General features: G+C 31.7%; 4 protein-coding genes across 4 annotated transcripts in view; 1 reads left to right on the top strand and 3 right to left on the bottom strand.

Moving 5' to 3' along the window:
- LOC129309735 (uncharacterized) overlaps positions 1 to 4,296 on the bottom strand; it is a 5,286-nt gene extending 990 nt beyond the window's left edge. The window contains exons 1-4 of the mRNA XM_054951422.1: positions 4,140 to 4,296; positions 2,467 to 3,595; positions 2,023 to 2,172; positions 1,161 to 1,346 (exon numbers count right to left, since the gene is read on the bottom strand). Coding sequence (XP_054807397.1) covers positions 1,161 to 1,346; positions 2,023 to 2,172; positions 2,467 to 3,504 — 1,374 coding nt within the window. The 5' untranslated portion in view covers positions 3,505 to 3,595; positions 4,140 to 4,296. The remainder of the gene's footprint in view (positions 1 to 1,160; positions 1,347 to 2,022; positions 2,173 to 2,466; positions 3,596 to 4,139) is intronic.
- A 4,842-nt stretch (positions 4,297 to 9,138) lies between these two features.
- Positions 9,139 to 10,547, bottom strand: LOC129309670 (RING-H2 finger protein ATL1-like). Its single transcript, XM_054951328.1, has one exon. The coding sequence runs from the start codon at positions 10,375 to 10,377 to the stop codon at positions 9,319 to 9,321; it is 1,059 nt and encodes a 352-aa protein (XP_054807303.1). The 5' UTR covers positions 10,378 to 10,547; the 3' UTR covers positions 9,139 to 9,318.
- A 22,473-nt stretch (positions 10,548 to 33,020) lies between these two features.
- Positions 33,021 to 33,791, top strand: LOC129307867 (ethylene-responsive transcription factor ERF096-like). Its single transcript, XM_054948805.1, has one exon. The coding sequence runs from the start codon at positions 33,202 to 33,204 to the stop codon at positions 33,613 to 33,615; it is 414 nt and encodes a 137-aa protein (XP_054804780.1). The 5' UTR covers positions 33,021 to 33,201; the 3' UTR covers positions 33,616 to 33,791.
- Positions 33,792 to 43,583: 9,792 nt separating this feature from the next.
- LOC129307801 (ethylene-responsive transcription factor ERF098-like) lies at positions 43,584 to 44,464 on the bottom strand. Its single transcript, XM_054948709.1, has one exon. It carries the CDS (start codon positions 44,227 to 44,229, stop codon positions 43,795 to 43,797), a length of 435 nt encoding a protein of 144 aa, XP_054804684.1. The 5' UTR covers positions 44,230 to 44,464; the 3' UTR covers positions 43,584 to 43,794.
- Between the last annotated feature and the right edge of the window lie 25,411 nt (positions 44,465 to 69,875).

Here is a 69,875-nt window from a genome sequence, read left to right as displayed (position 1 = left end):
AATGAGGCCCGAATACTACCTCGGACAAGATCCAAACTGAAAGAAAAATCATCGCTAGCCAAAATTCCAAAACATAGTCTCCAAGCAGAAAATAAAGTGGCTGTTTTACATATCCAAACTTGAAATATCATATCCAAAATCTTTAGTATTAATTCCACAATCTAATATCATTGAAAACAAATATTGCATAACTTATGTTCATCCAAACCCAGAGAAGGAAGAAGAGAGAGAAGGATTGCATGACTCAACCTCAGGAAGCAATAACATTAAACCCATCCTCTAATTAAAAAAAAAAAAATCCGTGCATCTAAAGATTAGGGCATTAGAAACATATCGCTAATTTTTTATCAAAAATAAAAAGATAAGTACTATTAATAGTATGTGCTGACAAAAAACTGCTCACTGTCCCTTAAATCAGTGAGAATTTCAAGCCTAACTTCTGACACGGCAACCACTGACTATCTATTTATACATTTTAAAAGACGTATAAAGCAGTACATAGCCACAAATTTAGCACTAAGAAGGATCAAATTGCTTCAGTCCATTTATTAGATTAAACAATTCAGACTTGAACAACTAATATTAGGGGAATTGTTGCATTTCACACGTAGAACACAGTAAATAATCACCTAATCCTATGAGGAAAATAAATAGATCAAATTCAAGGGCTAACTTTCGCATGACTATCATTATTAATAGCCATCATTTAATCCAGAATCAACATCTACCTTGCATCAATTTCAACTTTCAAGAATATGAAATGTGCTATGAATATATATTACATTAACCTGACACTAACATTCTTGTATTTACATCATCATAGAGATAACTCACTAAGTCGTATAATATCTATCTACCAGATTTACATTTCCAGACATCTAAATTCAAAAACACGCAGTAGCCTTTGAGATAGTCATCATGTACTCAAATCTCATGCTATCCCACAACAACCCCCCCCCCAAAAAAAAAAAATAAGAAGAAGAAGAAGGAAGAAAGAAGGCCGGAGGAATATCTCCCCACATAACTCAACAAGGAGAACAGGCAAATATTAGCAGAGACAAATGGAAAGGCCAACTTAGAAGAGAAGCAACTTCCCAAGTAAAGACATTTCATGCCTATGAAATTAGTAACATGACATTTTAGCATTTAATAATCCAAACCTGAAGAGAGAGAACAGCACGATCTGTAAATCGCTTCACAGAAGATGGTGTGTTTTGAGGAAGAGTTTTAGCTACTCTTTCTAATTCTTCTTGTTGCATCTTTGCAGTCACCCTATCTGGTCCACTGTAGTGATCAACAATCTTCTTCAACAATGGAACCTTCACCATTGTCTCTTCCATTATTTCCTAGAAAATCATATATGTTAGAAAAATGGGGGGAAAGGCAAATATCTCCCACAAACACTCCTCCACCCACATGTATGTACCACCAAAGCAAGTGACTACTTCTCTAAACATTGCATAAGTACAACATTTATCTGAATGTGATTGTAATATAGAATGAATAAAGCAAAGCCATTGAAAAACGCTGTAAGATGATCAGTAACCATTTGCAGATGATACAGAATAACAAGGTATACAACATCTGTATTCATTAAAAGAGACGGCTAGACCATTAATATAGAAACAAAAGCAGCACAATATTGATATACATCCTTTGGTCAAAGATCTTCCACAAAACACATGAAGCCAGAAGAAGTTAGCAAAAAAGAACAAGTACAGGTTATCAAAAACGACAAGGAAGCTATGTTTTATAAATTGTAAGAAATTCATGCCACTACATAAGTTGACTGGTAGAAAGGTTGAGAATCAAGCACATTATAGAATGACACGGATTCAATCAGCCAGTTTATAGAGAACAGCAGCATAACATAATTCATGGGAAACAAACATGCCTTGCCAGATATTATCCACAACAATGAAGATGGCAGAAATGTTTTAAAAGAAGCTTGATGGCAAATCATCCACCATGAATAAGATCAGAAATTAAATGCAACTCTCACTGTTGGCCAAAAAAAAGTACCTCCCACTCTTCTTGGCTCTGAATCCCTTCATATGCCATCAAGAATGGCTTCACCTTCTCAAGTGCATCTCTTAGTGGAATTGGTGGTTTCTCATCAATATCTGGATTCCTATCAAACTCACCCATCAAATATTCTGGTTCAAATTCTATCTGCAGCCAGCAAACAACAGAAAAGTAGAAAAGATCAACATTGTAATTTACTTGATAAAGGAAAAATATAAGATTAATTAAATAAGTTCAATTATAAGACTGATGACCATAGCATGCAATAAAGGCAAAAAAAATTTTACTACATTCTTCCACCAGAGAGGGAATAATGCACCTTTACTCAGCTAACTACAACAAACAAATCATGCTCACCAAACAACAAAGATCATAATTACTATATCACTTTCCCATGATTTTCTCAACAACCGTGCATGGTTATCTACAATCACCACTTACCGCACAATTTACGTCCAGTGCATCCAAATATTCATCATACAACGGTGAGGGTAAAACTCTATCAGCCAACTCCTCAAATCCTTCAACCAATTGATTCATCACCTCAGGCCCAACCCTCTCGGCTAACTTCTCACCACTATCATCTGGATCTTCAACATAAATTCCTTTTGAAGAGGTATCATCAATACGCTGATCCCGACCATCCCTTTCTCCTCTGTCCCTCCATGTGAACCTTTCCCTTCCATCTCGTCCACGGCCCTGGCCTCTACCTTGACCAACCCCACCTGCAAATTCTCCTCTTCCCCTACCAGCAGTACCTCCTTTATCCCCTACTTGTGATAAAATTTTCCGTGCATTCTTCACTGCATCCTCCCGACTTAGTACTGGCTGACTCTTAGACACAGTCCTAGATGTGGTGGTGTCTAGAGTTTGCCGGGAACGTAGGTGCCGATTCTCTTCCTTGACTTGGTTCTCTGGATCAGGTTGCTTCATTGGCTTTCCCCTCCCAAGTCCAGACAACACCCCCGCCATATTCCCCAGAAGTCTATTATTAACCTCACGATTGCCAATGCTAGAAATATTGGGCCTAGATTCAACTGATGGACTACCACTATCATCTCTTTTAAAGAACATAGGTTTTTTAGGCCCTGAATCATTTGTAGGTTGAGATACCGGTGGGCTAGTAACTTGGCCACGGCCTGCAGGTGGTGGTTTTAAAGAAGACAAAAATGATGAGAATGAAGGGTGACCCGAGGATGGTGGAGGAAGGGGCTTGCCTCGGCCATGACCGAGACCAGAAGGTCCAGATCCAGGAAGAACAGGTGACTCAGGTGAGTCAGATTTTGACTCATCAGGGACAGGCTTACCCAGAACTCGTCCACTGAAGTCAATATGCCCTGTGCTGGAGGGAGGGCCACCACGGCCACGGCCACCACCTGCACCAGAATTGGAGAAAGTTGAATATGGAATCAGTGTTTGCCTGGCATGGGAGGTATTGGTGTTTGGCAGCCTTGTTCCAAATCCAACGTTTCCTCTCATTGAGGTGGCACAAATGCTTTAGAAATGGAGGTTCTGTGTTTAGTAAAGAAGACTGAATTGCACAGGTCAGAGAGTTTTCGGCCACATCTACCTGAAAAAAAGAAATGCATATGCATTATCAATTTATTCACTTTGTTGGAAAGGAGAAGAAACATCAGAGAATTATTTCAAACCATTGGTGATAAAGGTAAACATTAGAGATGTATTAATTTTAAGATTTCTCATCCTTGCTCTGTTCTCTGCCTTTTCCATTTCTCCATCTAGCTTTTATTACATTATTGCTGCCGTAACACCCTTAATAAGCTCTCTGTCTTAAGCACCGATGCATTATATCCAGCAATCTCATGACAAAACGACAGTAAAGTGAGATTTTCAACTAACCGAATTTGTTAAAACCGCTTCTAGACTAACAGAAAGTTAACCATGAGAGTGGATTTTCCACTCAACCAACCACTGACTTGGTATGGCTATTGAAGTATTAAAACAATTAGTTCAAAATTTGAATTTTTAAAGCGACGCTGAAGTTTCAACCAGGGGTGAGAGATGGGGATGAGTGGGACATATGAAATACAGTAGCAGGCGAATAGATTAGAGAAGAGAATGCGAGCAGAAGTTCAGATAGAAGGAGGACTTACCGCGAACGAAGACCCAAGTATAACCGCCGAAGACGAGGACTCTGCTGTGAAGGAACGCCGACGACGATCACGGCGACAATGAAGACGACAGTGAGGTCCGGAGAAATGAATGACGAAACAGGCAAGGCCTAGGGCATTCGATTTCCATTTTCAGCATTTGGGGTTTTTGCTTGATAAACAAAAACGACGTAGTTTCTTGCTTTAAAAGGAAATAAAATAAATCAGCAAACGAACCATGATGATTTTCTCTATTCATAAAATTAAAAATAAAAAAGAAAAAATTGTCCGGAAAAAACTCCAACAAATATGAGATTGTTGAAATGGACTTGAGAATTTGAGGAAGAACTTGGCCTTATAGTGTTAATATGTTCAAATGTTAAAAGACTAAATTATCTTTAATAAAATTTTTCTTTTTGCTCAAAAATTCTTTCTTTTCGTTGGAGCTCCTCCAGTTCTTTAAAGTCGTGTATCGATGATTTGGAGCAAATGAAAAGATTAAGGTTCATTGGCTCTCAAAGAGAAGCTCCTAAGTTTGATGATTTTGTTTATTCTTGTTGATTTAAGCTTTGAAGTTTGTTTTGTTGTTAAAAATCAATCCCAAAAGCCAAGTTTCCAACAATCATAATCTAGATTTGGATTTATGTAAGAAAGAGAGAAGATGGTAGTGAAGTTATTCTATTTTAGGAGTGTTATTATCTTGTGGGAGTCATTTTGTCTGCATTATAGCCTCCATGGAGCATGACCTTATACACCTCTTATAATTGCTTCCTTGATTCAAGCTACTTTGTGATATTTGAAATTTTTTATTGGTGCATTTCTAGTTTTTCCCCCTTAAAAATGCCAATTTCAAATGTTACCTAATCCATTTCAATTACTTTGAATAATTGCAATTATCATCTTTAGCTGGAATAATGTGAGCTTACTTAGTTTCTTTTGGAATCCTTCCCTATTACACCTAAGGCTCAATCTATTTTGGGATCTTTTCAAGTTGAGCTTGAAACTTTACTGCACACACTCATCTCTATATTATAGGATATCAAATGCATTTTGTGTTATGGGCTTCACTTCTCTACTAACTCATCTCTTATGTTGCAGGCTTACTCTAATGCTGATTGGGGTAGTAATTGTGATAATCGACGATCTACAATTGGTTTTTATATCCTCCTTAATCATTGCCTTATCTCTTGGAGAAGTAAGAAGTAGATGTAGCCTCTCGCTCCAATATTGAATTGAAATACTATGTATTAGGAGACACAATCATCGAGGTGCTTTGGCTTTATTAATTACTTGATAAGCTAGGAGTACCTCAAAAGCTCCTCAACAAACATCTATTATGACAATTAAGTTGCAATCAAAATTACTCACAATGATATCTTTCATGAGTAGACCAAATACATTGAGATTGACTATCTCTTTACTCAGCAGCATGTTGTTCAGGACACCATCTGACTTATTCCAATTCGAACCAAGTATCAACTAGAAGACTTATTTATGAAGTCTTTTCATCCAAGCAATTTTCAATTTCTAGAAGACAAATTCAAATTGCTCTTTATTAAGCCATTTTGAGTTTGAGAGAGGATGTTATCAAAAACGTTTTTAAAATATTTTACTTTTATTATGTCATTATTAAAAGATATTATTTAATATGATGTTGTTGTAAATAATTATTATTAAGTAGTATTTTCCTCCCTGTATATATTGTACTTTTCATAATAGTAATAGACATGATATTTTCTAATCTTCTTTGGTCTCTTTCTCGTCTAAGATAGCTTTCATGAACATAATATGAAAATCCAATCTAATATTTTACCAGAAGAAAAAAAATCCCAATATAAAGGTGGCAAAAAAAAACAGGAGAAAAGGAAACGAAAATAAAACCTTTCAAGAAGAAAGACATCATTCATTGTACAATGCCACTATAACCAAAAAGGAGCTTCAATCCTAAAATAAGACTTTTGTTATAGTCCTCTACAATGATACGCTGATCAAACAGTAAATCAAGCAAATATATTAGATCCCAATAATTTAATTTCTTAAATATAGTGATTTGAAAGATAGATAAATTTAAAGGGTTGCTAAGTTTAATTTTCCAAACTTCTTCAAATGTTAAATTCTTGGCAAGAGTAGTTTTGAAAAGTTTGTGATTGATTGCTAATTTTGTAATTACTGAAAAGTCTGATTATAATATCTTTTAGTGCCAAAGGCCAAAATTTCCTTTTACCCAAAAAAAAACCAAAATTTCCCTTTAATTGAACCTTATTCTATAAATTTTAAGGATAAATTTGAATTTTCATTTTAAAAAAAGATTTAGCACTTCTAGCTAATTTTCATCCATCCATTAATGACTTTAAAGTCCAGTGGCATGTAAGATTTTTTTTGTAAGTGGAAAATTGTATGTATTATCCTGCTTAGAACTTCAAACTATTAGTACTTTTTTTTAACCAAAAAAGAGAGAAATGCATTAAGTGGAAATAGAACAAAGTTTAAGCTATAAGCTAGAGGCAAAGGCAGCAATACAAAAAAGTTACAAAAATAAATATCTAGCCAATCCCTCCTGGTCATAAATAGAAGTGAGTGTTGTTAGTTAAACAGAAATGAGTTTGAATCTTTAAGGAGCATTGATGAAAGAGGGAGTGAAGGTTCACGAACCTAACTTGAAGGTTTTACTCTCTTAGATGTAGAGGCAGTGAGATAATCTGTAGCTAGATTCCCTAATTGTCTAACTAAAGAGAAGCATAGCAAAGGGAAAGATTTAGTACCCTTATCAAATTAGATAACAACACATGGAATAATCAATTACAACTACCATAGTATTTAGATGATAGGGCTTTAAAAAGATCTTGGCAAACAGGTTCCAAGACTATGGATTGATGAATTTTAGCCTAAAGTAAAGATAGTTCTCTAGCAAGTGAGCATTTCATACATAAACCCAAATGAAGTAGTGACCCTTTCACACCAACCCTTTATGAAATTGCATGAATAATCTCTCCACACTATGCCTATGCCAACATGGTTAGAAGCTCGAAATGAGGTATCACGGTTTACTTTAATTACATTTAGGGAAGGGGGCAGCCAAACTTTAGACACAGGTTCAATAATAATTGTAACAAGTTCTTCCTTAAAATTGGCTTTCCAAAATTGAGAGAGCAGCATTAGTAAATGATATTACTAAAAAAGGCTCAATAATAGCCCTTGAGAAAATTGAGGAAGATCTCAACTTCTAAATATTCCAGCATTAGTTAGCAATATACAGCTTGCCAAAATCATCAATTAAAGAGTCATGGAGGAAAAATTTACAACACCAACAATCATAGGATGTAATATCAGCAGCATGAATGTTCAGGATCAAAAAACAGCCAAACCAAGCCTGCTTGGCCCAACCCTTAGAAAGAGCAAATTCTCAACTGTTTAGTGCTTGACCTTATAATTTTAATGAAATTTCATCCATTCTAGTTGCTACTCAAGGCAAACGTGTTGTGGCAAAGCTTCTCGACCAAAAAAACACGCCCAAGCTAAAGCTGTAACTGAAATTCACGGTGGTTTCCTTCAGAGCAATCATATCATCATGTCCTATCCTATTGCATTATTAAAAAGGAGACAGTTTCTTGTTATAATAATATTTCGGCTCTTCTTGTGGATCGGCTGCTCTCAACTGTTTGCTCCGCATTTTGACAGACATGAAGCCAATCTCTCATGGTTCATGACCTTGTGTTTCAGATCCTGTAGCCTTGCCCATGCTTAACCGCACATGGTCCAATAAAAAAAAAAACAAAACAAAACATTTGCTGAAGTTTTGATTACAACCTTGATCAAATCCCTGGTGAGAAGAAGATGAGGATATGAGAGTATGCAGGTTTGGCACTAACTGAGATTTGACTCTGCTTCAAAACCCTAAAAGGGATCTCCGAATAAAGAATGGGGAGGCAGAGTTTGGGTTGGGATTTGGGAACCACGATGATAACAATTAAGACCAACCTTAAAATTAGATGTGGTATCTTTGGAGCTATAAAATTAATCCAACCTTTTATTAAATGATTGCTTGTTGCAAGCTGTCCGCACTGATATCAAATTGTGGCAATGTAACGCACCTCCAGAACCGAACCAACCAGGGAAAAATAAAAAAGGCACATACCTTCCATCTACCAGCACGACAACACAGTTTTGTGCGCAAAACTTCACTTCCGTGTTCCTTTATTTATTTGATTCTCTATGTATTTATATGCGTGTAAAGAAGTAGTTTGAGGGCCTTTTTTTGATTTTTTTTTTTTAATGTAGTCAAGTGACTCCCAATTCTATTGCTACGAATTAAGAATTTTAACACTAATTTTTTAAATGATTATAGCAGATATTATCACTACTAATTCTTAAATTTAATGTATTTACATTAAACAGTTAAAAGTTAGATGTTACACAATAAAAAGTCAGATGAGGGCGAGGCATGGTGTTCGTTTTTCTTTCACCCTCCCAGTGTTCGTACAACAGGAAAGAAGAACCAATTTGCTGAACCGTGTTTCTTTATTAATAAACATTGGATTCTCTTTTTTGTTAAGAGGTCAGATACTCAGATTCTCCATTTGTTTCATCTTCGCTGTAACAGTATTTAAAGCCAAGATTTTTCCCCGCTCCCTCCCTGTCTTTACCTGCTTGATTGATATTAATTTACACTACAATACTGGAATATAACGCAATTGACCCATGTCTAGCAGAAAAGGTTTCCTTAAAGAGCTAAAAAAGTAGCGGCTTTAATTCTTGCAATGATGGTCGTAATCATGGCTTCCAGCCCCTTTCCAGTTTCCTTTTGCAGAGAAAAGTGATAGAGCCCAGCCATGAAAGGAGCCTGTCTGATGCCACTATAATATAATCCAATTGTTGACTTCAAATGTATTTTTAGATTTTAAACACTCAGGTTGGTGCCATATGATAGAAGCTATATCAAACTGAAAGAACGCTCAGCCTCAAGGCTATGCCGTTGCTGGAACTCAACAGGCAACAGTGTCAGAGCTGAAGCCGCGGCTTCCAAACTGAAAAAATAAATGCAATTGAATATTTCTGTCTTACAAGTTACAAGCCTATGCTCTTCTTCTGTTGATTACATTACATTCTAATGGCAATTTCTATTTCACAAAAGTCCTAAGAATAAGAAATGAGATGTGCTCGCATCCACAAACAAGAAAACATCTCAGTGGTCCACATAAACAGGCAGGACCGAACTTCTGGATCTACTACTACCATGTCCGAAGGAAAAGAATGACCTCTTGACTCTACCACTGCTACACCCTTCAATGGAGGACGATGATACCTCACTCGCTTCTTGTCTGTTCTGTTTCTTCAGCGCTTCTTGAACTGCCATGTACAACTGTCTATCCCTTGAAGAATCCATGGAGAAAGACCTCCTTATGGGCTGCACTGAAAACTGCTCGTCTTTTCCCCTGGTATCGATGCACTCATCGTCCATGCTCGTCACTTTCTGAAACTTCCATGGTTTTTTCTTCTGCTCCGTTATCTTCCTGGGCGAAGGACTCACCTCCCGAGGCGGGTTTTCTCTTTCCTGTGTTCCATTCGAGCTCTGGTTTCTATCGTGACCATTAGTGCTGAGTTCAATCACCACAAAATCTTCATCCCCGCCATTGAGATTTTCGCCATACGGGCGTCGATCTTGCGAGGATGGTCTGGAATTCAGCATCTGATCGATTTGGAATCTGGTGGATAGAGAAATGCTTGTTCTGCAAAGCGGGCAATTGGCGTTGTTCTGAAGCCAAACGTCGATGCAATCTATGTGGAACACGTGGCTGCAATTCGGTATAATCCTCAACTTCTCCTTCTCGCGAAACTCGTTCAGGCAAACAGAGCATTCCGTGAAGCTTCGCTCTTCGGATTCTTTGTTTTCCTCTGCTCTGTAATGGATGACTGGGATTAATCGGATCACCGCCTCGTCGAGTCCTCGAGGTTCTGTGCCCCCCGGCGAGTAAGCCATCGGTGGCTCTTCTCGCCGCCGAGACGGAGAGAATCGTCTTAGGAGATCTATGCGGTGCCAATTGAGGCAGCACTTGATGACGAAGATATAGTAGCTGACGAGCAAGAAAGCTGTGGCTAGTATTCCTATTATAGCGATTGCTATAATGGGGAAACTGGCGCTCGCAGAATGCGAATGTGGGCGAAGGATTGAACTCACTGGGCTTGATAATGGCGAGAGGGGCTGAGACCCAGAAATCAAGAATCTCCTTCTCGCAAGATCCATAACAGATGTGAAAGAAAGCGCAGAGAAATGGGTTGCCCAATGCCGTTTAGATCTCTGTCATGAGCACAGGACATGAAGAGAAAGAATGTGGAGAACAGAGAGGAAGAGGGAAGACCCTGGAGGGACTTTAAATGAGGGAGGTGGTGAGGGGAGCCATGATAGGGATTTGATTATTATTGAATGAAAATGTTGTCAAATCCGATTTCTTTAATGAGGTTGGAGAGTGAGGTCAGTGTACGTAGTTGGTGATTCTCTCTCTCGGGTTCCCAGAAAGTTTGGCCACAAAATTGGTGAACCGTCTTCATCACTGTTCATTATTTTACGTAACAGAAGCGTATGGTCCAATCTTTTATGAATCGTAAGAGGCTTTCATACCGTAGCGATGTCCTCTTAAGAATCATTGTGGCTGGCAAGCGAACCATGTGTTTCTTTGAATTTGACTGATACTAATAAATATGCATTGAAAATGTCAAAGTTTGAAACACACACACACACGCAGAATCATTTGTTTAGTTCCATCATTATTTTTCTAGCAAGGTACAAAAGTAGTAATTCCGTTATGTCCATTGAACAGCGCTGCCTCTGATATCCCGCCCTGTATTATGGCATTGAGATGAGTAGTACATTTTCAAATGATCATTGCTGTATACTTCTATTTATGATCAATTCAAGATTTGGCAAGACTTGAATTTTAAGATATCATACATTTGTCTGCTAGCTAGAACTTACAACAGAAGCAGGAGTTAATAGCTTGATATGATTCTTAACAGTAGTGTCAAAAAGGCAGAGTGAATAATAATATCAACTACAACAAATGAAACCTTTCTGGTGATGTATATTTAAAAATAATGCTGAAGAGAGATGACAAAATAAATGTTCGAATGATGGTTGATTCATTCATTCAATCATTTACACCTTCTCAAACCGGAAAGATGAAAACACTCATAACTCGGATACACTTTGGTAGAATCTGTAGTTGGGAAGAGTCATAAAGTAACATTTAATGTGGAAGATTGGGTGAATAATTTCGAGGCTAATGAGCAAACAAAGGCAAGAACTCTTCATTTCAATCATTTATTAGAACCAACACTCTCAATCATGCATAATCATCAGCCATATTAAAGAGAAGAAGGGGGAAAAAAGTCACACGACGCACATGCAGCCCATTATAACACCATTGAATCTTTAATCACAGGCTCGGCCAGTGATGGAAAATGTTGACTTCTGGAAGCACATTGTTCACAGAGCATTTTTTTTCCCCCTCTGCCCCGCCTCCATTATTCGAAAAAGCTAGAGGGCAGAACAGCAAAGTTTCCCATACGTTAGGGTAGGGGTGTTCATTCCGGACCCGTCTCGATTGGCCCGATATCGTCCCGATCATATCGGGACAGGTTTTGTCCCGGCCCGAAAATAATCGGGACGGGACTTTACGGGACGGGACAGGAAAGGAGTGCGGGACGGGACGGGACACGGGATTACCATCGGGACGTCCCGTCCCGTCCCGAATATTATATATATTATTTTTTATTTTAAATATATTAATTATATTAACATAATCTATACTTATATTAATTATATCAATTATAATTTTAATACTTGTAATTCTTATTTAAAATTAAAGTTTTTTATATTGATAATTTTAATGGCATGGAGTAAACATGGTGATATCTTTCTTTATAATATATTAATTATATTAATATAATTTATTCTTATATCTATCTATTTAATAAATTTTCTTTATAACATATTTCTTACTTATTTTTAGAAGAGTAATTGGCTTAATACATCTTCACTAAAGTAGAAGAACAATTATTTAATGTTGTGTTTGATTTTACTGTTGTTGCTAATCTTATAGCATAAAGATCACTTGCATTTTTTATTATAATATGTAGTTGTGATTAATATAATTCAATAATTGATTTTAAATTATTGTTATTTATGTACTTGCGTTATTTTGATTTTAAACTTAATAAATTATATAATTTAAAATTTTAAAAAACGTTATTATTCAGATTTTTTTTTCACATTATTCCATTTATCGGGACGGCGAGACGTCCCGATCTTGTCCCGGTCCTGTCCCGACTCTTAACGGGACGGGACGACTTTCGGGACGGGACGGGACACTGGACCAAAATTCAGTCCCGATATTTTTTTCGGGACGGGACACGGGACGGGGGTGTCCCGGTCCCGTCCCGTCCCGTGAACACCCCTACGTTAGGGCATAGAATGCAATTGGGTGGGTCCTAATATAGTGAGACCTTTTGTCAAGTAAAGGATCCAGATTTCCCATAGAAATGTCGAATCAGTGTGCAGTACCACAATCTTGTATGTACAGGAATCCTATAGAATCTTTTGTGTGTGTGTGTGTAACAGTATGATTTTAAAAAAGAACAGTGAATTAATCAGATTAATAATCCTGTGTATGAACTTGGCTTTGAAATTGCAAATACAATGGGGAAGGGAACCGACACAATCCGTGCTTGCGTGTTGACTAGATGTAGAAAGAGGATCAAACTTAGGTGAGAACACATGGACAGAGTACTGTTTTTCTTCCAGGTTTTCAAAAGGTATTTCTTGCATAGTCAAAAGTTGAGGGCCTTGACTGCTTGAGCCACTCCCACCTACTTATTAGAAACTTCACCATTTTCTTTACCTTTCCGCGAGTTTTGTCTCAGACATTTAATTCCATCGAACAAGGTAGATCTAAGATCAAGAAGTGGTTGCCTCTATTTCATATTTAATGTAAGTGTGTCTGCTTTTTGCTAAAGGATATATCCCTTATTGGTCGCTTTTGTTTGAAACTTGTTCAAGTAGTTTCTCTGTTTCTGAAGCTCAATGCCTCGTAGGGTACATGGTCACCTAGTTTTGTCGCTAAAAATCATGTCTCATTTTGATTGAAGAATTAATCTTTCCACACTTGGAATAAACTTTTTTGATTGTACAATAACATGTCTTTGCACTACGAAGAAATTTGAGACTCAAGAAATGTCCATGATTATTGTAAATTAAAATAAAGAAAATAAATCATGGTATTTTTCATGACAGGTATACCTAAATTGACGCCTTTAAAAAAAAAATCACGAGTTGAGATTGGATTTGGACTTGGGGGAGTAATCTCATCTAGAAGGACCTTGTACATATAAATAACAGTTTCATCCTTCGTTGAATGAGCCGAGCAAGTCTCAGACAAATAAAGCGCATGGCCACTGCTACTGTTAATTTTATGTTGAATACATACTCACGCTATTTTAAATGCTAAACATAAGGCATCTTTACCTAACGTACACTTAATAATAAGAGAAACAGTTGGATAGTTAAGATTTTTTTTTTTTTAATCTCTGTCCTTCTTTAAAAGTGTGAAAAATGGACTGTGTTAATTAATCAAGGGAGTTAATTGGTAATTTTAATATGCTCTTCCCGGCATTTTTTTTCAAAAAAAGATATTAATTATCCTTAGTAATCTATAAAAATGACTTATATGCGAAAACATGAGATTTTTTGAAAACTTACCATGAATAAGGTAAGAGTCATTAATTTTCTTCCACATATTCTAATTAATGTTTTTAAATTCTCATTTCAGATTCTGGTTCAAAGTCTTGGTCTCCAAGTATTGACTTGCGTTCTATTCTTATGTTCCGCGTTCCGCGTTTAATCATTTGGGAATTCATGGCTTGCACATGTGTCACGGTTTTGATAATATTTTCTGGGGTCAAAGTAACGGTTTTGATAGTTGAAAACATTGATTTGTTAAGGGTTAAAATTTATTATTAAATTTATGCATATATTATCATGTACAATGATGGAAGGAGATATCAATATGACAAGTTGAACTAATGTAATTTCCAAAAAATACTGAAAATAAATTCAAGAATAAATGTGTAAATTTGGTCATAAATTGTTTTTCCACAAGTATTGAGTAGTCTATATTATGATGTAGTGTAAAATAATTTTTAATTTTTAAAAACAAAGTATCCAACATCCATTGTTAATTTTCACCCGACGAACTATTAGCATCCCATGTGAAGCCTACAAATTTTTGATTAAAAAATAACATGTGGCATTTTACCGTAGCAAATAACTATTTTTGTAGGTTAAAGATATAAATTTAACCATGAACTATTTTTCGAGAAACACTACTACTATTGGGTGGTGTAAAAAAAAATTATCAACTACAAAAATGAATTATTTAATCACAAATTATTTTTGCACCATAGTAGCATTGCGAATTTAGCTAAGAATTATTTTTATAAAAAATAAAGTGATCGAATCAAGCTTCTCCTATGTGTAGTAGCATCGCAATTCAAATTGCTATTTCACTTGAATTGCCATAGAAATTTAAACCAAACCTTATCTTCCTCTTGTTCTATTCCATTAATATTGTTCTTGTGAATGTCTTTAAATAAGAATTTTTTAAGCCTTTTCTTCTTGAATTGAGATCGAGAACGAAAATAATGAAATATGTTTGGTCAAAATTAATTCAAATAAAAATAATTTATAGTCAAATAATTTGTTTTTTATAGTTAATAATTTTTTTTGCAAAACATGATATTTGTGGCTAAATTTACATTTTTATCCTAAAAATATAATTATTTATTAAGGTAAAATGTCACGTGTCATCTTTCAATTAAATTTTTGTCAGCTCCACATAAAAAGCTAACGTTTGTCAAGTGAAAATTAACAATAATTACTAGATATTTTATTTTTTAAAATTAAAAATTTATTTCATTTTATCTAAAAAAATAGGCTATCTAGTACTCTTAATAAAAATAATTGATGGCAAATTTGAACCTTTAACCTAAATTCAACTGAAGCTAGGAAGATAACAGCTGTTAGACAGTTTACTGGTGAAGTGAGCAGTGGACGTTAGACGTTTAGGTGGCGAAAAACCTTAGATAACAACTAATTGTTCAGTTTTGTTCCTAGTATATTTCTATGAAATAAATCATCAATATTAATATTTATATACTAATATAAAATACATAAATAATTAATTGACTAGTAAATTATAGACAGTATCAAATACTCTAATTATGTATCCATAGTGTAAATATAAGGTAAAAACTATAGTAGGAATGATTTGATGAGATTGAAACTAAAGCACGATGAATTAATAATAATAAATATGGAATGATTTGCTGAAAAAGAAAATAGTTAATCATGTTCCATCATTTTTTTTTTTTTGAACTTGGCGGAAGCAAATGGAGCATGATTTATTTATTATTATTATTATTTTTTTGGGTTGACCAACCAAGTGAGCTTTAAACCATTTCAGTTTCACACCTTTGAACCGTATGCAGTCAGTCAGTCACAGGGGGGGTAGAGCACGTGCCCTCATGTGCTTTGCCAGCCCCTCAATTTTTTTATTCATTAATCAATATTAATAACTAATAATTAATAATGACTTCATTTCCCCGCCTGAGGGTTCATTTTTTGAGCCGTGTAGATTCTTTATGTGGATTATTAGATCGGACTTTGGAGATCACATTCGATGGAGCATACATTTTTAAGGTTGTTTCCTTTTTTTTTTTTTGAATGAAATTTTTAAGGTTGTTTCTTGTCATTCTCTTGTTTACTTGAATTTTTGTCATTTGACTATTTCAACTGTGTAGCTTTCCGCCATCAAGTTTGGGCTGTGCAGATCACTCGTGTCTATAGGAAAGACAATGAACGTGCGGATTAATTAAGTAGCAAGTTATTGCCTGAGCATGAATATTGTATATCAGGTTACTGTTACACCTCCTCATGATTTTAGACTGCTTGGGGGTACCGTGAAAATGCACTTTTCCCTGTGTTTAGCAACCAGGGAAAATGTACTTCTTGAATAAAAAGCATGGAAACTACTTCACAAGGAACAAAACAAAGAGATGTACAAACAAAGCAAAAAACAACAGTCTCAAAACTCACGAAAAAACTAAAAACCACAGACCACCCACAAAACTATCTACAGGGCGGCAAGTCAAAAAGAATTAAATCATTAGGAAAGGTTATAAGCCAACTTGGCAAGAAACTATTGTTCTCCATGTACACAAAAGTAAAATGAATATCTCATTACTTATAGAGGAGCCGTCTCATAAAATCAATAATACTATTAAAGGAATAATACACATAGTTGTCCCTTGTGATTATTGTGATAGCATACATACAATTATAAAAAGCCTTCACAGTTATAAACTCTTTTGACAACAAATCTTAAGATCCTTGAAAATACCAAGAATTTTAGAAATGATGGTTGGGACTCTTCCTAACTTATGGTTGAAGCCTTGAATCCAATCACTATTTACATTCCTCATAACACCACCACAAGCATTAACACCGTTATTTAGCGTGGAGCCATCAACTTCTAATCTAACAGCATTAGCACTCAACAAGTGCTAAGGTTCCAATATTCTCTAATTCTCCCAAGCTTCAAATTGGTTCCTCAATTTAAGGTCAGCATTCACCTTAAATAGGAAATTGTAAAAGGTCTTTAAGCAAGTCACCTTCACTATCTTGAAAAAGAAAGGAGCATCTATTTCTCCAAATGTTCCAACAAGTACAAACAATTAAGATGTTCCATGGCACATTTAAAGAGAAAGAGTTGCCATACTTTCCTTCATGTTCCTAGCTATCTACTAGCATCTCCTGTAACACACCAAATTTTTTTTTTTAATAATTTAATTCAACCATAGTTGGGTTACAGCCACCCAACACATTTTTATATCAATAATTTCGATATAAAATATTTTATAATTGGCTTCAACTCACACACTATAACATTTCAGATAAATTTTTACCTCCCACATGCCATTAGACTAAATCACATTTATCCATCCTTATACTCCCAACAAGTAAACTAAATCACATTTGTCCATCCTTATACTCCCAACAAGTAAAATAAGCAATTTAGTCAATTTTCAACACAAGCCAGTTATTTGGCCTTATAATCATGCCATTTTAACCAATCCAAAGTAAACCAAATATTAAAATTACAGTCATCCAAATTGTACCAAAAATAGAAATAGTTTGAAAGGCATGATTACATTTATATATTCATATAATTGACAATAAACATAAAAAAATCCTAATATTGGCAATATAACACATTAAAAATCATAAATTAAATACCCAAAAGAGACAGTGGATCTATACCACTAAGCCTCTGGGACTCCTCCACGTGTCACTCGTGGCTCTTCTCCTGAAAATTTTTAACCACATAATGAGACTCAAAAGTCCCAGTAACCAAAGCCAATTTATGATAGTGTATACAAACAGTTAAGTGTGTGCTTACTAAGTGAGAATTAAAAATAATATAATTCTAACAAATATATGAAATATTACAATACACACAAACAACCATCCTTATATCCCTCCATTAACCTCGAGCCGTAGCCCTCACTCGGTGCTAAATTACCCGGCCAAAGGTAGATTAGCCCGAGCCCTTACAAACCACCTATTGAGCTCCAATAGGGGCATACCACGTGGCACATAAATACAACAACAATAGCAAGTCTCCCAACACCTCCCACAATAATCAAATAAATTTATAATAATATTGCACAATTATATAATATTACAAAATTTATAATTTTCTCAATAATCACCCAATTAACATGAAGTAACACTAATCATAAATTAAAAGCATGGTTACCTTGTGGCTTTTTCAATAAATTATTCCTTAAAATTTCTCTCTCACCACAATCTTCACCAGTAATACAATCTACAAATAACATATTATTTATAAATATTAGTTTCAATTTTTGAAACTAATAAAATAATTCTAATAATAGAATTAAAAATATAACATAATTCCTAATCTCAATCTTAATACAAATCTATAGTTAATACTATTAAGTATAATTTTTAACTCCTCTTTTAATTATCAATAAACATTAATAATCTAAAAATCAACTTCTAAACTAATTTTTATTATCAAAATTTTTCTTTTTATTTTATAAATTCGTACCTAAAATACCCAAAAAATTAAAAATTAAATCTCTAACTTAGAATCATAATCCTATAGCCATAATAATTCATTTCTCATCCTAAATAATCATCTAAACCTCAATAAATCAACATATATTTTCAGATCTAGTCTAGAATTTGATCCATAAGCCATAAATTCAAAGATCATTAACAAATTTATACTCTATAACATTTATTATACTACTGACAACCTCAAAAACCATATTTATTCAACATAAATTCATCTCTCTTCCAGATCTTAAATTTTCTACCACTACAAACTCAGAAACTAAAGAAGAAGGATGACTAAGAAAAATTTTTAGAACACTTACTTAGTCTTAAAAAGCTTAAAATCACACCCTAAATATCCTATTAAAAACTCTTACCTTAAAAATTTAGATATTTCGCACCGGTGACTCGCGTTCTCTCCGCCTCAGCTCGCGCGCAGGAATGAATGAGGAAATGAAGGAAGGTGAGTTTTTATAAAAATTCAGTGGGTCCCACATTTTTTTAATTATTTTCTCTCTCTTCTTCTTCTTTTTTTTATTATTATTTTATTATTGTTACTGTTGAGGCGGCGGACGAAGCAAATTCGTTTTCTTCTTCTTCTTCCTTTCTTTCTTGTTTTTACACCTTTTTTTTATTATTATAATAATAATTTAATAATATTATTTTATTATTATTTTTTTTATTTTTTTTTAAATTATTTTTTTTTAAAATTTTCTATTAACCCAAATTAACTATTAAAATTTATATTGGGATGTTACATCTCCCAAGATTGAAGTATTTCTCACTCATATCAATATGTACATACTCTTATCAATATGTACATACTCTTTCCATTATAGTTGTGGATGCTTACAATTGTGGAAGAGGTGTATGGTATCCCCCAATTTGCTGCAACTGAATGGGCAAGGACTAGCTATAGGCAAACTTCGTCTCACCCTAAATTGAGTTGTATGAACTCGATCATGAGCCATTTGCCAAAAAGGCATTTTCATTTTCTCCAGCATTTTCTACCTACCAAAATCTAAAAAATTTAGCTTTTTATTATTTTCTTTACACTAAAACCTTAACTATACAAGATCCTGGCCATTACACGGGTTTGGTATAAAAAATTTGTAAGCAATATAAATAACAAATAAGTATTGTGAAATTTAGAAATTACAACCAATCTCTTAGGGTTTGAGTATAATTAGAGGTTAGGGTGTGCAAAAACAATATTGCCCCTTATTAACTTGATTTTCACTTATAACTATTGCAACATTCAGCAAAATTTAACTCTAAATTAGCTGAATAAATGAGGGTAATTAAGTAAATTTATGTGGTATGTGGTTATAGAGAGTTAATGGATGTTTTGGGTTGTAATTTCAATCTTGAGATCGAGTTTGGAGTGAATCCAGGCCACTCAGGCATGAAAAAGTGAGAAAAACAAAAAATAATGGCTCTGTGTTATATGCCATAGCTCACAGGCCAATCAGAATGTGAAGATCCCTTTTCGTACCACATGTCATGGCGTGTAGGGATAGGTGTCATAGCTCAAGGTATGGTTTTTGCAAAATTTAAACGCAAAACTAATGCAAAAAATAGAGGGAAGAAAGGAGAAAATGAGAGAAGGAGAAGGAGAAGACTTAGAGCTCTGCTAAGGCTTTAATTTTAAGAAAGTTAGAGGCATTTTAAAGCTACCAAATCTCAAGAGCAAGTCTTCTAACCTCTTCTACTTCCTTCCTAACCCATTTTCTTAAAGTTTTTTTTTACTAAGGTTTCATAATGAAAGGCCATTTTCAACCCATATAGGTAATAGCTTTGAATCTATTGACTTAAATAGAGTTAATAAAAGTTGTTTTTAGTGTTTAAACCTAGAAATTATAAGTTTAGACATTAGTGGTGGTTAGGAGCCATTAATGTTCGAAAATGGTGATAAATGTAAAGTTATGAGGGTTGTTGTGACAGTAATGACCTTATATGAGTTTGATTATTGTTAGTTAGGAGTGATAGAAGCTATTAAACACTATGGGTAAGCCTAAAAGTAAGGAACAAGGGCTTTTAATATTTTAATGATAGTAGAGAAAGATGTTATATTGTATGTATTGTAATGTGAGTGATTGTAGGTTTGATTAATTATAGATTAATCACTTCACGCACCATATTAAGCTTGGAAAGCAAGTCATTGATGGATAAATCTTTGACCTCTCAAAATTTTGAGATAACTGAGAGAATCCTATTTTAGGTAGTTATTTGTTAATTGACTTGTAATATGAAACGTAATTTGTTTACATGTGTGATTGAAATTGTGAATGAGAATATGTCATGAATCATATGAATTTTATAAAATCTAAAATTTATCATAATTGTAAATTGAACTTTAAAGATTTTCACCTTACGGGTTATATTGAAATGAGGAGTTGTTTAGTTTATATGATAATTCTAACATGAAAAATGTGTATAAGAAGTGATATAATGATTGCAATGGCCTGAATGTGATAACTGAGTTAAGTAGATAATGTTTGTGAAAGTAACATTAATCCTCATTTGGGTAGCACAATATCATAAACTCAATATGTTAATATTAAGTAATGAACTTGTGAAATGAATGAGCTTATTACACTGCATAATCATTTAGCAGGAGTTTGCCTAAGGAGAGAAGTAGAAAATCTATAAGGTAATTATGGCTAACTTCTAGTGCACGAAGGCTAAGCCTTGTCCCACTGTTTATCAATAGATTGTCCCATAATTTGTCAAAGGACTATAACCTAACTATCTTCACCTGTTTATTAAGGAGATTAGCTTAGGGTATGCGACATCTTAGAAATTCAAGAGTGGGAGAAGCTGTGGCCCGAAGGTAAGTATTGTAATCTTTGGTCATGTCACACCTCACAATTAGCGAGCTTGGATAGTCTAGTCACATAGAGAGAGCCTTGATTAATATTATAGTCCATGATTTCAATCAAAGGAAATAAGGAGGTTATAAAGAGGAGTCAATCATGCATATGTGTATATCCGATGTTTCACATGACTGTTCAGTTTGTGGTAAGTTGTGATAGTGAATGTGCCATTATCACATGATTGTTTATGTTATGGCATTGTGCATTGAGTTGATAAATTAGGTCATTGTCACATGTTTAAGTTTATTGTTGTAATATATTCGATGTTTTGAAATGAGAAATATAAAAATGAGTCTATTGTGAAATTACAACTTGTATTATGTATAAACTCATATTTTGAGTAATCTACTTCCTTTTATGTGTTTAAATCAATTAATATACAACTACAAATGATAGGTGTACTTTGGTTACTAAATAGCTAGACTCATCCCTTGTTTTTAATATTTTATAGGCTTTAGTTTCATTGTAAGAAAGGAAAAGGTCCTAAAGGCTTAAAAATTTTAGGTTCCTTCTGTAAAGCCTCTTAACTTTATTTATTTTTATGTAATGGATTGAATAGTACCAACTAGAACGCACTTTGTTTACACATGCACTATAGATGGGGCCAAAATACTACTAACAGCGTAGGGATGTTGATTGTGAAATGCTATGCTTTAACCTCTCCTTGTTGTTTTTGATATTAAAAGGTTGAGGAATGAAATTTTGATATGATTGAAATTATGTGCATGAAGTGTGTTGTCCAGGTAGTCCTAAATCCTTTGAGTGTGTTTTGGATGTTAGGAATAGTTTTTAGCACATGTATAGGGTTTTGAACACCCTTGCGTGTAAAAATTGTAAAAATAATTTAAAAGTGTGTTTGGGTGTCCATCTTTCTTATCTAGTATAATTTGAAAGTAAAACCTATATCATTAGCTAATTTATGAAATGAGTTTTTTGTACACATTTAGATTACCTCATGTGGATGTCAGACGGAGAAATGGGGCCATGCCAGAAGTTGCCTTGGGTTGTTGTCAAATGACAGCAAAATGGCTGTCTAATATGTGCAACAAGCCATGGCATGTGGCACAAAAAGGGGACAGCCGCGGCGCATGTGCACAAGCCCTGGTGCTTTTTTTTTTCATGATTTAATATTTTTCAACAGATTTTCAATCTTTTACTTCTTTGGGGTACTCCATTCTTTCAAACGTTATTTTACTCTGATTAAAAGTTTATTAAATGGATCTTTAAGTACTTCAAATTATGAAAAACCTATGATCCCATTTCTACTAATTATAAACTTGATAATCTTTGTTGGAATTAGACCCTTGATTACCTTGAATTTGGTAGCTAATTGTAATTAGTATTTAAAGATTTTACAACTATAACTTCACAATTTAAAAATAAAAAAAATCTGTAATTCACAACTCTCCCTAAGGCTAGAGCACTACCCTCAATGGGTGAGGGTTTGTTGGATCCGATGATAGATTTCTAAGTCTCATCCTTCATAATCATATTGTAAGCTTGATTAACTAATGGAAGAGGAGCCATCAAGAGAATGACTCCTTGCCTGACTATAAGACATCACTAAATCCCATAAGAAACTGTTGGAGGAGTTGCTGTTGTATTATATCAGCATAAATCTTTGAAAACTCACACTAACAGGTTGGCACAGCGATTAGAGATGACTATTCTTCCCATAGCTCTTTCAGCTTAGTGAAGTAACTTGGAACCAAAAGGGATCCCTGAACATGCAAATTAATTCACGATATATCAAACATATACAAGACTCCATTATTTTATCAAACCTCTCCTTTAGATCATCCCAGATGAGAAACGTGTTTTGCGCGTATGCCATTCCACTAGCCAACTCTTTTGAGACACAGTTAAGCAATCAGGAGACCACAACCGTGTTACACCTTTCCCATTGCGCATGATGTGATGGATCTTGAACCTCCTTCTTGCAAGATCCATCAATAAAGCCGAGTTTATGTTTCCCTAGAAACGCAATTGCATCGATCAACTCCATATTGTGTAGTTTTCTGGTCTGGTAAGAACATGAGGGACAAGCGAAATAGCCTGCGTATCATATGGATGGAGATAGAGTTCATGAGTGAAACCTATAGGTGTGATGGTGTTTTTATTTTATTCTATTTTATTTTTTATTTTTTTGTCTCCTGGCATGGTGGAGATTGCCGCGTCTAGAGTTTGTGGCTTAGAAAAAGGGAAAGTGGGATTGACTTCTCTGGAAGAGACACGAATCAATCTGGCGTAAGGAAAGAACCAAAGAACGACGCATTTTTGGAATAATTTGAAGCGCAATGTTTTGAGCCATTGAAGAGACCTCGTTGGATCTTGTGATTGATTGATGTGTCCGGATTCTTGCTTTTCCAGCCCACTTCTTAAACGGAATGCAGTGTCTTGGATGACACAAGAAAATTTGCTGGAGCTCCTCCTTGATGGGTCCAAACTCTTTTTTTTTTGTAACCCATTTCTTGAATTCCAATCTTGACAGGCACCTCCATTAGGCCCAATTCACAGCCTTGCTCGATGATACCATGTTGAAACTAGTGGATCTAAAATCTGTACGAACAAATTTGAATGCAACATGCTATTTTATGAATAATACGTATTTGCATTAACTAAGACAAAGTTTGTACAAAAGTATACATAGGAAACATATCCTGGACAACAAGACTAAAATGCCCATATGGGGTAAACAACAATATGAAACAAGCACTACAAATAACAAAAATACACCATATATTCTCAATAATAACTTTATTAATTAAGTCTGGCCTTAAACAACATGTGGGCTAAATATGTAAATTCCAAATAAGTTATGTTACTTTCCTTACACCCTAATTAGACCAATTATAGTCTTAACTAAGCAGAATTAATTTTATAAAAACTTTATGTCATATTAATTGTTAAATAAAAAATTGGACTGATGAATTTTAAAGTTCTTTCTTGTAAATTTTAAAATTGTAGTCGTAGATAAAAGTTAAATGAATGGGATAATATTATTTTTTCAACCCAACTACAAATTACATTTAAGTTTTAAAAAATTTAACTATAATTTCTCAATTTTGAGTTATTGCACCACCGCCTTCATTATCTCATATTCCATGAACCTTTAACTTTCATGTTCACTGAATATTTCTCCTATCAACACATATACAATCATCCATTCATGGACAACAACCTTTGCTTATAATAAATCGATAATCAACTCTATACAACATATACCAAGCACACTTTTTCACTTTCTAGCCTTTTTATTGACAATATTTTAGGGTAGTTGAACCTAAAACTTGGTTAGAGGAATATACACCACCGATTTTTCTCCCTTACTTAATAAATGTTTTGTGTGGGGGATCATCCAATCCTTCATATTACATTGTTACTAGGAGATTGAATTGTTAAAAATAGAGAGCAATTGCCCAGAAATGGAGAGAGCAAAAAAATGGATAAGATTACTAGATGAATATTACATCTTAACTCAAAACCTGAAATCTTAAATTTTTAAATATTTTATTTTTATTTTATATTAATTATTGAGTTTAATTTTATTTGATTCTCACATTGATTTATGTCCAACAATCTAACCTAAATAATTCTTTTTAATATTGCACAACAGAAACGATTAGCGTGGCTTCGGTTGGGGCTCAAACTTGGATATAAACGTTGAAGAAGAAGATGGCTCCAATTAGCCTCCGGTTCCACTATTCCTCGGCTTGATCCGTGTTGAATAATGGGCCCTATGGATATGATATTGGAACTACCTTGGCGATCAAGCCTAAATGGGATTTTAATATTTCAGTCAAAATATGAAACCATGGAAAAAACAGTACTTGTTTAATGCCCTGTTTGAACTCCAATACTGAGAATCCCTTCTTCTCAATTCTTTCGAATTTTTACAATTTTTTTCTAAATTAATTTGGATAGGTTCATGGCTTCATGAATCACATTACATTTGAAATAAATTTCCCTGCTTATAAATAGTATTAGCTTGTTATAAATTTCATTTTTTATAGGAATATATTATTATGTTAATTTAAGTTAACTGGAAAAGGAGATAGATAAGCCTTAGCTTCATCAGGCCAGAGCCAGAAATATTTATTAGGAAACCAAAATGATAAAGTATATATAATAAAAAAAAAAGTTCAATATATATACATATATATCATTGATATAACATAAATTTTTCAATGCATATATTTATATTTAATTTATAAATTTATAATAAATATATATATTTAATTATTTATTTATTTTTTAAGTTTTTCTCATCAAATTTTCATGGCATGAATATTTTTATGTCTATGATAAAGTTTTTAGCAATCTTCTTCTTAATACAAAATATAATTAAATTGGAGAAAATTTCATCTTCCCAATGAGTATTGAATGATTTAAATACATCCTTGAGATTGAAAATCCAGTTTAACATAAGAAATTCTATTACTTGCTTACTGAATTTTTTATTTAATTCTTTTAATTGACAATCGAAGTAAATAATATATCATCACAACAATGATACTCAATTGTTACAAAATCTATGTCAATGAAATCAAATTATATCAAAGCAAAACCCATTTATATCATAAATTTCAATAATTTAGTTATTATAAAAAATACTCCCTTCGTTAAAAAATATAAGGCATTTCTTAAGAAGTTGAATTTTAAAAAATATAAGGCATTTTTAGTCTTTTGAGGTGTAATAATTACTTTTTTTAAATGCCCCTATTGATAAATGACTTTATATTTATTATAGGGTGTTTAATATGATAAATATGAAAAGATAGAGTTAGTTTGAAAGTAAGTAGCTACTTTATTGAGAAATAAGATTCGATTAAAAATGCCTTATATTTTTGAACAAAGAAAGTAATTTTTTTTAAAGAACATCTTAACCCTAATTTCTTAATTTTTGAATAAGTGATTTTATGGTAGATATCAAACATATATCATTCAATATATTTTTAGATTTTTGTTGCAACACTTCATAAAATTTGTTAGTAATAATTCTCATAATTTTTCATCAAATATAAAATTAAAATAAAATTAAATGACATCAATATTTTAAGAGCATGTGTAGTATTATCATAATGAAAATAAGTAAATCTTATGACAATATATCTCAAAACTACTGGAACACAGTTGCATAATACATATATAAAAGATTACATGTAGAATTAAAATAAAAATTTTATTTAGTGTCTTTGAATTTCTACAATATGCTAATTTAAAAGGCAGAAAATATATAATTTTTATATTTCACTGAAAAAAATTTGAAAAATTAGGGGGCTGTAGACGCGGTCTCCAGCCCTGACGTTCATGAAATTTGCATTGTCGTAATTTCCAAAAATTGGTAAATATAAGATGCTGCCCGCTGTTTTTTATTGATAAGGTGGCCCAGGCGTAGAAGGTTCTACAGCAATAAGGGCTAAATATCAGAATCAACGGTTAAAAACACACACATTAATTTAATGATACTTTGGATGAAAAAAGTATTTAAAAGAAAAATAGGTTGCAAATATGGAACATCTATTAAAATAGCTAGAAATGCGGGGATTTTTGTTTTAAATTACTTCTAGTCAGGATATTTAAGTCTTACTTGATTGTCAATTGTCACTCTTATTGAATTACAGTTAAATTTTTGTTTACTAATCATAATTATTAAACTCTCAAATTTGACTCTTTAAATTTAACGTTTTTATATTTTTAACTTATAAAATCGTGTCAACTTACTTATAAGTTTAAATTAGATGCAAATTCAATTAAACTCAAGAGTTTACTTTTAAGTTTATCATTTTAATGTTTTCACTTACAAAATCATGTCAATTAATTCATAAATTGAAACTAAAAGCAAGTTTGTTAACTCATTTTTTTTAAATTGAGCAAGTTAAATATATACTATAAAGAATTTGTAACACACTAAATTTTTTTTTAAAAAATAATTTAACTCAACCATAGTTGGGTTACAGCCACCCAACACATTTTTATATCAATAATTTCAATATAAAATATTTTATAATTGGCTTCAACTCACACACTATAACATTTCGGATAAATTTTTACCTTCCACATGCCATTAGGCTAAATCACATTTGTCCATCCTTATACTCCCAACAAGTAAACTAAATCACATTTGTCCATCCTTGTACTCCCAACAAGTAAAATAAGCAATTTAATAAATTTTCAACACAAGCCAGTTATTTGGCCTTATAATCATACCATTTTAACCAATCCAAAGTAAACCAAATATTAAAATTACAGTCATCCAAATTGTATCAAAAATAGAAATAGTTTGAAAGGCATGATTACATTTATATATTCATATAATTGACAATAAACAAAAAGCCTAATATTGGCAATATAACACATTATAAATCATAAATTAAATATCCAAAAGAGACAGTGGATCTATACCACTAAGCCTCTGGGACTCCTCCACGTATCACTCGTGGCTCTTCTCCTAAAAATTGTTAACCACATAATGAGACTCAAAAGTCCCAGTAACCAAAGCCAATTTATGATAGTGTATACAAACAGTTAAGTGTGTACTTATTAAGTGAAAATTAAAAATAATATAATTCCAACAAATATAAGAAATATTACAATACACATAAACAACCATCCTTATATCCCTCCATTAACCTCGAGCCGTAGCCCTCACTCGGTGTTAAATTACCCGGCCAAAGGTAGATTAGCCCGAGCCCTTACAAGCCACCTATTGAGCTCCAATAGGGGCGTACCACGTGGCACATAAATACAACAACAATAGCAAGTCTCCCAACACCTCCCACAATAATCAAACAAATTCATAATAATATTGCACAATTATACAATATTACAAAATTCATAATTTTCTCAATAATCACCCAATTAACATGAAGTAACACTAATCAAAAATTAAAAGCATGATTACCTTGTGGCTTTTTAATAAATTATTCCTTACAATTTCTCTCCCACCACAATCTTCACCAATAATACAATCTACAAATAACATATTATTTATAAATATTAGTTTTAATTTTCGAAACTAATAAAATAATTCTAATAATAGAATTAAAAATATAACATAATTCCTAATCTCAATCTTAATACAAATCTAGAGTTAATACTATTAAGTAAAATTTTTAACTCCTCTTTTACTCATCAATAAACATTAATAATCTAAAAATTAAATTTTAAACTAATTTCTATTATCAAAATTTTCTTTTTATTTCATAAATTCGTACCTAAAATATTCAAAAATTAAAAATTGAGTCTCTAGCTTAGAATCATAATCCTAAAACCATAATAATTCATTTCTCATCCCAAATAATCATCTAAACCTCAATAAATCAACATATATTTTCAGATCTAGTTTAGAATTTGATCCATAAGCCACAAATTCAAAGATCATCAACAAATTTATACTCTAGAACATTTATTATACTACTGACAACCTCAAAAACCATATTTATTCAACATAAATTCATCCCTCTTTCAGATCTTAAATTTTCTACCACTACAAACTCAGAAACTAAAGAAGAAGGATGATTAAGAAAAATTTTTAGAACACTTAGGCCTCGTTTGGTATGATAGAAGAGTTTTTGATGGAATCGGAATCGGAATTGGAATTGGAATCGGAATTGAATTGAGTTTTAAAAATGTGTTGGTATGAAGATGGAATCATGATATAATTTTAATAAGTATATGTATTTAAAATATAAAAAATCAAAATACCCTTTATTTTATTTTTTTAATGAAAACTTAACAATAAAAAAAATAAAGAATATACTTTTAAAGCTCAAAATACCTTTTATTTTATTTTTTTAATGACACATAAGCTAATTCCATGTTGAGTTGGTGGATTCCATGGTCTCTACAATGGAATTGGATTCTATCAATTTTGATGGAATCAGATTCCTTCAAGAAAGCAATTCTGATATACCAAATAAGCCAACTGAAGAATTTCATGTCCAATTCCATTTCCCTTTTCACAATTCTAATGTACCAAATATGGCCTTACTTAGTCTTGAAAAACTTGAAATCACACCCTAAATATTCTATTAAAAACTCTTACCTTAAAAACTTAGATCTTCTGCACTGTGACTCACACTCACAGACGCTCTCTTTGATCGCACACGAAAGAAGATGGAAATGAAGGAAAATGAGAAGAGAACGGTGACTTAAAAAAAAATGAATGTGGGTCCCACGTCTTTTTTTAATTACTTTCTTCTTTCTTCTTTTTTATTATTATTATATATGTACATCACACAATCATAGCGCCGAACCGTTCCTCCTCCTCCTCCTTTTATTTTCTTTCTCTTTTTTATAATAATAATAATTTAATAATATTTTTAATTAATTAATTATTAATAATTTTTTTTTAAAAAATTTAATTTAAAATTATATCCTAAGTTAGATTTAATAATTATTTTCTACTAATTTTCTTACCTCTAAATATTTTTTAAAATTTCTATTAATCAAAATTAACTATAAAAATTTAAATTGAGATATTACAGAATTCAGTTCATAAAAGTTATAGGACCTAGTTCAAAGAAAAAACTTAAAAATAAAAAATAATATTAATAAAAAAATACAAAATATAAGTTTTCTTATTTTAAAATTTCTATGTTTTATATGATAATTTATTAATGTAGATGTGTTTAATTTCATTCATTTATATTTTAAATATATTTAAATTAAATTACAATCATATTTTATATTTTAATTATTTAATAATATACTTTTAATAGCTATTTATTAATAGAGATAAACTCTTACATGTTTATGATCTGAGTTCACAATCTAAATTTACATCCTTGTCACAAGTTTAACAACCTGATAATTATGGGCCTGTTTGAATTTTAATTAAGTATAATTAATTATAAAAATAATTAATTAAATAATTAATTTTAATCATAATTGATTATGTTATAACATAATTTATTTGGATATAATTTTTTAAAATTAATTTTAATAGAATTACAAATATTTGAATAATTTATTTAGAATTAATTTTAACTATATAAAATATCACAAAGGACATTACTTTTTAAAATTAAATTATTAATAAATTTGTATCTAATATTATTAAATTTATTAAATTTTATTTAAAAAATGAAATATATTATTTAAATTATATATCTAATTAATTATAAAAATTTAAATTTTATCGATATTAACAATTTTAATTTACATAAATAAATAACTCAATATATCTTAATTCATATAAATTTAATAAAATAAAAAAAATTTAATTCTTAAATATAAAATATTAATTTTACAATAACTAAGGAGAATGATAATATATAATTTAATCTTTAATGACATCACAAATATGAGCTATATCTAACAAAGATATTAAGTACTGTCAAGAAATTTTGGTAATATAAAAAATGTAATAATATAACAAATGACACAAAATACTTTTGTCTCCCTAAACCTTTACAATAATCTTTGTAATAACCTTTCATTTTAAATTAAATTAAATTAATTTTTCTCTATAAATTAATATTTTATTTAAATTAATTTTATAACAAGTGTTAAGTGAAGGATGGTGGTTGATAGGAATTTATGTTATTAATTTTTTTAAGGATCTAAAATTTAAATTTTTACTAAAAAAAGAGAAAAAAGAGAGTTTAGTTTTATTTTTATTAAATTTTATGTTTTGTTTATAATTTTTTCTTGGACTTTTTTTATAATTGTTTTCAATACTTTTTGATCAGAATTTTTGCAGAAGCTCATAAATACAGCTTAAGAAAAAAAATCGATTTTTCGCAACAATCGATTAACTGAAAAAAGTGATGTTTGGGTTTTTTTTTTATTAATTAATTTTTTAATTAAAAAATCGATTATTTTTTTAATCCAATCAGGCACTTCGTCCAGATAAGTCTACAATTCATCTCCGTTCGGAAGGTTTTGAGATCTATTAAAAAAAGGGGGCGATTACAGTATTATTCTCTTTGACTTTGCATATCCCACGGCAAAGACGGAAAAATGATAGTGTTCTGTCATTTTCTAATGACAGGAGACTTTCTTATTAATGGGTTAAAAAGTATTTTTACCGATAGAATTCTTTTGTAGAATCTTTTTCATGATCTTTTTTGCCTGCAAAATTCAGTGAATCATCAATCACCTGTATATGTTGTGTTACCAAAAGGTCCTGTCAACTTTTAATTTATTAACAATTGACATCTTTGTCTTGACTTGCATTTCTTTCAAAAAAAATCAAGCCTCGCTTCGCTGGCAAGAAAGATGTATTTAATATTAGTATTGAAATATGTTGATAATTTTTGAAAAAAAAAATAAAAATCGTTAACCAATTACAATATCTTTTCTTAAATTGTCTGATTCAATAAAGATGCCTTATTTTATAAACTTGTTTCATAAGCTTATGTTTCCTGTATCCGAACGCACATAAGAGCAAAATGAATCAAAACTTTACTTGTTTAGTTTTTCTAAACCAACACGTTAAGGCAATAAAAATTTACCCCTAATTAAATCCATGTATAAGTTAAAATAACCATAATCGTACTTCTCAATCCCACATCTGAGCGGAAACTCACTTGTTGTATTGTGGTGTGCAAACGCAGAGAAGTTCATATTCACATCTAACAATCTTTTTAGCAAATTACTTCATACTTCAGTCTTATATTAATTAATTGTTATTAATGTTTATACATGTTAGGAATGGGTAACAACTAAACTGAAAACGGGGAGAAAAAATGGGTAAATATAGTGAAAGAATGTCATATTTTAATTCAAAAACTCATGTATTAATTAATTATTAAGCTTGAATTTATTTAATGTGTGGAGCTTTTTACGTTTACTCAAGCCCATAAACTTGAACAACTGAACAGTAGCTGTAAAATTTGTTGGGTAGATTAGATTTGGCTAGTTGTCGCATAAATTTTTTACACGCCCATACCAGCGACTTGTACGCCCCCCCCCCCCTACAAGCACAGATATTCAAATCTCATTAGTTATTACGAGTTGTGACTATGTCCACTAGCATTGTTTTTTATTACATAGTTCTAGTTTTACAGCGGACGTTCTGGTTGCTTCTACAGGAACTGGATTGATCACCCGTCTTCATGAACGCACACTGTCTTCTCTCTGCTTTCTCCTTCAACCCTAAAATTTTTGGCTTAAATATCCTTTTTTTCCTGCTTTGGGTCAGTACGCTGCCTTTTTCTAATAACTCATGGAATCTGGTTCGGATCTCTAGAAGCAGTACTGATCCTCTGTAAATTCGGCCCCTGACGAATAAACTTAAAGGGTGAAACAAGCTAGCTAGATTTGGGTTAGAGTAAGAAATTGTGAACCAACATCCTTCATTTTTGGCCCAATAGCTGAAAAGAAGATTTTCCATTCTAGTTTCCCCAAATTCTTACATCAAAGTCTTATCACAGCAAGGAAAACCATCGTTGAAGACATGATAAAGTGAATGCATTGGAAAATTAGCCGCGTTTCCTAAATTAACAAGGCAGTGAAGATAATCGGTATTCGATAAGATTCCACAACGTAAGTAACCCACTTTCGCGTTGGGGGAATAATCAGAATACTTCACGTGATCGACATGTTTAACCTTTAAAAAAAGGATGATTCAATTTCGTTGATTGATTGATTTTTTGTCTCGCAATTAATTACATGCTCTCGCTGGGCCATGGATTGGATAGAATTCCATTTGTTTGCAAGTGAGTTTCATGCATGAGTGAAGCCGGATTGAAAAATCTGTCAAGATCGGACGCAAAAGCAAGGCAAGGAAATGAGCTGAAAAGAGGAAACCTCCCGTACAGAGCCATCATCGCTTGACCATCCAGATACAATGGACATGCAACCTTTCAAGGTGCTGCCTTAAGCTTCTCTTCCACACGTGCAAAAAGACATTCCTTTCCTCGTCGCTCACGTGCCTGATTCTCTTTGTTACTCGATCGGGCCCCCATTTTTTCAAACCATATCTATATAATCTTAATATCTGAAAACCATGCATGCAATAAGCAGACACAAGTAAATAACAAGGCCGGACATGGAGGCAGATGGGTCGGGATCTAGAAGGGCAAGTGATGCTGTCCGGTATCGGGGAGTGAGGCGGCGGCCGTGGGGGAAGTTCGCAGCGGAGATTCGGGACTCGGCGAGGCAGGGCCAGAGGGTGTGGCTGGGGACTTTCAACACGGCGGAGGATGCCGCCAGGGCCTACGACAGGGCCGCTTACGCCATGAGAGGCCCATTTGCCATCCTCAACTTCCCGGATGAATACCCACTTTCGGCCGGCGGTGCCGATGCCGTGGCCGACTCCCGGTCCTCTGCTTCTTCCTCTTCTTCTCTTCCGCCGAGTAGTCATGCGCAGCATGGAAAACAAGTGTTCGAGTTTGAGTACTTGGATGACAAATTGCTGGAGGAGCTTCTTGATTTTGAAGAGACAAGGATGACGGGAAATTGATATATTTGATTTCGTAGAATTATGTCCATTTGTACCGAGCCAGAGTTCGGTTTGATTTTCAAATATTTTTCATTTTCCCTGAGATAGATTCCACTTCCGTCTGGCAAGATTGGAAGGCGATTCTTGCATATAACAAGCAATCGATATTTGATGCATGCGCTAATTATTATTAATGAATTAAGTTATTTATTTTTTACAGCCAGTGGTTTACTTCCTCAGTTCAAAATTATAAGGCTAACAAACCTCTCATTAATGTATTTTTGGGCGGTTAACAATGGTTTTAATTTTTTTCTCCCAATGGTTTAAGGTTTAAATGCAAATGATAGTGGGGTTTGTGAAGTAGGTTGTTAACTGTTAAGTGTTAGAGATTTTTTTTTTTTATTTTTGAATATGAACATGAAATATTCATTCAACAGAATGTGAAAACAAAACAGGATACAAAACAAACAAAAAGAAAAGCAAACCAACCACCCTTAATCAACTAACGGGTGGCGTATGTTTAGTGATAGAGATTGCTATAGCGTACTGCGTACAGTAATACGGTCCTTTTCCTTCCTAAACAAGTATGTGTTCATGGGGGAAGGTTCTACTTCATTGTTTTGGCCTGATTGACCACGGCAGTTTAAATTCCATAAAATTAAACAGAAAAGTTTTCATTTTTCGGATAAATTATTGGAGCAAAATGTGCATAAAACATATTATAATTTAATAACATGATATCATATATATATATATATATATATCATTTTCATACATAATTATATAATTATATTAGGGTTAAATGACAATTTTACCCTTAAATTATACATCTAAAAGCATTTAGGACCCAAAATACATTTTTAATGTTATATTTCTCTTCAACTTTTAAAAATAATGCATTGTCGCCCCTACTATTAAAAAAACTTTAATCATTAGTTGATAAAAAGAATGTAAAAAAAAAGACCTAAAAATTATAAAAAGTAACCGAAAATTTATAGAAAATGAGTTTTGATCCTTTTCTATAATGTTTGAGGTCATTTTCAATTAACCAATAGTCAAAGATAACATTTGTTAATGGTAGAGATAATATCACTATTTACAAACTTAAAATATCACATAAAAAATGAGTTTAGGATTATAGACACTCATAAGCTAATAATTTATTGACAAATTTACCATTTAACTCATTATATTATTTATATATTATATTATATTATATTATTAAAAAAATCGTACATCCTTGCACTTTGATTAAGGTAATTTGATGGAAGTAACTACTATAGATTCATTTATAAAATGTGATATACTAGTACCATACAATTATCTCTGGTCCAAAATTGGTTGTTTAATTGCAGTAAGGTTGTAATTGCTAGATAAATTTTAGGAAAAATTGCATTCAGAGCCCTCATATGAGAAAAAATGAGAATAAGGGCCAAGAATAACATAAGATTTAGTGATTTACTTGCGTATACTAAACTTTTTGTTTTTCTGGACTCTCACCGTCATTTTTTTCATTTAGGGCCTTTAATATAAATTTTTTAAAATTTTAATTTGTTCATTAATTTTATTGAATGCCAAAATAAAAAATTTAAACATTCCTTATAAATTTAAAATATTAACTGCTATTTATGTAAAGTTTATTAACTTTAGAAAATAATTTATACACGTTTGTCAAAAATTAGTGCACCATTAAGGAGGGCCCGAGGGAGGAATTTGGAGGTGAGACTTTGGGTTCAGTGATGACTCACGTGATGCGGATTGATTATATTTGGAAAAGTGGCAGTCCAAATTTGAAATGGAAGTTTGCGTCCGCATTCAAGTCAAGGATTGCAGATTCGATTGCAGCCGGTATTAAGGAATTGCAAATGAAACTCAAAAAATTACTCATTCTCTCTCAAATTATATTATAAGGTTAATGAGTATTATAAATTTTAAATTATTATATAAATAATATTTTAAATTTTAAATTTTTAAAATATATAAAAAAATTTCTCAACTTTTAAATTTTGAACATCTAAAACTTTTCGTTAAGTTAAAAAATAGTAGTTATTTTTAAAGGTCAAAATAAATGCAATATCAACATGCGACTAAGTTTAACAATTATATAAATAATAGTCTTTTTTTTTTAAATTAACAATGAGGTTTTAGACACTCAAAATTTAAAAGTTAATGAAAGTTTTTGCACATTTTAAGATTTTAAGATTCAAATATTATTTGAGCAATAATTTAAAATTTAAGATACTCATTAACCTTAAATTATAAAATATTTTTACATAAAATTGCGTATGTTAATATGTTAGTAAAATCACTTTATAATTTTATTTTTTTAAAGAAAAAATATAAACTTCTAAAGATGCACTTTATTTAATATTTCATTTATGAAATAATACTAAAGAAATTAAATATAACAGGAAGGATAATATTAAAAAAATATAATTAATAAATTTTATTTTTTTAAAAATATCTTATAATTTAGAATGTCAAATCCCTCCAAAAAATGTTTTATACTTTGATACTAAGGGAGTACATTTTTCAACAAAATATCAACTTAATCAATTACTCCTTCCCACCTTCAATAGGAAATCTTTTTTAAAAAATTTGTCCTTGATGTAAAATAAAAAATAAAGTTAGATTAATTATTTTTTATAATTTTATCACTTATTTATTTATCATGATTTAAATTTTTAAAAAATGCTTTATTATATTTATTAATGATAAAAATGATAAAATTGAAAAGTTACATAATTTTTAAATAAATTTAAGGATAAAACAAATCTTTCTCAATTTTTAATAAATAAGAAGTTGATTAAGTTTGTCTTATATAAAAACAAAAAAGAATGCTCATTATAATTCTATTTATAGTTCATTTCTTTTCAATACATTCCACTGAACACAAGAAAAAATTTAAAACTTATTAACCATGTCTTAAAATTTAATAAATTGGTACTTTACCTTTATTAAATGTATGTAATTTAATAACATGTTTCTTTTACCAATATTTAATGTGGAGTAAAATAAGAAATGTGTGAAAAAATGTAATGTCATGACTTATAAATACAACAAAAAAAAATATTCTCTCCCTCCTTTATAAACAATCACCACAACAAAAATATTTATATGGAGATTCTAATTATAATTATTTTGGATGCAAGCATGGAGTTGAATAGAATTTTGAATCCTGAATTTTACCAACACTAAACAGGTCACGTAATGGAGACTAGTTGAGGTGGTAAAAGAGACCATTTCAAACGGACTGAAATGAGAATTGAATTTGAATCTAATTAATTACTATGCTCTCAACGAAATAGTGTAGAGGATGCAATCTATATAGATATACTTTTGGATCCTTCATCGGCACCTAAATTTACTAATTACTAATTAAATTACAAAAGTTAATTAAGTTTAAGGAGCTGGATTTTTAGCTTCCTAGCGATATTATATATGAATTTCAGTTGTAATACGAATAAAAACCCCAATATACCCTGCCTTGAGTCTCAAGAATTTGACAATTTGACGGTATAATATCGATCTTGAATTAGAACAATTTGATTCCGCCAATCAATTAATAACAGCTTTGACTTTGTTCTTTCTCTTGCAAGGGACGCTGCATTCATCACCCCTCGCCCAAATTCCAAATCTCTTTGATCACTTTCCAACGCTGGTAAATTAATTACTTTTTTCCGTTTTTGACAACTAAAAATTTCGAGTAGACGAGTCCCAAAAACTGATTATTAGTTGAGAGGAATTATTTTCCTGTTTAAAAATGCACACATTTTGATATATATATATATATATATACACTCCTTTTATCCTTATATATAAGAGGTTTTTTAGAACTTTTTTTTATTCCTAAATATAAAAAATTATTAGTATATTTTTTAATGAATGAACTATTATACTCTTATTAAATTGAAAAGGAAAAAAGATAAATACTCTTATTAATTTATTTTAAAAAAAGATTCATTTTTTATTGACAATAATGAGGGGTAAAATTGAAAAGTTGATGTACTTTTAATTAAATAATTAAATTTTATTGATTTACGTGATTTAATTAAAAATATTTTATATATAAAATCAAAAGAAATATATATAGATAATAGAATTTAAAGACACAACCTCGTGGATGACTTGAGATATAAGTCAAGTATTTATTGGCAAAATGGTTAATTTCAACTCATCAACGTTTGATATATTTTACTTTTTTTTAATAGAAGTTGCAAATACAATTCTTACCAAATTTTATGATACTTATGTGTCTATGTGATATGTAAGAATCAAGCAACAATTTAATAATGTAATATACAATTATGAAACAATTTTGCCAATCATATTTAAATATATAAATTTAACACACACACACCCCATCCATTAATAAACTACACGTGTAATCAACTTGACAGTGGAGTCAAGTTCCATATTGGCTTGTCAATGATCTGTTTTTAACTTTCACTCTAAAAGTAAAAGACAGTCTTCTTCAATAGTTCAAAGCGTTTGTTCTTTGGAGAAAAAAGTGTTTACAATAATCAGAACAAAAGACTTGTCAAAAGCCGCGAGGGGTGCATGTGTTTCACCAGCAAATTTGTCTTTACACAATTATCGTTTTTAAGTTTTGCATTGTTTGGTCAAAGTTCTGGTCAGAAATGATCATTAGATCATTCAGGAAAGCGATCGGGTGTGGATAGAATTTTCTCAAATGACGGTCTTTTTCCAACACCTGTAATAATTACGTCCAGCAATTAATTATTATAAAATTAACAATTCTTGACTACTTTGGACAACTATGAAATGATTCCGGAGTAGTAAAAATCAAATGGCTGAACGACTTAATAATGTGTATCATTAAGCAAAACTCCAATAGCATAAGAAGCTGATCCTGCACACACCGATATACGATCAACAACACGATGTGCGTATCATGACATGCAAGACAGAACCGAGAGGTTAGAAAGAAAAACCGAACACTTAACACCGTAAAGTTGAAATTAATATGCATTAATTAATGCCGGTTTCTCCAAATTCAACGGGTTATGGTAATACTTTGGGAACTTAATCATGGATATAAATGTGATGTTTTTACGAAAGCAAATTCATCATGGTTGATGCGTCAAGTTTCATTAAGATTGGATATTGTTTGGATCAAACCTAAATTTAATCAATATGAAACTTTTTAAATCGATTTAAGTCCATTCACATATAAACAACGTAATAAATCTAAGTTTGACGTAACTGAAAATCTATCAATTTATGACTAACGGGAACGAGCCAAAAGCTTTTTGGGCCGGGTAATTAAGGATGTTAGGTTCGATTCTTTAACATACATATGACAACAATTATTTCTTAACTGTAACGATAATATGCTTTCTTGTATTTAAAGCTAAAATTTACAAGTGGATCGATGCTCTTGTTGTTGACCCTTATTTAGGCTAATGGGATCCTAATGCCCATGACCACTTGACCCTTTTGTAAGTCGATGACCTTGCAAATTGCAATGCAATCCTAAAATGGGAAACTATATATATATATATATATATATATATATATATATATATGTATATATGAGTCCCTCCAATTTGATCTTCAAGACCTTTTTTATTTTTTCATTTGAGCCCATAATGGAGAATCATATCTGAAAGTGAAAAATAGAAACTTAGATATAGATTCCCCATTTACGGTTTAAGTAGTAGTTTATGATATATAAGTTGAATTCTCATCGAGAACAGTTTTTAACTGGAAAAATGCAAAATAGAAACTGATCAGATATAGATTCTCATTTTGGTGTCATCAGTTTCGGAACTTTTTGTGTTCTTGAATTTATAATTTTATATGCTGCGATCTTTTATAGAACTCTTAATTTCTAAAAATTTGACTAGGTGGATCACGGGTAATTATATGAAACATTCAGAAATGAGTTTATCTATTAACTGTTTTATAAACAATACGATTTCTTATAAATTTCATAATTTATATGTTAATGTGTTTCATTATAAAAAAATTACTGTTAAAAACGACGAATGCTATTTGTTTCGAACAAAGATGAAGATCTACAATGAAGAACTACTTTAAAGCTCAGTTTAAAATATTAATTAACTATAAAGCTAATAGAATGGAAACTGTAGCGACTAGCGACCGTTCATCATCATCATCATCTTTTATGACGAAAAAAGAGGAAAGAACCTCTAGTTAAGAATATTAAGCATGCAAGCTTTTGAAAATTTGTCTTTGGAATCAATGGATTGAATATATGGTTCTGAACCCACTAGTGTAAAAGGAGAAAAATACTTTTCCTAATCTCGTTTATATCGGATCTCAAATTTATCACATATATATATATGATATGCACTTTTCTTCAAATAATACCATGCCAGAAATCTAGAATAATAATTGACAATATCCAGAATACTTAAATAATGAAATGTCATGAAAAATTGTCTATACACACACGTACGCTCATGTACAAATTGTCAAACACACACACACACACACTACATACATGCTCAAAGTTACAAGCTCTAACTGGAAAATTCTTTGGTTTCTGTTGACTTTCAATAAGAGAGCATAATTCCAAATGATATACAATATATACAAGCACTTTGGAGTACATCATATTTATTCCTTGTCGATCAAAAATTTCAAATTTATTCATTCACTTAAAGGAGATCAGATCCAGTCAAAAGAAGAAAAGAAAACCTAAATAGGAAGAAGTTCGAAAATGCTCTTAAACAGTTCTTTAAAAAATTAAAGTTTATGATGACAGGCTAGTAATTACTTAAATTCATGTACGCTTCAAGACCGATAATTTTTGTTGGCAACGTTTGCAAATATCTTAATGAGAGCGATCAGTTTCAAGACAAATATATTTGCTGGGAGATGGGAGCCACCGCTAGATAATGGGAGTAGAGAACAAATAGATGAAAAACAATGTAAGGACCACACGTTTGGATTTTTCTCCTCTAGTGTATATATATCATATCTTTAATTTCATTTGATGTGAGATTATCTACATTGATTTAAATTTACTCATGCTTAAATAACTTAATAAATCTCCCTTTAAAGTGTAAGTTCATAAAGCTTCTCATATCAAAGACGTCACAAAACACCAAATACCTGCTCTTATGCATTTTTGAATTTCAAACTATGTGGCATACTCTAGTTCTCATGCACTTGTTAGGAATTAAGAATGACTGCCCAAAAATGGGGGTAGAGAACAAATGAGTAAGAATAGTAAAAAGACATCAAATACTAACTCAAAAACTCAAGACTTAAACTTATGGATTATTTTTTTATTTTATATTAGCTACTAGTCCAACTTGATCCTCCTTGAGTAAGTATCTAGAAGTTTCTCGTATTAAAGAAGCCACAATTGTTATTCATGCTTAATTTTCTCACTATCCATAGACCTTATCAGTGACATCACATTTTAATTTAAAACCTTAAGATTTAAGTTTATGAGTCATTTTTCTTTATTTTATATTAATTATTAAATTTATTCAACGTGAGACTTTTCACATCAACTTAAATTTATTCACTTAGACATTTTAACAATCTTCCTCTCAAGTGTAAGCCCAAAACTTCTTATACTAAAGATATCAAAATTGTTAGTCATGCTTAATTTTCTCACAACCCATAGACTTAATTTGTTAATCACACACACATTCTACACCACTGCTGTATTCTTTCTCTTTTACTGTTTTATATACAAACACATGTGCGAGTGTAATGATTCATTTTAATTTTCGATAGGAAATTTTACATTACGAACCTAGTAAATATGCATTAACTAGGATTGTGCAAAAGTTTTTTAATCTGATTTGACTTAGTCCAACCCGATATGGTCCTGTCTTGTTCGATTCGTATAACACTGGTCCTTCAAAATTAAAAAGACTGAAAAGATTACACTATTTTTTTAAGTTAGACTAACAAGAGATTGGGCATCTGAATTACTTGCTCTAATCCGATCCTATTAATTTATTTAATATAATTATAATTAATTTATTTTTAACTAATGTTTCAAGTGTAATTGACGCTAAGAAAATGATTTCATGAAGATTTGTTAAATTTGTTTTTAAATTGTTATTGTAACGTAGTGTTAAAGTTATAAATTTAAATCATTTGAACGATAACTGAGATATTTTTTCTTTGTTATTGGAAATTATTATGAATTTATTATGATTATAAGTATTTTTAATATTTTAATTGAGCTTACTAGGTTGAAATGAATTATTGTGTCTCATAAAAAAAAAAATAACTAAGTGAGTACTGGACTAGTAGGACTAGTTTTTCAGTTTTATGGACCAAATTTGGTTCTATTAATTTTTGGGTTATTATTGGACAAGATCGGACTATGGCTTGTCTAATCCAATTCTTTTCATAAAAGAGACCAAATTTCAGTTTTAGATTGAAATCTAATATCGTCCAGTCCTTTATGCAATTCTAATATTAACTTGGCGAGGAAGAAGACTGAAAAACACACACATATGCTTATTCACAGTATTTTTCATTTCTGGCTCGTTGTCAAAGCATTTTAAGAATAAGTATCGATAGCAATCATAGATATATCATAAATTCATATTTTGAACTGTGTAATCAAATGAGGGAAGGTGTGAAGCCTTAAGTTATTAATTAGGACATTATATTGGGGATCATCTATCTATAAAATAAGATTTGCTCTCCAGCTGTCCACGATTTAATGGGGACCAATATCCGATGCACTGTAGTAGGATATATAGCTGAAACAGCAGTCATTTAACCAATAAAATGTTTAAATATATCTTTATGTAGAAGTTGTAAGAAAGTTAGCCAAAAGCATGGCTCATCGTAATCTATCCTTTGTAAATAAACAGGGCCCACTTTGGTTATCAATATCAATACTATAAAATGAAACTCACCCTAAGATTTATATTTATGAGTTATAAAATAGTATGATTTATTTTAAATTTTATATAAATACTCTCATTTAATCTCCTCTTATCATATCATATATTTAAGAAAGGTAAGGAGAAATAAAAGTAATAAAACAAAAAGAAGAAGAAGAGGTGATAAATAAAGATATATAATCATAGTTATTGAGACAGTTATGAAATAATTATATAAATGATAATTATTATTATTATTTTGACTGAGTACATGTATCTTTTTATATTAGATAGGCAGTTTTGTTTAACATGATTAAACATTAAATATGAGTATCTCTTTTAACTATTAATAGAAATTCAAATTTTAGTTTGCATATATATGGTTCAACTCTTTAATTAAATTATCTTAAAAAAGCCAATGACCCTTTGGTCTAGTGGCACTTTTCACATCCTCTTGATAGCAATATATTCTAGGATCAAACCCTCGTGTGGTTAAAGGATGAAAAATATGTATATGTGAAATGCATATAAATAAGTGAGGAGACAGACTCAAGTTTGAGTCATTTTTTATTATATATTAGTTATTAAACCTAATTTTATTTAATATATAACTTTTAACATTAGTTTAAATCCAATCACATAGTCACATTTAGACAACCTAATAATTTCAACCATTATCACTATAATCAACCATAGCAAGTTGAGTTATAATTAAGTATAAGCAATGCATATGGCTTCGTGTCTAGTTAAACATAACATTGCAGATGTTATATATGATGGCGATAATTAATTAGAAGAAGGAAATTTCACCCCTCCAAAATAGAAAAGGGAAAGCGTTCGAACGAGATGTTCGTATCCCATTGTTGAGTATGTTTCCTTCCTTCAGAACTGAATGGTGTTTCATTCAATTTATCCGTATTTGAAATTCAAGTTTCCGAATCCCTGCGTAGACTCTTTCATTCGTGTCTGACAGCCTTATTCAAAAATCAAAGATAAGGAACCTACTGATATGCATGCGAAATGCTAATTAACAATGCAATACGGTTCTATACACAGAAATACAACAATTATTACTATCAAGTTAATAATAATATCCCATATTGGAGTGGCCCACTAGGGCTAGGGGCGAAAATGAAAGTAGATTTCTGATGGACAATTGAAGATGAACTTAAAAAACATGTATTGCGAGGCTGTAAACATTAGTAAATTCTGACGGTTCAAACAGATACAAAACAGCATGACAAGACTATATATCTGGTCCAATTATTATAGTACTAATCGTTACTGCCAGAAAAGGACGGGAGAGAGAATTGAAAAGGAAAGGGTAATAAAGGGCTGATGAACAGAATCAATCTCGCATCCTTTTCTTTTTCTCCTCTTCTGGCTCCAGCAGGTCTTCCAGCACCTGATTATCCAAATACTCAAACTCGAAAACTTGTTTCCTCAGGGAACCAGATGACGATGAGCTGGCACTTCCATGAGCGTGAGAAGACGGAGGAGGAAGAGGAGGAGGCATAAAGGGAGAGTATGGTGGGGGCCTCAGCAGAGAATAATACTCGTTAGGGAAATTAAGGATTGCAAGATGACCTCTCATGTCGAAGGCAGCCCTATCGTAGGCTCTGGCTGCTTCTTCCGCCGTATCAAACGTCCCCAGCCACAGCCTCGCCCCTTGTTTCGATGGGTCCCTTATCTCCGCCGCGTACTTCCCCCACGGCCGCCTCCGGACGCCCCGGTACCGAGTCTCATCCTTTGCCTTCTCCTGCTTCCCCTTGTGCCGGTCCATGCTTGTGTTCTGATCTTCACCTATCAAGTATTTGGGGTTGTGATCTCACAAAATTTGAACGCTTGTATATATAGATATATAGCCCATATGTGATACATGTGGAAGATATTTGGAATGCCAGGGAAAGAGTGCGATCACTAGTCACCGCCGATGTTCTTATTATAGATCTGATTCTTCGATTGTGTCTATGTTTTTTTTTTTACACGAATTATACGACAACAAGCAACTATATACACCCCCCGGGGGGGGGGGGTAAATCTTTTTATCGATCTAGCAACTTGGCAAAGTCTCTTGTTTTTGTTCCTTTTTTCACGTGAATTATTCCATGGAGTGCAAGAATCGTTCATATATTTTTCTGACGCTTCATGTATATAGTTTGTGCCACTAACAACATTGAAATTCTGTTCATTTTCTGAGCTCATATATGTATGTATGTATGTATGTATGTATGTGCCAGTATATTTAGATTGAACTGAACCCACAGACTAGTTTTAATATTTACACCTTTAACTTTTTGCCAACTTAAAGGGACGGGTATGCAAGTGGGTGATAAGCAATGGACACATTATATTTTGACTTAAAACATCATGACTTGAGTTTATCAATTGTCTTTCAACAATATATATATATATATATATATATATTAGATACCTGTTAAGACTCCGGTTCACTTATACTTAGACATTTTAAAAAAATATATATGAGAAAGATCTCTTGGTTGGAATGTCAGAGCCAAGGGTCCATTATCAAATTTGAAAGTTCATAAATCATAATAACATTGACAAATAGTATTTCAAATTAAATTAAAGTAAACATTTTGCATTTTTTTTCAATAAAACACATATTACTTCTGTAGCTTGATAGTGTCGTTTCAAACATAGCTAATTGAAAATGAGTTTAATCTTACACGTTTTGTTTTTTAGAAAATGATCCAATTTTTCTCTCCTGTCCTCTAGTATGGGCTCCACGATCCATGAACAAATCATATGACTTGGCATTAATTTTATATGATATTTTCCATTCATGTGAAAATGATCCTGATCACTTTTAGAGTCTTGATTTTATTTCCATTAAAATGACTATGCTTTTGAATTTTATTTATACTAAACTGTGTCAACTATATGAAGGCATCTCTGTCCATTTTCTTTGTTTTTTAAACTTCATCAGTCCTTCCCTGCAATTTTAAAATTATTATTGTCTTTTATGATCATTAATTTGCAGCACCGGGTATTAATATCTATGCAGAGAATTATAAACACTCCTTCCATTTCTATATATAACAAAAACCGACATTTTTTATTTTGTTTTTTTATAAGCAAAATCACATATCTCAATAAATATTTATTATAATTTTTTAAATTATTCTTCATAAACTCATAATTTTCATTCACAATAAACAATTAATTAGACTTATTTTGATTAAACAGAAGGGTATATTAATTCAATTTTTTTATTTTTAAATATAATTATTATAATCAAGTAATCTTCTTAAACTGTATGATACTATTTTTCTCTTATATTTCAATTGTGGATAAGATATTTAATTCCAAATGTACACATCATGTCTCTATATATAACATATTTTTAATTAAATATCATATATTAATAAAAATTTATTATTTAATTGAAAACACATAAAATCGTATCTCCTAATAATATAATGTCACAATGTCATGGTGGTGGATCAAAATATACAATTAATATCTCTTCCTTTTTCAAAACAATAAGTGTGAAATTGTTCAATTACTTAAAAAATATTATGACATCCCTTTAAATTTAAGAACAAAATAAATTTTTAAAAAATATTCTATATATAGGGAATGAGGGAGTAACTATATTCTTATTGTGTTCAGGATTTTTGCTTGCAATATTTGTAACACAAATTTTTTTAAAAAATTATTAGAGACTGAATTGTTGTTAAGTCAGCATTTTAAAACCTAACAGAGTCAGTCTCCTATTAAAAAAGCATGCGCAATGCAGTGCAAGGGGATATGATTTCACACTTGTTATCATTTTAATTAAAATGCTATTCCCCTTACTAATTTGGGCTGGTCTTTGACTTTATGTCATGATCAATGTCATGGACTTCTCGTCCTTGGCAGCAAAAGTGGGATCACAAATTAATAATTAGCAGAAAGGGTTTGGATTTTGGAATGTTGCGTCGGCTATTAATCCCCAATTCCACGTTATTGCCCACCGCTTCACTATTTCAAACCAAGTCTAGTCTTTTGGCCTTTTTTTACAACCCCAATTGCAAATATGACCAGACAAAATAATTTTAATAGAAAACAATTCTTTTTTTTTTTTGGGGCAAAGTATAAAGAATAAACTCCACCAACTGTAAATAATATCTCACATTGAGGTGCTGAGAGCAATGAGCAGACATTTGCCAACTAAATTATTATATATACACAAGAGTTGGAGTTTGAACTCTCAATTATTTATTTAAGTAATAAAAACTTTTACTATTCACACCAACTTTAATTGTTATAATATAACTTGATCATCATCTTATAAGTAAGTCCTCAAATTTAAGGTAGGATTTGCACCCACGTTTTTTGAAGTATGGAATAAATTCTTACTAGCTTAGTAAGGAAATTAAACGTGATAGTTAAGAAGATATAAGTAATCACGCATATACTTCATATTTTTTAATGGGAAAATTACATCCAATTCTTTTTCAAAAAAAAATCTCAAATAAAGACCAACAATAAATTTCATTCGAGAAAAAATAAGTCATATTTCCATTTTAACAATAATCCGTTCTCTATTAGTCCTTATTTATGATTAATTTTTTTAGGAGGGTGCGAAATGTGATTTTCCCTTTTTTAATTAAATCAGAACTAAATATCATCGTCATGTATACTTTAATGTAAATTCTAAAATTATGATAACATAATCATTAACGCGGTGAGAGCTTATTTCTTTGCTTGCTCTGTTTTACTTTCAGCTGACTTTCGGTCTTTAAGATGAATGTTTTATGAGAAAATCACTTATATATTGGACTTGAATGAGGTTGAGCATAAAAGTGATGGTGCTGTGCCTAATATTTTAAGGAATTACGTGTGGTCCATGATTTGAAGTTTCTGAAGAAATATTAGTCTATCAGTTCAGGTAGCGTCCTCCTAAGTTTTGATTTCTTCTCTTAAAAATTTGCTTATCAAAGGGATCAGATCACTGACCCTAACTTAACTTGATTCTGCAAGATTAATTTGAGATCTTGAATTGAATAGTAGAATTCTGTGTTGAGATCATTCAAATCCTTCGACCACATAAATTCAAGAAACGACGAGAATTGAGAAAGAATCAAATCCTTAAGATTTGTCGTCTCTTGATATGAGGTGAATAAACGCACTAATTTTGCTGGAAGCTCGGATCAGGCTTTGATATCCGAGATTTTGTTCTACTCCTGCACCTTTTTTATCAATTTGATTCTTTTCACTAATATAGCATGAATCTCACTCTCTCAAAATTCGTCAGAACCTTTTTTTTTTGGTAAAAAAAAAACAAAAGAAAAAGAAAGGAAGAATTACAACCAGGTTCCACACAAATTAATTAACTACTGTAAAATTCATTGATAATTGAATTAAATTGCATTGTATTGTCAATGCAGTTTAGTTCAATTATCAATGGATCTTGTAGTAATTAATTTTTTGTATGAGACTTCAATGTAATTCTTGCAAAAAATATTGTTTTGAATATCATGTCCCTTTTCCTGGGAAAAAAAAAAAAGAGTCACGTATGATAAGTTCCAAAATTTGAAGAATAAAGAATTATTAAGAAATTAAATCAAAAAGAAAAAATGGACATTGATATTTTTCAGACAGACAAATATTCATATTTAAAGCATACTGTTACGAATGAAGAGCAACTATATATTGTCTATTGGAAACGAGGAAAGAGAGCATATAGGCAAAAATATTAGAATAACATTATATTTTAACTCAAAATCTCAAACTTTTAGATTTAAGTTTATAAGTCCTTATCTTTTTTATATATTAGTTATTAAGTTTAATTTTATACGATATGAGACTTTCTACATCAACTTAAGTCTACTCACACAACCTAACACATTGTTTAATTTGTTTTAATTTGGAAAACTGGTTTTTAATTTGACTATGATAGATAAATTCATGTGAGAAATTCTCTAAAGATGTTAATTACAATTTTTTAAAAAGCATGCTTTTATTAAACAAACCATTGAAAGTTGGCAATAAAGGAAAAACAAAAATTACTAGCGAGGGTTGGGTTAAATAAAATGGACTAATTTCTTACAACGTGATAAATTAAGGTTTGAATTTTTACTAAAAGAAGTACTCACATTTAGTACTCGATCATATCTCAAATAAAATTGTCTCTAATAAGAGAATACCTGTGAGTAATAAAAAAACAAAAAAAAACAAAAAATTCTTTCAATGTTCAGAAATTATATAATACTAAGAGGAAAGAAAAGGAAAAAATAAGTAGAATGGCCTTCACTTAAACTATGAAGAATGATAAAGAAGAAGAAGAATGAATGAATGAATGAATCCTCTCTAAAGTTGAGAATGTATGAATTTTATGAAATTTATTTTTTTTAAGGAAGAGAGAAAAAATTTACATTTTATGAAAAATAAGAAAATAAAAAAGTACCAGAATTTGAAAATTCACAGAAATTTATGAAGACCAATTTTAGATGACTTTAATCCTTAGCTAAGAAAAACACCACGAAAGTAGCTAGCTTTCTTGTGAGAAAGGGAAAGGGATATATGTTCACGCGTATATGGTAGTTACTCGATCAGCCGATATCCAGCGGCGAAATAAGCACGGATTGTTATGAATTTGGCATCACCTTTATTATTCCATCAAAACCATGCATATAACCCTTCTCTGTCAGACAATTATGCCTTAATGATTTGCATTTTTCCCATTAAAGACGTTCAATGCTGCTCCACCGCTGACTGGAATATTTCAGAATTCTGATGAGCTAGGCTACGTACGTACGTGTCCTTCTCAGGCTTGTCCTCCTAATTGACCCGTCACTTCCATCAAAGACTAAGCCGCCAAGGGATATTGATTTTTCAGACAACTTTTTATAAATTATTGTGGGATTTTCTACAATGGATGAATTATCTTTGAGGGCGGCATATATATGTCACATGTTGTGAACATAAGTATTAAAGATTCAATTATGAGTTCGGCGATCATTAGGTCGTGCTCGCAAGTTTTGAAACATAAACGTGGAAAAAGGAATCTTCATTTTGTTGGGCTTCATTTCGTGTTACACGTATCACCCCTTGGAAATCAAAGCAAAGCTCTGCAGTCATATCATCGAGCTCATTGAGGGAGAGGATTGTGTATATCTTGACCCTTTATTACCTTTTTAAAAAAATTAAATAATAAGTGTGTAAATTTGATTAAGTCGGATGAATTTGGTTAACTCAGATGAAGTGAACACTATTGATGGGTCCTCATGCATGCACGCCCCCTGCCGGCCACCAGCTAGTGTTTCCTTCAGGAGGCATTGTGGGAATCATTGTTTTCTCATCATTCATACTATCCCATTTAATTAGTTGCTAACATCGCATCTATATATGTAGTATATATCATATCATGACTTTTTTTCTAATCACATTAACTGTTTTCAACGGGTGGCTTCTTTTCCTGCAATCTGACCACTCTCATTATAAAATAAAGCCAACACCAGTAGATCCTTTGTAAATGATCTATAAATAATGGAGAGAAAAGCCTATCACGCCCTCATATAGTCACTTAATTATTTTTATCTTTTTTGTATTTTTTTAAGACGCTTTTTTACTAGGCTTGATTGGATATATCGTTCTGTTTTAACTAAGGGTGAACAAAACCGAACCGAAATCAAAAATCGAACCGAATCGAATTGAATTTTATTTATGTGATTCGGTCTATTTGATTTTTCAGTTCGATTCGGTTTTCTTATTTTAAATATTTTGGTTAACCGGTTCGATTCGGTTAGTAAAATTTAAAATCGAATAGACCGAACCGACCGAATTATATATAATTTATAAATTTATAAATTATATTTAATTTATAAATTATTTTATTTTATTTTCATTTTTATTTTAATAAAGAATAAAAAATAATAATATCACTTGAAACCCTATTTCGGTCAGTCACTCTCATTAGTAGGTGTTGTGATTGAATTATGAGACCATTATTTGATTATCGGTGTTTACTTGTGGTTGTTTATTTGATTATCCATGCCTTTATAATATTTAAGCTTTATGTCATATGGACATAATTAGAATGGGCTCATATTGAAAAAAATGAATAGAAAAAAAGGCTCAATTTTGTAGTGTTGTTTGTTTTAATATTTAAAAAATGGGCCTAATTTCAATAGCCCAATATGAAATCAAAAAACCAAATTAATCAACCGAACTGAATTACTAAATTTCAGTTTGGTCCTTGTCCGGTTCGGTTCAATTCGGTTTTCATTTTTAATGTTATTCGATCGATCGGTTCTGTATATTTTGGGATCAAATTGAACTGAACTGACTAATGCTTACCCCTAGTTTTAACACGTTATTATTGCTTAATTAAGCTAGTAGTCTAAGTCCAAATGCATAAATTGGCCATTTATAAGTCAATTAAGGCCCCTCTTATCATCAAAGAAGAAAATGCAAAGATGCTTTGATGACCAACGTTTTCTTCCAACGTTATCATCAAGGTTTTTTGGTAAAATTACATACGGATATTGAAATTCTTTGCAGTATTTTTTTCCCTAATTGCACTGTAGTATTCATTTGCGGTTGATTAATTAGTTGCCAATCAAACTTGGGTTTGACAAGCAGAATTGATCCCTCCACCTGTCTTAGGTTTCTCACCACATCATTATTCACGTTGATTAATAGGGCGAATTATAAGTTTCCCGCATCCATGATATATCCTATCTTTTTACTTTCTAAATGTATAGTATAAGTGCCTGTCTCTGGTTTTCTGTTGGTTAAAAACATCATTTAACTAAAATTAATTTAATAAAAATTAATTATTATAACAAAATTTATATTTGGATATGCTTTTAAAAAATTCAATTTGATAAACTAAAAGTTAATTAGATTACATATGATTAAAAGTACTTTTGAATATATTTTTATGAAAAAGGATATTGACTTTTATGATTTATAATTTTTATTATACAAGTATAATATATTAAAAGTATTTGAAAAACATATGAGATAAGTCTTTTAAAAAGATACTTAGTCATCCTATTTTCTTCTCTTTACAAAAAATTAAAATCAACTGCCTACTTTCTACACAAAATAAGTCTTTTATAATCAATCATATTCTGAAAGGATAATAAATTTGATTGTCTCTTGTAATTGCTAAAATGGTGTGAGCACAATCACAAGACATTCAACCACATTTCAAATGCACTTTGAGAGTGTACATTCGTCTCACATTTTTAATCCAATCAAACAACTTTTAACATTTAGAAAGTGATTTTAATCATTTTTTACTATATGAGAAAGGTCCTTAGTGAATTAAGTTTGCTCTCTCTTGGTAGTCGTGCCTGCTCTCATGGAAGAACTCTGTACTCGAAAAAGGCCATTAGGCAGATCATTAGAGGAACTCTCAGCGGACGACTGTTTGAAGAAAATGAAAAAAGAGGTTAAGGAAGATGCCATTATGTCTAATAAAATGAAAGATGCTGAAGCTTGTAACGAGAATACTTGCCCTTTTAAAGATGCACTGCTTGCAATGGAGACCTCAAAAGTTTACTTATACAAGGATTCTCTTCTTGGCTTCAAAGGAACTAAATTTAATGGTGTATTGTATGGAAGTTTAGACATGGAAGAAGATCCTTTAATCTTTAACTTACTAGACCAGTCGTGGGAAATACCTGAACCTTCTAAAGAGATCAAGAAATTAATGAATATTTACCTTGTGTCAATCCCTCATGAGGAATTTAATGAATGGTGCAGGTCATGGAATAATGGTTTAATCATTACTGTCTTGGGAGCTTAGTTCATACTTCACAAGCTTAAAGATTTTGAGCTTATTGATCTTTCGAACAATTATTAGGTGGTACGCTTTATTGATGAAATCAACTAGGCAATATGTTATAAGAAAGTCTTCCTTGATGGTCCTTGGGTTGTGGCTTATCACTGTGTACTGGTGTAATGATAGATGCCATATTTCAATTCCTTCCATAATTCTCTTGTATGCATTACAACTTGGGTACACATTCCCAATATTTTAATGCATTGCCATACGAAGAACTTCATCGGAGACTTGGGGATAGAATTGGTTGAACTATTAAGGTGGACATGCATACTATCATAGATGTTGATGCTCAAAGGGCTAAAGTTGAACGTGGTAGGTATGCAAGAATCTGTGTGGAATTTGATTTGAAAAAGAAACTTATGCCTCGAATCATTTTAACTTCCTCTCTGTTTACTGTAGAATATGAAGGTCTTGGATTAATATGTTTCCATTGTGGAAGATATAGGCATAAGAAAGAACCTTGTTCTTGGAAGGCATGCTCTTCAAATTTAAGTAACTTGAACGTTGATTCCAATTTCTCACCGCCTCTTATATTGTTGGTGATTAAGCTTCCTTGAGAAGATGAAATGAATGGCACCTGGAATTTGGTATCAAAACCACCAAAATTTCACTTCTTGAGATATGATAGCTACAGAAGTAGGGCTGATAATAGAGGGAGAAATATGAGTTTCAGGGACAAAGGAGATAGCAAAGTGACCCTTTCAAGCTTCCCTATCTTAACAGGCTCAGAAAATGATGATGATGTACCAAGTCAAGTCAATCTTAACACCAAGTAGGGAGAGGTGTCTAACTTCACTAATTACACTTTGGTGGTTTATATAGGAAAAAAATCAAGAAAATATTAACACATATATGGGGGTCAAGAACACAAATCAAGGAAAGGAGAGACATTGTAGCAAGGGTGTACATGTACCCAAGGGTAAGGAGAATATAAAGCTTAACTCAATAGTGGAAAAGGAGTTAAGCCTAACTAGTAAAGGGATGGAAAAGGAAGTTATTAGTGGATCCTCCTCCATTAACCCAAAAGTGAAACAAGATAAAAGGAAGTTGGGCCAAGAGTCCATGTGTCATTTCTATGTCACTTGACTAGTATAGAGAATATATCACCAACCAAAATCCTATGAACCTACCTTCATCGTTGAACCCAATCATGATCACTACTTCTCCTCGTCTATCAGTCAAACATCTCCTTCTCACGCCTAAACTACCAAAAACTCCCTTAATTAAAGTTTAAAACAAGACACATCTTTGGCTAGTCCAGGAGCTAATATTATTATTAGACTAAACAATTCGCTTAAGTAAAAAGTTGAGGAACTTGTCTGGGATCCTTTAGTTGGATGAGATGGGTATGTATTTATTTCTAGCATTATTTTATTAATGATTATTATTTCATAGAATTGTTGGGGAGCTAGATTAAAAGCTTTCCTAGGTATTATTAAGGATATTATTAAAACATATAAAGTAGATATGCTCTACCTACTAGAAACTTGAATCAGTGGATTAAAAGCTAATTATATAGTTTGGCTAACTGGGTTTTGATAAGTGGATTAGAATAAAAGCCATAGGTTTTACTAATAGAATTTGGGTTCTTTGGAGATGTGTTAATTTTTACGTTGATTATCTCTCTTCTAATGTCCAACTATTGCACTATTGGGTCACTAACCTTTCATCAAATAAGTATTTCCTTTTAACTTTTGTCTATGGGGAAACATCAACCTTTAGAAGAACTGTTCTGTGAGATTTTATTAGATCTTTGGGTGCTCAAGTTTTAGAAAACTAGATTGTTCTAGGAGATTTTAATTCTTATCTTCAAGAAGATCAGGTGGCTCTGCTCCTTCCTAGTCTTCTTTAAATGCTTTTTAAAATTGTATTTGTGACTTTAGGCTAATTGAATTTCCTATTATGGGAGATAATTTTACTTGAGAAGGAAATAATGTAAAAGAATGCCTTGATTGGGCTTTCTGTAACATCTCTTAGGATTTTAATCATCCTCAAAGTAAAGCTCTTTATCCTCTTAAATTTAAATCTAACCACACAATCATTGCTATCTCTGATGAACCTTTGCCCCACTTTATCCCATACACCATTCCTTTCAAGTACCAGGCTGCTTCAGTTCTTAAAACTGACTTTAGGGAGATTGTTTTAGAATCTAGGGTGAATAAAAACTGAATCAAGGGCTGTTTGCCTTTTATATTTCAACCAAGTTAAGGAATAAGACTAAGATTAGCAGTATTCCAAAAAAGAAGAGGGACCTAATGTGAAGACTAGAAGGAATTGATCGTTCTCAAATTTGCAACCCTGATAATAAATTGACCAAATTGAAAAAATCATTATGGAAAGATTACTATAGATTAATAGCTCAAGAAGAATTACTTTGGTGCTAAAAATCTTGTTGTAAATGGCTCCAATGGGGTAATAAAAATACCAAATTCTTCTATGCCACCACGATTGTCAAGAGAAAGAGGAAAAGGATTGAGGTCTTAAACTTTGATTCAAGTGATTGGGTGACCACTAATGACTCTTTGAAATCTATAGCCTCCTCTTTCTTTCGGGATTTACACTTTAAGGATCATATTGTCTCAATTTGTTTCTTTGCTTGCTAAATTTCTTGAGCTTAATTTAGATGTCCTTTCTTAACTCACCTTTGATATTACTGATGTGGAAATCAAGAATGCTGCCTTTGTTATGGATGCTTTTAAAGCACCAAGGCCTGGTGGTCTTTAGGCACATTTCCTTCAAACCCAATGAGATTGAGTGGGTGTGAAAATATATGAGGCAATGAAGTCTTATGTCTTTAATCTTGATTCTATGAGATAGATTAATCAGGAAAAATATTGTACTGATTCCTAAAGTAGACCACCCTTCTTTACTCAAGGACTTTAGGCCAATTTTACTTTGTAATGTCAGTTTCAAAATCATTATGAAACTCTTGGCCAGATGACTTCAACCAATTATAGACCTATTCATTAGACCTTGATAATGCAACTTCATTAAGGGACAGTAGAGTGTTGATAATATCATTATTACTTAGGAAATTATTCATTCAATGAGATACAAGAGATCTAACAAAGGTTACATAGAAATTAAAGTAAATATGGAAAAGGTTTTTGACCGGCTTGACTAGGACTTTATTGAACAGACTCTTTATAGTATTGGACTCTATAGCAACCTTGTCCAAATCATTATGAATTGCATTAATACTTCCTCTTTAAAGGTTTTATCAAATGTGAGGAGATGAAATCCTTCAGATTGTCGAGAGGAGTTCGTCATGGGGATCCTCTTAGTCCTTATATCTTTATCCTTTGTATGAAAAGATTAGGTCATCTTATTTTTGAAGCCTGTAAAGTCAATAAGTGAAAACCCTTTAGATTTTCCAATAAAGGGCTATTTATTTCACATTTGTTCTTCACAAATGATTTCTTCTTGTTTGCGAAAGCCTCCTTTGACTAAATAATTATGATTTAAAAATCATGGAGAAATTTTGTCCTGCTTCTAGTCACAGAATCAATTTAGATAAGTTTAAAGCTTTTCACTCAAAAAATGTTCATCTTAAGTAGGACTTAAGAGCTCTATCAAATTCTTGGTATTCATCATACAATAGATTTGGGGAAATAAATAGGAATGCCTCTTTTGCATTCCTGAATTACTAAGATGATTTTTGTACCTGTCCTTCAGGAGGTCCAGCAAAGACTATCTCTTGGCAAGGACACTACCTTAACATGGCAAGTTGGTCGGTACTCATCAAGTTTGTTTTGTCCGCTCTACCTTGCTATTTCACACAAACAATGCTCCTTCCTAAAGGAGTATTAAAAGAGATTGAAGATTTTAGCAAAAGATTTCTTTGGTCTCTAAATCCCTCTAAAAGGAAGATGCATCTTATCTCATGAATAACAGCTAAGGAAATCAAACAACAGGGAAGGCTGGGCTTTAAAGATCTTTATAGCTAGAACATGGCCTTTATCATGAACATCTGTTGGAAGCTTCTCGCACAGTCGTCCACTCTTTGGGTTAAATGCTTAAAGATGAAATATGTTTGTGGCAATCAATGTTTACCTTCTATCTGTAAAAAAACAACGCTAGTCTTGTGTTTGATAGGCAATCACTAATGTTTGGGATTGGTTTTATTCTAATGTTAGGAGGAAACTAGGTAATGGTTGGGATACCAAATATTGGTAGGATCTTTGGACTCTTATGGATCGACCCCTATTTACCCTTGTGGATAAAAATCATGACTTCCTTAATCCCAATACTAGCATAATTGATTTTGTACAACTAAATGGCTCTTAGAATATTATGGCATGGAAAACTTCCTGCCTAGTTAGGTGGTGAACAAGGTATGCAATGTCTCTCCTCCTCGACCTTCCAACTCTAACTCCTATTTTTAGAGAGCTTCCCTTAATGGTAATTTCAGTGTCTAATCTGCCAATAATTTCATCTATCATAGACATGACTCGACATCTAGATTTCTTTGAAAGAAAACTAGGAAGTGTTCACTTTCGAAAAAGGTTAAATTCTTTTTTTGGCAAGCCCTCCATGAGAGAATTCTCACTAATTTGCTAAGAACTAAAATAGGTCTTTAATCCACTAATGAATGCCCATATGAGTGTCATAGTGAGGAGAGTGTTATACACATTCTTAGGGATTGTACTATTGCAAAGAGTTATGGGAAAATCTGATTTCTACCAATGTTTATTCTAGATTTTTCAATTGTGATTTATAGGGATGGATTGATTGGAACGCAAAAAACAATCCAGCTAGGAGTGCAGCTTTAAAATGGCCTTAGATGAAACTATTTGGCTTTAGCTGTTGGCTACTTTGGAACATATGTAAATTCATTTTTGAAAATTCTCGATTCACTGTTAAGGAGTTAGTCTATAGCCGTATGTTTCATATGCATGAGCATGTTGCTATTGGATAACTATGGCATGTTGTATTGCCTAACTCCATTACTTCATATTGTACCCCGATCCCTCCACTTAATAATACAATTTGAGTGGATATGGATGCCTTAATTAATCTTGGGTATCATGCCACTTGTGGGGGGCTTCTTCAAGACTCAAATGGTAATTGGATTTGTGGGTTCAAAAGAGATTTGGGAGACATTCTAGCTGTACTGGTGAAACTTTTAGCTGTTAAGATAGGATTGGAGGTGTGTCAACAACTAGGTTTTCATAAGATTCATATTTATTCTAATTCTTTGAATGCCATTAACATGATCTTATGAGATTATGTAATTGATCATTTTTAGAAAGAAGAAATTAATGCTACACGCAACTTCATTTATAATATATTGGAGGTGGAGATACACCATGCTTATACAGAAGTTCTACAATGTGTTGATCATCTTGCTAGAGATAGTCATGGATTCAACCTTAGGACAAAATTTGTCCATGTAATTCCTGCTGCCTTACGTGCCATGTTGTGTGAAGATAGGTCAACCGCTACTTATAATGTGTAATCTCTTGTAATTTAACTCTCAAGCCTTATGCTTGCTGTTCCCATCCTAAAAAAGAAAGTGATTTTAATCTAAACAACTTTTAACAACTAGAAAGTGCCAAAAGGACTTTCAAAATGTTAAACTTACACTTCCCAAATGATACGTTTAATACTTCAACCCCTTAAAATTTTAATTAAAAACTTTATCACTTAGAAATCAATATAACTTCATGGGTTAAAATTATATCTATTTTAACTGAAATCATTTCATATTTATTATATTTGTATAGTATAAAAATGAGAAAATTAATAATTTAGCCTAGATATTTTTACTTCATCACAACGCAGTCCCTAAATTTTGATTTGGTAAAATTCAGTTTCTAAAATTTAACTTAGTTGTAACTCTTATAAATTTTGCACATTTATTTTTATGAGGCCACATTTTGTCAACAATAGTTTAAGTTACTCTTGAAGGAATTTTATCAAATTTTATTTCTAATGAAATTTTAATTTATTTTCCACTAAAATTCATAATAAAATATGTTTGCGAGAAAATGACTTTATGCTTAAATTAAGAAACAACGAGAGCATTGGCCCAAAAAAACAAAAACAAAGACCACAGTCGAAGAAGAAGAAGAAGGAGAGTCTTTTTTTTTTTTTTTACTCCCCCTTTTGGCCCAGAACGAGGACAGTGATTTACAATTATATTCTCTTCTGGGTCTATGGGCTTTGTCATTTGTCAGATATATGCAACGGCATTACACAACATTATGGCCCGCTCAACAATCTAATAAGTAATTCACATTATGGGCTTTTTACTCCGCTCGCTTCTTTTTTGGGCCGCTTAATTTTTTTTCTGTGATCAGAAACAAAAAGGGGTTCTTCCACTTCAGTAATTCAACATACACCTGGTTTTTTTTTATTTTAAAAAAATTAAACTATCTAATAAGTAATATCCGTTGTTATGAAACTGAACTTCAGCTTTGTTAATTATATTGTAATTTTAATTGAAACTGATCGTTGTAATTTGAAAGGGCTAATTACATTCGTTCTTCCTGTTGTTATTGTTAATAAAATTATATTCTATAAATCACACAAAAGTCATGTAATTTTAAGAGTCATTATTACTAAATATTTTTTGATAGATTATTATTCAATATATATTTAAGCATTTATTGGATAAAATATTTTATATTCAATCATCAGTATATTTGTTTGCAAAAGAGATGCATAGTTAGATTATTTGCCCTTGTTCAGGACTAATAACACTCAAATTTAAGTATTTAACTGTCCAATATCAGATATTGTATCTTTATGTAGAAAAAAGTGAGTTAACGCTATGTAATACACAATATCATCACTTCATATATATATATATATATATCGTTGCTAATTTAGATTTTTGGCCTCTCATTGAATTTGAATTGGCTTTTTGTAAGGAAATAATGATTCATCACTAATTTTCATCACTAAATCTTATTTTTCTAATACTGTAAGGTTAATTAAAAAGTATGTAATAATTTAGTTAAAAAGGTTTTATCCATTCTTTCCAATATTTCGTGGAAGACCATCTATGTTGTCTAGTTTCTCATGCTTAAAAAGGAACAGTAAAAAGTGTGAGTTCTTTTTGGCCACTCATTGAGGTTGAATTGGCCTCACTCCCCACGCTTCAATAAATTGAATTCAGCAGCCATGAGAGACCAGATTGTAGGAATGGGCAAAGGATTCAAACCCTTTTAATAATAATAATAATAATTAAAAACCTACTTAAGCATAGGCCACCAAGTAGAACATTAAACAGATCCACGCTATTGTAAAATTTTAATTTAGTTTATGCGAGGCTTGTTATCCACATTAATCCCCAACAATGTAGAACATCGGACCTTGAATGTCCACCACATCTAGGAAAATCACAGATATTCAAATATTTATTTTTAACGTTTAAAAGAAAAGGAGTTAATAATTATTCTATATTCATTTTCATGTAATTAATGGTTATATGTTGGACACGCACCGGTTCCCCAAAATCATCAACGCCTCAAAAAAGGAGGAAAAAATACTGTAAAATTAAAGCATCACTATGAATCTATGATCAATTACTGGACTCCAAATGAAAAGGTGATGGGTAAAAGTGAAGTACTCACTTAAAAGTAACTTGATGACTCAGATATCAGTCAAGGAGCAACATTAATTAGATTATGTTTAGATTGTTCAATAACTCTTTCAATGCTGGAAAACTCGAGTGTTGAGTCAGAGGAGGCAAGTGCCCTGTCCCTAGTCCTCACAAAGAAACAAATTATTTTGGATAAATAGCTTAAATCACTGCCTAATGTCAGGTTCATTGAGCCTAGCCTGGAAAGGCCAATAGTGATTAATTATGAAGATTGTGTTCTAATGCACAATAATAATGTGAATGCAAAAGAGTGGCCTGGAAAATACCACCCTCTAGCCTCCAGATTTAGCAAACTCTCTAGATAATTTCCCCCATTAGTTAATTAATCTGGTCTTACAAGTACTAATTAACTCACATACGTATAGTAATTGAATAACCTGCGCACTCTGTCACCTCGCATGCTTAATGTCACATTTATATTATATTTATGATATCCTTAGTTTGATGGATTGTGTAGATTCATGCATATCCATTACATCTGCAATAGAAAACAAAAGAAACGTGTGATTAATTGAATCCTTCGTTAATTTTGATTTCATTGAGATCATTACAGTAATTAACACGGAACCTTTTTCGGGTAATACACTAGTGGTTTGTCTTTTATATTTATATCATCCGATACTTTGTAATGGTAAATTAGTAATGATTCTTGGACACGTGGGATATGAATGTGACTAAACTTGTCTTTTAATTGCGACTTGCTAGAGCTGTTCAAATTGCCGTGGCCCAAATGTATATACTTGTTTGTTGGCCAATGGCCATTAAAAATTTTAAGGGAAAAATTATATCCAGTAAAGTTAAGTCAGAAGAAGGAAATTTAATTTAATGTTAAAGTTACTTTAAGCAGTCTCACTCAAAATAAATCATGTAGATTAATGAATGTAATTGCCACAAACTTGTAGGAAGAAGATGAATACTGTTATTTATCTAACAGTTATTTATTAGTGAATTAATGGTTTTGGCCAAAAAATTAATTAATAGTTAATATAGTATTGCTAGCATGACATTTCAAAGTCAACATTAATTGTTAGCGGTATAATTGATTTCACCAAGTGATAAGAAAAAGTGCACGCAGGTCTCTCAACATGTACAACAAGCTATGACTAGTTATCAATAAATCTTTTAGTATTTGTTAGGCCAAAAAAAAAAAAAAGAGGATGTCGCGAGACGCGTCAGAGACAGGGGTCTTAAAAGTATAGAAGAACTTAACTTTTAATCAAACGCGAAAAATTTAGACTCTCTTACCATAGTTCACTCATATATAAGAATGCAAGTGAAAAAAATTAATGTAGATACAAAAAAGCAAAGATACATTAATTAAAGAAAGAGGTGGTGAGCTATGCTGTACAATAGAAAAATAAATATTAAAAATACATGATAAAAGAAAAAATAAAATAAAGCAACAAACACGAAATTTAAGACTGATAGTTTTTTGATGCGGATGATCTTCCTTGTTGAGAGAGGGCTTATCTATTTATAAATGATACTGGCATATAGGGCCTAAGCCCTATGATCGCCACTTTTCTTAAATTTAGAAAGCATTTCCTCCATCATAGTCACTAATCATGGAGGGAGTGTGAATGGTCTTAACTTAATGGCTAAGGCTTCATAAATATTTTTTTTATTATTTTAAAGTCAATTAAGTTGAGTTGAGCATGAGCCTCCAAATTCACAATTTGAGTGCAAATAGTATTTAATTGTATTGTGAAGGATATAATTTAAACAAATTCTCCGTAATTGATAATAACAGGGAAAATGAATTAAAAATAATAATAAATATGTCTTTCCAGTAAAATGAATTTATTACATGATTTGTCGATAGCCACTACTTAGATTATAATAAAGGTTAAGGGTTAATTTTGTCCTTAAAGTATACATAAAAATTCACAAACCCTAGACTCAACTGTGAGTCATTTATATCTTTCAATCTCAAAGATTTTTTCTTCTAGCATCCTACTGTTTCCTCTGTCTATTTTTCTATTAGTGGGGCCCACTTTTAAATTTTTTAATATTTTTTATTATAAAATATTACTTGTGGATCCCACATAACTTTTTTTTATATTTTTACCCCTTTTTCTGATCTATCCTCATCATCTTCATTTCACATTCTCCATCTCTTTCCCCCCTTCCTCTCTTGCCTCCTAACTCCTCTAACTCAAGCCCACCATCACGGCGAGCATTGCCATGACCTAATAATAACAGTACTGAAGAAGAGATAGATGAAAGCTTGATGGATGGGTTTATAGCAAATGAAGGAGCTACCATAGCCTTTATGTGCATGAAGGGATAGGAGGACAGTGATGTAAAATACATGCTTGAAATGATCAACATGGTTAAGGCTTCGAATGTAAAGGAGCCAACAGCTATACTGGCTGATGTGGGTTAGGGTTATGATGAGAACTGCAAGAAAGTTATAGACAACACAGTGAATAGGTATGGCAGGATTAACGTCTTGATAAACTTTTTGATGCATGGAGCCATGTTGTGTTGGGGAGTGGCTAGACTACACTACACAAGTTAGGATGGGTTATTGACTATTGTGTGGTATATATTTTCATGCAAACATTCATGATTTCAAGGACTGTGTTCATGTCGTTACTTGTTGCAATACTCTTTGGTGTATTTAGAGACAAGCTTGGTTTAAAGTAGAAGAATGCGACAATGGGAAGGGTGGCCTGGTGGTGGCTGCAGGTTTAGTAGAATTGGCATTGATATTTGGGACAAATTGGAGGTCATTACAAGAACAATGATAAAGCCTAAAGGAAGAAGAGCTATGGAGGAAGTGTCCTCGCCGGACATGGCGAGTTGGATGGATTTGAGTGATGAGTTGCAAAGAGAGGGAATGTAAAAGAGAGGGGGGAGAGAGAGGAGGGAGGGAAGAAAGAAGAAGAAAAATATTAAAAACATTTAAAAATGAGCCCCACAAAAAGAGAAAATCAACACAAAAAAAAGGCTGGGTAATAAAATAAAAAATCTTTGAGATTAAAGGATACAAATAACTTATAATTGAATTTAAGGTCATTTGTGATACCTCGTATATAATCCATACCATAACCATATAGTTAAGAAGTACAGTCCACTTGAGTTAAAACAAGAAAAATTAAAAGGGTTTTAATTTGGATTTCAATATATTCTTCCTTAATATTTCATTCATTTTCTCAAAATTAAATTGGTTTCAATGTAGTTGTTGACAGTAGTGAAAGGTCCAATAGCAAAAGTAGTGCAAGACCAAGACTATCGTTATAGGCGAAGACTCTGAATTTTAACATATCATTTAATTTTTCCGTCATCAAAATGGTGTGATTTATTAGTTTCCTCAATCCTTTTTTTCTTTTTTTATAAAAATTCAATTGAGATTCAGTTTATTGAGTTTGTTTTGAAATCAAGGTAAACAAAAATGGGTCTTGTGTTTTATACAAAGATATGAGTGGAATTATTCACGGTTCATATATAAGTAATGTTTTTGTAATTAATTTTACTTATTATAAATAGATTTATAGTTGTGTACGTTAGATTCAGTGCTATTATTGAATTACACAAAAACTCCAAGGGGAGCATTATGATTTTGTCAGTTCAATGCCACCTTGAAAATTTTGAAAGAAACTTGCCAACATTGATACACAGAAGAAGACCTAAAAAAGTAGAGATCATGAAGTAAATTTTGAATTTGGCCTCCTTACAGTTGCAGGGATATGTTGGAAGTCTATTAATTCTTCGGAGCTAAATGATGATGCATTTTATATTAATTTTATAAATAATTAAGTTGTTTGCTTAGTATGCATTGGAATCAAAAACTCAAACTCTTGTATATGTGGTAATTTAGTTAAAATGAAAAAAATTCTCTTCTATCAATAAAATATATTCTTTATATTTACAACAAAATAATTTATTTACATGTAGCTTTGGCCCTAAAAAAATTGTGTCATATTGAATAATATATTTCTATAGGTGTGTATAAAAATACATTACTTGATCGAAGATAATCTTTTAAATAATACTTAAATTCTTTAAGAGATTAATTATACTTACAGTAGGGATACTTTGGATAATGAAAAAAAATTGGAAAGTAAGCACCTGGCCTTTTGACTTGGATTTCAGAGCAATCCTCAATAGAACGATGCTGCTTTGGATGTTAAAGTTAGATCACAACCGTTCAGGCATGTGCAATCCTGACCTCCCTCGTTAATGAAGCTACAGGCCTCAACCGTTCACCGAACAATAATATCTATGGGTCCTACTAAATACTCCTGGAACTGCTAAAGTCTAAAGCCATTACTCTTGGGCCATTATACGCTATGAAATATTTCCTTTACTCTTGCAGTACCGTCATGCATTGATTTAAGAATAAAGTAGTGTGGTACATATTATATATACATAAATAGAGGTAGAAAAGTGGACAACCTAGGGTCCTAAGGGCCTTGGCCTCAAGCTCAATTTTTCAAATTTTCATTAAATCTTAAAGCTTGGCCCCAGTTTTTTAAAAAATAAAAAAATTAATATTATAATTTAATGTTATTTTTTAAAAAATAATATAATTTAATATCATAATATTAACATTATAGCTTAACTTTAAAATTCAAAAAAAACTAAATTAAGGTCTCAAATCATCCAAAAAATAAATAAAAAGTTTAAAAATTTAAATACTTGTTAGTTGATGCCAATAGAATTCACAACAAAAGTTCTAGAAATAAAATATATGAAGCATATCAATGTAATTTTCATAGAATAAGATGAGGGATTAGAATTTTTAAATTAAATTAAAATCTTAAAAACAAACATCAAATTGAAATCTCGAACATCCATGGTATAAAGAAAATGTCTAAGTCGAAAGAGAAATTACTTGAGAGTGAGAGAGCCGAAAAGCCAAAGTAATAAGACACCGAGAGTGAGACATCGAGTGGAGAGATGTTGAGTTGAGAGATGAGAGAGAAATGTGAGTTGAGAGATAGAGAAAGCTAGAGGGTGAGCAAAGCGACAAAAAGGAAAGGCAAGACAGCTAGATGAAAGGAGAAGGAAAGGTTAAGTTAAAAGATGAAGAGAGTTATAGAACTTGGAATGGTCGAATGCTTAAATTTTTTTCCTATTTTCCAAACAGTGCTTTTTAAGATAGAAGAGAAAAAAATAGAACAGGGCTTGGAAGGTCACTGAAGCTCGAGCCCTTTTTTCATGACTTAATAGGGCTGAGTTTAAAAGCCCGATTACCTTAAAAGTCCTTCATTTTTCAAGTTCAAACCCTTATTTAAATAAGACTTTTAAGCTTGGCCCTCCAGGCTCAACCTTTATTACTAACTCTATACATAAATTAATAGGTTAAAGTATAAATCTACTATTGAAGTTTCCACCCAAGTGCACCTTATATCTTTAAATATTTTTTAGTTCAATTTGCAACATCTTAAGAATTTAAACCTAAACAACTAAGCTTAATTAGGGTAATTAAATTTATTGATGTGATGTGTGGATAGAGAGATCTAAAAAGTGTGTTTGATTGTAATTTCAACTTTAAATATGATTTTGAATTGAAGTTAAGCCATTCGAGCTCAAAAGCTGATAAAGAACTGAAGAAGGGTCCTCTGTGCCACATATCGCAACATAAGGGATGTTTGCCACGGTGCACAAATGGCGTCCAAACAAGGAAGAACCTCTTTATGTCATGTACCACAACGCGTGGCCAATTTCTCTTATATACTGGTCACAAAACAGACACATATCATAAAAGAAGAAGGAGGAGAAAAAGAAAGGCATGTGATTTTCTCTACTAAGGTTCAAGATTGTGGACCTTTAGAGAAATTCTAAGCTATCCAACACTTAAGGTAAGACTTTTAAACCTCTTTCCTACCTTTTTCTTCCATTTTCTCTGGTTGAAAAATTAAGGCTTGAGTAAAAATGGTGATTAGGGATCCATATGAGTTATGAGTTTGAACTCATTAGCTAGAATATGAATAATGAGAGTAGTTTAGAGTATTTAAACCCCATATTAATAATTTTATAAGTTGTTGGTGGTTGAGAACAATTTATATCCGAATTTAGCATTAAAGAAGGTGGTTGGATGAGTTTTATGACCATTAATGATAGTCTAATGGCATATTTATGATAATGCGGGTTATTGGTACATAATACACCTAACAGGTATGAAGAGAAATTAGAGAGTGTGCTTTATGTGAGTTGGGAAGAGTGGTTAAGATGTGAAATCATCTAAGTGAGGGACAATAATGATATCTTTGTGTTTGGTTACAGATTATTTAATTTGGCACCATTCAAGCTAATTGAAAATCTTGGGAAGTTGTGTTTTGAAGGATAAACTTTTGATATCTTAAAGGTTAGATATAATCGTGTGAAAATCTAGTTTGTATAGTTATTTGTTAATTAGTTATTTATTGAATTTAATGATTTGAAACTTTTTTGGTGTTTTCAATACCCATTGATGCAAAATTAGCATTGTTTGAAGTTGTATTGAATTGTTGAAAACAATATGTATGTGTAATTAATGACGATGATTGAGAGTATATTATTATATGATATTAATATGTGAAGTATAAGGGAGAAAGAGAATTATGTGAACATGTTATGATATGATTAATATGTGTTGAATGGCATATAACTTGTTATTATTTACATAGTATGATCATTGGCGAGAGTTTCGCCTAGAAAAAGGAGTAGATTGGTAAATCCACATGGTGATGGCGGCTTATTGTTGGAATCGAAAGCTTGCCCTAACACTAACCTTTAAAATTGAGAGGTAGCCAATGTCTCATAGTTGATATGGGATTGTCCCACTTGTTGTTTGAGGAACTTAAACCTAATTAGTATCCATCAATTCATAAGGAGGTTAGATTAAAGGTACAATATTTCATGTTTATTAGTATTGGGGGAAACCAAGGGATACAAGTAAGTGAGTTAACCCTAATCCGGGAGCTCTTTACAAGTGAAAAGCTAGGTTAGTCTAAGTTATGGACGTAGTCACCGATTTCATATTAGAGGTATTAGGAGGGTATAAGGCTAGCGTTAATCATGCATTTATAGTCTTGGCCACATGGTTGTTATTATTGTGATTTGATGTGTCTTTTAAGGGTGTATGGTTGTTATTTTTATGACCTTAAGATGTGGATAATTGTGATATATCTAATAATATTTTGTATGCCTGGTCATATAGTTGTTATTGTTGTAACCAAGGCTATATTTGATAAATGTATATGTAATATTTGAATTTATTGCCATTTGCATCCATGATTAATTGATATGCAATTGTATAGGTTTGGTTGACCTTTGTCATTAAGTGGTTGTACTCACCCTTCATTCTTCAATATTACAGGGCCTAGCTTATCGAATCAGGAGCTAGGAAACATTCAAAGGCTTAGGATTTTTGGATGTAAATCCTACTTGAAGGCTTTTTTGCTCATTTTATATGTATTTTTTGTTGTTATTGCCAACTAGGCCCACATATGATTGATTTTGAACTACTTGCATTATAATTAAAAGTATTTTGTGTATCTTGTGCCTTGAACTATTGATATATGATTGTAAAGTTTAATAGAGTCAAAATACTAATGCAAGTAGGGTGATGTGTATTTAGTTGTATAGGATGAATATTTGATATTTTTATGCATGATTGATTCCCCTTCATGTTTTCAAAAATCAAGGGATTGAGTGGTAAATTTATGAAATAATTATTTTAGATTGGTTGTGATATGTTGCACAAGTCTTAATGATCCATTAAATGTGGTCTATGGGTTGGTGTAGGTTTTTGGCACATTTGTTGTGGTTTGGCACCGTAATTTTGTAATTATGAAAAAGGAGTGAGTTTTGTAAAAGGTATCCAACTTTGATAGAAAAATAATTTGATTGTAAAACTTGTGCCATTATCTAGAGCTAGGAGAAAGTTCTTTATAGATATCTAGATCACCTCAATTGGACATCAAATAGAGAAATGGTACGCATCAAAAAATTCATCCTAAGTGCTGTCATATGATAGCAAAATTTGTTGTCAAAATTCACGCAATACAGTGGTGCATGGCATAAAGGCTGACAAGTCACAGCACATCTATAGTAAGCCATAGTGCATTATACTATTTTGGGAAAAATTAAGGTTTTTCAATTTCTTTTGCAAATGCCTCGATTCTTTTTGAATTCTCATGCTTCTGCACATGTTTTAGTCTTTGATTTATGAATGTTAAAAGTTTATGGGAGTATTTTATATTATGAAAATTTAGGATCCTCATTTATATAATTTGACAAATTTGGTAATCTTGATTGAGGTTAGATCCTTGATTACCTTAATTTTGGTAGTTAATTGTGTTTAAGTAAGAGCTTACACAATTTTGCCACAATGTTTTCAATTTAGTACAATTTTGCCCTACCAGCATTAGGGTTTGACTGCTTTGATTGTTAGTTTGACTTTTAATTATTGAGTTGGCAATCGCCTAAAATATTTTAAGAATTAAAAATTTTAAAAAATACATTTAGTCATCTTTTCTCCTCGTCTTCTCCCCATCCCCTTTTGGCCTTATCTTCTCTACCTTTTCTACCCCCTTTTCTCCTCTAATTGGACTAGTCATCTTCATCTTCTTCTTTGCCTACTCTAAAAATTAAATAAAATACATTTAGACAAATGTTGGCCACCTATCTATTGTAACATCCTAAAATTTTCAAATTGATTTTTCAAAAATTCTTAGTTCAATAAATCATTTTTATATCATCGAACCTTTATCATGGTAGAAATTTTTCTACCATGATAATAAATAACTAAACTTCTTTTTAAAACTCTACTATGATAGAAAAAAGTTTATCATATAAATAAAATATTTTACAAATAGCCTACTATAGTAGAAGAAATTTAACATAATGAATAAGCTCTACCATAATAATTGAAAAGAAATTTATAATAAAATTTTACCTAATGAAAAAAAATGTAAAAAAAATTTATATCAAAGAAAATGAAAATTTTTAAAATAGCATTTGCTGTAAAAAGCCTATCTTAAGGTGGCAGAATCTCAAACAATTCTTAAATACAATATTTTTTTAATGTTGCTATGTGAACCAAAAAGCAATTAGAACCATGAGGGATAGACAAGATCCTCATGACATGATATTCAAATCAGTTCAAGAATCAAGAGGGACAAACAAGATCCTTTTAGTCATATAAATGCAGTCAATAAAAAGGATTAGAGTCTATATGCTTCACAAAATAAGATATGTCCTAAGTTAGCACTAGATACATTGCATGATTCAAAATAAGAGGCAATATAAAAGATGGTATCTCATACACTAAAGTTACGCCTCTGGTGCTTTCTCGATTGAACTCGCTCCTATAAAAATATTAACCACGGGGAATGAGACTTAAAAGTCTCAGTAACCAAAAATTGATATGTAATGACGCATATGGATATAACTAATCATGCAATTGCTAAGTAGGTATATAAAAATATTTAACCAAATAATATTTTCAAACAAATTAAACAAGTATTTAATTGTATGACTACACCTTATATCCTTCTTTTCCCATGCTTGGATGCCAAAACACCCAACTAAAGGTAAGTTGGACCAAGTTACGCACCACTCATTAGGTATAATAAGGGCTTATCACGTGGTAATAATTAACCAGACAGAAATTTCTAATAATACCATATATTAAAATACCCTAACAAGTCATGCATTATTTAAATATCCAAACAAGAATATAACCGAATAATAATATCTCATCTTGATAAATAAAAATAAATTTTTAACCCACTTGGCAATAATTTCAAATAAGTATGTAACAGTATTTATTTTTAATAATTTATAATTCACAATTTTTTCAAACAATAAAATAACACATAACTAATCACACACACACCCATCACAACACATTAATAATGGTTACCTTGTATCTTGAACAATAAGTTTACCTTCACAACTTCTCTTTCACCACTCTCTTTATCAATATAATCTATATAATTATTCCATAATACTATATATTAATTTTACATTAAAATTAATAAATAACTCTAATTTAAAGAGTTAGAAAGTCTTAGGCTTA

This window comes from Prosopis cineraria, unplaced genomic scaffold (assembly GCF_029017545.1).
Source record: "Prosopis cineraria cultivar Desert tree isolate PC_DT_omini unplaced genomic scaffold, ASM2901754v1 PC4, whole genome shotgun sequence".
NCBI classification, from domain to species: Eukaryota; Viridiplantae; Streptophyta; class Magnoliopsida; order Fabales; family Fabaceae; genus Prosopis; species Prosopis cineraria.
Note: the sequence above shows the minus strand (reverse complement) of the source record. Positions and strands in the feature narration are given on the sequence as shown.

Coding starts and splice junctions, on each gene's coding strand:
- LOC129307801 (XM_054948709.1), bottom strand. CDS start 44,229: ATGGACCGGCACAAGGGGAAGCAGGAGAAGGCAAAGGATGAGACTCGG.
- LOC129309670 (XM_054951328.1), bottom strand. CDS start 10,377: ATGGATCTTGCGAGAAGGAGATTCTTGATTTCTGGGTCTCAGCCCCTC.
- LOC129307867 (XM_054948805.1), top strand. CDS start 33,202: ATGGAGGCAGATGGGTCGGGATCTAGAAGGGCAAGTGATGCTGTCCGG.